This window comes from Dipteris shenzhenensis, chromosome 21, assembly GCF_047967505.1.
Source record: "Dipteris shenzhenensis isolate YYH24624 ecotype China chromosome 21, Dip_SZ_1.0, whole genome shotgun sequence".
NCBI classification, from domain to species: Eukaryota; Viridiplantae; Streptophyta; class Polypodiopsida; order Gleicheniales; family Dipteridaceae; genus Dipteris; species Dipteris shenzhenensis.
In genome coordinates this window covers 2,027,820-2,099,908 of record NC_141616.1, presented here as the reverse complement: position 1 = coordinate 2,099,908, position 72,089 = coordinate 2,027,820, and the positions used below count along the sequence as shown (strand labels likewise).

The following is a 72,089-nucleotide window of genomic DNA, read 5'->3' as shown; positions in this document are numbered from 1 at the left end:
AGGCAGTGTTGCTCTCATAATATCTCAAGTTCTAAAATGGCACCCTTCTTAATCCTTAACTAAACACTCTTGCAACCATTTCTCTCTTGATAGTCCCTTGCAACCTTCCAATACTCCTTGCATTCCTAGCCGTCACCATAGCAACTTTGCACTTTATATCCTTCAACTCTGCAACTTCACCACTTTGGAAACTTCGTCTTCTCTCATAATGCACTTGGTCCCATCAACCTAGTTTTAACTATAAGGCAATCAATAAGTAATGAGGGAAGGAAAGGAGAAAAACTTAGTTGGATGACAATGTCTAATTGCAAGAAACTAAGCCCTTGAAAATTTGAAGAATAGAAAACTAATATCAACCAAGTGCTTAGGTAGAGAGAATTCATCCAACCTAGCTTCCAAATCCACTATTTGGCTCAAAATTATCAAAATATAGCATTTGTGGCATTAGAGTCTATGAGTGGTAAATTGCTACTTGGTCCAAGATGGTTAAAATCTAGCCAAGATCTATGAGTGCTAGATTAAAGCATTCATAACCTAGGTGACAAAAGGCATACAAGTAGAGTAAGGGAGACTTTTAAGGGAAATTTAAAGATAAAAATTGTAGAATATGTAGTAGTTGGGAGTGCTCTAGCAAGACTTGTAGTAGCTGTGAGTACACACTTTTGCACTTGGCAAGAATCTTAAGGAGGAGAGTGCATGAAAACTAAATTTAGACAAAGCACTTGAACATATGCCAAACTCACCCTAAACCTAGTATTCCAACATTTATAAGTGCTAGAATCAGGATCGTGTATCCTTTAAGCACCTCTAGCAAACTCTTATAAAGGTGAGTCATCCCAAATTAAACTCCAAAGCTAGTGGCATGCATGATAAAGGAAGGTATGTGGACTTATAGTCTAGGTAGAAGAGTTATATAATTTCAACATCTAAGAATTACAGTAGGTGTTATCTAGGACCTACCATCCCTTTCAACTTTAGAGGCAATTGAACAACATAGAGCAATGAGGAAAGACAAGGACAAAGGGGCCAACAATTTTGACCAAGAACAATACAATGTTCTAGATTTCAACAATGGAGGAAATAGTCCATTGAGGCAATACAAGCTCAACATTGTTAATAACTCGATGGGATTATTCAAACTTAATTGACATCTCTCCCTAGATAGAATTCATCTAGAAAATGATCTCTCCCTATAGGAACTTAAAGAGGTAGGCTGCATCCTTTTCAATGGCTAATGGTAAAACACCTGGAGAAGATGGTCTTCCTGTAGAGTTCTTCAAGTTTTTCTGGGACACAGTGGGACCTTCTTTATTGGCTGTTTGGAGAGAGAGTGTTGATCGAGGCTTTCTATTAAACCACCTAAATGGAGGTGTGATAAAGCTCATCCCAAAAGAAGGAGACTGATCAATCCTAAAAAACTTGAGACCCCTCACTACGTTAAATTGTCCTTATAAGATTTATGCCAAAGCCATTGCTTTGAGATTGAGGTGTAAAATGGACAACTGGATTCTGCAAGAACAAAAAGGATTCATAAAAAATGGACATCTCCTGGAAGCAATTATCAACTTATGGGAAGGCCACACACATGTTGAAGAAAGCAATCAAAAGATTTGTTTAATAAAAATAGACTTTGATAAGGCATATGACAGGCTGAATTGGGATTTTATGTTGCAATTCCTCAACAGCTTGGGGCTAGGAGCCAAGTTCACCTCCTTTGTTGCCCTACTACTCTCCAATGCCTCAGCAAAGGTGTGTGTTGATGGAGAGATGTCCTAGAGCTTCATGCTGAAAAGATCCATAAGACAAGGATGCCCTTTGGCTCCTCTCTTATTTGCCATAGCTACTGATGCCTTGGGATGGCTAATAAAAGATCAAGTGTCAAAGGGTGAAATTAATGGTGTTGAGCTCCCTTTAGGAAAGCATCTAGTGAACTAGCAATTTGCAGATGACACCACTCTCACCATTAGAAACACGGATGCAGATATACAAAGAGCTTTGGATTGTATGGATATTTTTTGTATGGCATCTGGATCTAAAATAAATCGCTCGAAAATTGGGTATGCCTTGATAACTGGAGACTCCCAAAACCTTCTGGATCAGATGGGCTATAAGAGAATTCCTCATGGACAAATTTTCAGACTATTGGGTATCCCTATGGGTTTCAAAGTTAAGATGAAAGGTAGGTGGGAATGGTTTCTAGAAAGGTTTTTTTTTTTAAATAGGCAGACTCAAAGGGTTGCATACAAACTTAGCAGGGAGGAGGGTAGTGCGAAACCATTACATATACCCAATAGCTATTTTCTATCTCTCATGTTGGTGTCCTTCCAAAAGAGAATTAGAAAAGTTTACAAGAATCTGCAGATCCTTCCTGTGGGGGGGGTGTGACACAAGAAGAAGAATAGCCAAGGTCAAATGGACTTTCTGTACTAGGCCCAAAAAGGAAGGAGTGTTGGGAGTTATTGATATACAGTTGGAAGCTTACAAATTAGTAGCCACATGGATAATAAAAGCCATCACTTCTCTTGAAAGTGACTGGGCTAACCTCCTTCTCAGAAATTTCAAGTATGTCAGGCCTTATAGGGCCCCTAGATGGAAAGACTTTCCTCTTCTCTCAGCCACATAGGCAACCCAGAACCCTGCACAACCAAGGGGAGCCAGCTTTGGAAAACTCGATGGTGGGCCTTTGAGCAGATCAAGAGTCACATTACCCTCTCTGGAAAAGGGAGCTTCATGACACTAGATTCAATGTGGGTGTCTGTCTTCTTCACCAAACAACAGTTAAGTGATGAGGACTTCCTGAAAGCATGGCATCTTTCAAAGAAGGGGTTAACATGGTGGGGAGATGTGTGGGACAAAACCAACTTCAAGTGGAAGACATGGCTTGAGATAAGAAGGGAATTCAGACTCAGTGATGTAGACCAAGAGTTAATTATGAGGGAATATAGTTGTGGGAGGGAGACATCACCTAAAAAGGGGGCAGGGTCCTAAACTTCACTAGAGAGTTTGGTTGGGTAGGCGGTTCATCCCTCTTACCTATCCCCACTCCCTCGGAAGGCATTGAAGAGGTTGTGACCAAACTAAATACCAGATGGAACAGTTCTAATACTGAAAGGAAATGGGGTAATAGATTTGCAATGATCTGGGATAAAAGAATCCTAGAGAAAATGTCCACTTTGTTATGGCTAATTCTACACAAGGCTGTCTAGACTAATTGCAGAATCCTTAGGATTGGTAAGGGAGATGGTACATGCAAATACTGTTTTGATATCAAGGAGGACATTTTCCATTTGTTTATAGCTTGCCCCAGAGCAAGGAACGTTTGGAAGTTTGTTCAGTTAAGGATAGGGGAACCTATTGGGAGATGCACTCAAACTTCCTTATGCTACATGGGTATACATCAGGGCACATGCATTATGGTTTATTTGGATTTCTAGAAATGCTTATCAATTCAATGAAGAGGTCATGCATGCCGATCAGATCTTTTTTAATTGGTATGAAAGATATTTTCCTACTAACTGAACACTACTTGCTATGGTCCAGGCCAAATTCTTGTTGGACCAAGAGTTCCATAACTATAATGATCAGGTTTCACAACTGCAGGAAGAACTTGCAGACCACGTCAAGGAGGCAGGGAGGTGTACCAACTCCAACGTTGACTTGCAAGCCCTCCTAGCATCTCTGTTCCTTGTTAAAGAAGAACCCACAGATTAAAGAGCCACCTCTGGCACAATGTTGCTCTATCACACTGTTCCTCTATTACCAGGTCAACACTAGCAAATTTTATTTTTTCTACTTTGACAAGGACAAATCCTAGTCTCAAGATAAGGGATTACTAACCTACATACTAATTAATCAACTAATCCTAGATTAGATACCTCAATCAAGGTATCTAATCTAGGATTAGTTAGATTAGTTTGTGTGTTAGTATAGTTAGTACTTAGTAGTTAAGTTGGTAGTTAATAACTATAGTCTAATACTTAGTCGATTAATTAGTTTGTGTGTTAGTAGTTAGTACTTAAGTTAGTACTTAATTAGTAGTTAAGTTAGTAGTTAATAGCTATAGTCTAATACTTAGTCGATTAACTACTATAATTAAACTAACTAATCCTAGATTAGATACCTAAATTAAGGTATCTAATGTAGGATTAGTTAGTTTAATTAGTAGTTAATTTACTAATTATATTATTAATCATAACTCTACTAATGCAAGTCTAATTGATTAATGCTAACTACTACTAATGCACATAATTATTACAAAGGTGCATAACTACTAGCCTACATACTAATTAGTTTAACTAATCCTAGATTAAATACCTTAATCGAGGTATCTTGGTTAGATTAATTGGTATGTGGGTTAGCTCTTAACTACTAACTACTAACTTAACTACTATCCCGCCTACTAATTTATCTGACTACTCCTAAATTAGATACCTCGATTGAGGTATATAATCTAGGATTAGTTAGTATAATTAGTAGTTAATTGACTAATTATTAGACTAATAATTGATTAATCCTAACTACTAATGCAAGTCTAATTCATTAATCCTAACTACATCTAATGCAAGTCTAATTGATTAATCGAGGTATCTAATCTAGGATTAGCTAGATTAATTTAGTATGCAGGTTAGTAGTTAGCTAGCCCATTAATCTAACTAATACTAGATTAGATTCCTTGATCGAGGTATCTAATCGAGGATTAGTTAGTATGCAATCTAATTAAATTTTCTAATTTGTTACCTAATTATGCACGGGTAGATTAATACCTCGATCAAGGTATGCCATAAGTGCGAGCGATAGCAACCATGTAGACATGTAGGAGCATGTTGTGTATTTGCCATGTAAGATGCCCTCGATCGCGAGGTTTTCGACATGTAAGTCTATGCCACTTAGGATGCATCAACTACCATGTGGGCGATGAATACCTCGATTGAGGTAACATGCCATGTAGGATTGGCGACCACGTATAGACTAGGCTTGCTACATGTAATACCTCAATCAAGCTAGCTTGTGCCACCTACATGACCTTATGCCACATGTAATTTATGTCACATTTGTTGGCCTTACCTTGATCGAGATACACAAATATACACAGGAATGCCACATAGGATTACCAAACAAGTAGAGCTTGCACCAGGTGTCACATCCTCATTGATTGCAATACCTTGATCGAGGTACTGCTGCATGCTACCTGATTTTCCTATTCCTTTGTATTTCAAGTGTCTCGTTTTTCTCAAGACTAACGAAAATCATGCAGCGTCTAGAAGAGATACAACGATGACACTTGGTTTGAGGGATGGAACCATGTGCTCTCGATCTCAAGAGGTCTGTGAAGTATGCCATTAAGGTAAGCAAAGTCAATCTCCTTTCTCTCGCTTTGTTCGATGAGCCTCACGCCCTCTAGAATTAGTGCATTCAGATGTTTGTGATATCCTTCATTGATTATTTTTCTCATAATGTTTTCCTTCATCTTCTATAATACAAAGGAAAAGTCTTAGAAAAGTTTCAACTCTGTCAAAGTCTGAGGTCGGCGAGAATTTAATCTTAGCCGTTAGATTAAACTATCTTGTTTTCCAGAATAACCTAACACACGATTTAACTCATAGCTCGCTGGTATTTAAATCAACCACCAATGCACACGTCAACATTCCATGCAAGAAAATCTTCACCAGACAGAACCTCCAATTAACACGTACCCATTCCATGACAATATTAACCTATAGAAAAATGCCACGCAATAAATAAAAATCAAAAGTAGAATTCCAAAGTATATTTAAATAAGTTAACCTACTGCAGCAGGTGAAATTAAGACAACAGCCAAAATGGCAAATCCCACCAAAACCATAACTAACTATATCAACCAAAAATTCCATCGAAACACGATGAAAACTACATCCAAAGTTTACTTCTCTGTAGATTCCTCCACCACAGGCGGACTGCCATAGAAGTTAAACACACAGTTCTTGAATGATCCTACCACATTATACTTCGCAGAACTAGAACAACCACACAACCTATCAACAGACGAATCAAACCCATCCGCGCAATAGTGAACCATCTCACGAAGGAAGTTGTCATCTTCATGCAAAGCCACCCTGAAATCATCAACGTCCTTGAAACTCTTAACATCAACACCAAGAGGAAGAGCTCCAACAGAAACACCAATAGAACAACAAGCTGAACCACCGCCGAAAACATCCGATAGACCACCTGAGCATAGACTTGATCCACCACCAGATCCAAAAGAACCACCACTAGAAGAAAGACCCGCACCACTAGATACAAAAGAAACTCCACTAGAAGAAAGACCCACACCACTAGATCCAAAAGAACCACCACCAAAAGAAACATGACAATGGCCAGAAGATGAAAACGCTGCACCACCAACACAAGCGCCGCTGCCAACCAATTCACCCGAACCACAACCAACCTCAAGATCAACAGATTCATTCAAAACAAATTTAGCTATAGAACCTCCAGAATCCCTCAACAGACCACCGCTAGCACCACAATCAACAACTCCATCAACAATCTGAGAGTATTGAGCCATACATTCTCCCAACACAACTTCATAAGTCCTTCTCTTTCCAAATTCATCATAGGGCCTCTTAATCAAACTTTCACAAGCACGCATCTGCATCTCCTCCATAGCATTGTATTTTTTGAAAGATGAAACACAATGATGACCCAAAATTTTCATTGAAACCTCAATAGGAACCCCTGCAAAAGACAAACGAATGAAAGTAGTAGACCACAAAGACTTATTGCTAAACTTGCCCTTGACCCCAACACCCATAGTATCCAACATACAGCACACCAAACCTTTCAAGGTCTTAATCCCCACCCAATTACGATTATACCAAATCTACAAGGAAAACAAACACGAATTCATAATTACACAGACACAAAACATCAAAAAACAATGCAAATTCAAAACACACATACCACAAAATGCAGATTGTCGATAGGCTAGAGGAAAGCATACAACAAGTTATCATCACCATCCACAATAGGTGGCATGTGCCACATCATACGATCAAAAGTGAAAACAAAATCATGCTCATAGCTTTTCACAGGCTTCCGAAGATGCTCCATGTTAAATCTCTTCACACTCATTACATGATTCTTCGTAAGCCTCTCATTGAACCTAACCAAATAAAACAAATGCATTAAACACACCACACAAAATCACAAACAAAGAATTACAGAAATCAATCACTTACTCTACAAACTCTCCAAAAGCATCTCGTCCTCGAACAAACTGCGCCTGTTGTATCCCATGCAACTCGGTACCACCTCTGACAGTGAAACGAATCAACAAAAAGAAAGCGAACCGCTTCTGAAGCCCCCTCAGATGAAAAGCAGAAAAATCAGGATCACTCAAAACCAGCATCTCGTCTTTCAAACCAACTACCTCACTCTTCTTAGTTTCCTTCAACCCATCCATCCTAACTGACTGATTCCTAGCACTGGCCAAAGAAGTCCTAGCCTTCGAAAATAAAGGATTCTTAAAAATGTCGAATGGAACTTCTACAATCCCGGTGCTGTCTGGCTACACGATGCTCCTGAAACTTTGTAGAATCCTACTAAAGGACTTAAACAAAGCAAGCAAAGTTGCCGACAGGTAAAAACCACCATCACCCCTCTTCTTGCACACCTACAGAATGAACTTGCTCAACATATCTGAAAATACCTTCAAATCTAACTCCTCAATAGGCAAAGACACATCGAGACCCTCCACACGACGCCAAGAATCAAACCTACCATGGGCCCAATTATCCTTGTCACTACTCCTATTCTCACCACCCTCCTCAATCTCTCTCTCCAAATCTGGATCCAAAAGAAGAAACCCACTAACACAAGCCACAACAACTGCACCAGCATCCTTCGTACCTACAAAAGAATAGAAATAATCCTAAAAAACAAGAACACCAGCAAAAATACCACAATTAGCACATGCAACCAAACTCTCACCGCAAGAGTCGTGAAAATCCTCAGAACTAGCGCATGCAAACCCGTCCGAAACAAATCCACAACCAGTGCCAATAGGATCTTCATCCTCGCCCAAACAAACTACCAAATCCCCAACAACATTGCCCCAACAGTAGCAAAAGCAACAACATCACCTTTTGTGGAATCAGAAACCACCAGCACCTCAACATCCTCACTAATACCCAACAAAAAAGAGGGAACCTCCACGACTGAATCCATTACAAGCACTAGAACCAAACAAATAAACAAATCAGCCACACTCAAACGCAAAAAAGCCAACTAAAACACAAAGAAAACACTATGAAAACACAAACCATCACTGCCTCTGCACCTTCAACACAATATCCCTCCGCACTTTCCTCCCAAAAACCTCTACCTTCGCACCTTCAACACAATCAGCCTCCATGCCTTCAACACGATCTGCCTCTGCCCTCTCCTCCCAAACACCTCTCCCTCCGCACTCCTCCTTAACCTAACAAAACACATGCACTCCACACATATCACTAACCCCATTCCCTCTACACTCACTCCACATGCATTCAAAATCACTCACCCCACTCCCCTGTATACTCACTCGCCTAACAAAACACATGCACCACAACCCAAATGCCACGCATCAAAAATGTACAAGCACACACACTCAACCAATAAACAAGCACCACAGTAGCCAAAAATGCCACACGTCACAGTATTACAAGTCACGTGTCATAGCCAATCAACACGTGCCATGCAATTCGTGCACCAAACTAACCAAACTAATCGAAGGACGCACCAAGCTAACCAAATGATGCGCCAAATGTCATCCCGCCACCGACTGTCAACTGGCAGTACACGACTTGCGTCATCGGTCACACACACTCCCTCAAGCCCTCAACGCTCGAAAAGTGATGCGTGGTCGACATTTCCCAACGGGAAAACGGTGAGCGATCGGGAAATGCCTCCCTCGGTCACTCCCGACTGCTCGCCGTTTTCTCGACTGAGAAATGCCTCCCCCGATCACTTCCCTCTAAGCTTAAGTCCTTTACGCACTGATGGTGGGGGATAATATTGCTCCCTTTGGTTCACGGAATTCTGCCAAGCACATGGAATCGCTCGTCAGATCATGCCTCCACATACTCCTCAAGAGAGCTGCATAGCAGAGCGAATGAATTGAACCACGGGAGAAATGACTTGATGCATGCTTTTTCAAGCTCAGCTCCTCCCATCACACTTCTAGGGCGAAGCATTCACTCTTGCTGTGGACATTATAAACTCCCTTCCAAGTCGTGCATGCAACATGCACACCCCTGAAGAGCTATGGATAGGTATGAAGCCTGATGTCTCCCATTTTAAAGTTTTTGGTTGCAAGGCCCTAGTTCATGTTCCAGATGAAAATCGCTCCAAGCTTGAACCAAAGAGCTGCCTCTGCTATTTCATGGGACTTGATCACAACAGCACAGGTTATCATTTTTACTGTCCATCCAGTCGCAAGATAAGAAGATGTATGTTTTATGGAATACCAACCAGGAGGAGACAACAAAGTTGATTTAGATTTGCCCATGTAAGAGCAACCTGTCGAACCAGTTGAGCTCATTCTTTTTTCCCCTTCTTCTCTTGAAACTCCCTCTTTCTACTCCATTGCTACCCACCCCCTCAACCAATTCCTCCATCCCAACATCCATGTTTTCCCCCTCTTTTGAATCTAGTAGTTCATCTAAGCATCCAAATTCACCTCCACCCAGTTCAATTCCTAATTGACCGTGTCGCCAACGCATGGTTCCTGCATGCCTCCAGGATTACATAGTCCCCTTTGTCATGCATGATTTCAGCATGTTTGCTGATGATTTTGAACCACCCACTGTCAATGCTGCTCTCAAGTGTCCACAATCAGACAAATGAATTTGGGCCATGCATGCAGAAATCAAATGTATTCATGCAAACAATACGTGGACACTCATCTCCTTACTGCCAGGATGTCTCATTAGGGGAGAATTGGGGTCTCACCTCTCCTTGAGGGAAGTATAATGACTCTCACCTCTCCTTCTCCCTTTTCAATCACACACTCCCTCTCATCGTGTTCCCCTTCCTTCCTCTCTCCCTCTCCCTCTCCCTCTCCCTTGTGTTGTGCTCCCTTTCCCCTCTCCCTCTCTCTCGTGTTGCGGTCCCCTTCCCCTTTCCCTGCCCCTCTCCCTCTCCCTCTCCTTTCTCCTCCCTTCTCTCCCTCGTCTTTCTCCCCCCCCCTTCTCTCTCTCTCTCTCTCTCTCTCTCTCTCTCTCTCTCTCTCTCTCTCTCTCTCTCTCTTGCTCCCTTTCTTCCCCACCCTTTCAAATGTCCTCTTGACCTCAAAGTCAAGAGGTTGTATAGTGTGCCCAAGAGATCGCATTCCGTGGCAGTGACAAAAAATAAAAATAAATTTTAAAAAATAAAAATAATAAAAATAATAAAAAATTTGCGCTCTTCCCTTCCTCCTCGTCACCCACCTATCTAATTATTTTTTTTTTTAATTTTATTCCTCCCTCCTCTACTCTTCTTGTCCTCTCTCCCTCTCCCTTCCTCTCTCCCTCTTCCTTCTACTCTTGTCCTTCCTCTACTCTCACCCCCATCGTGGTCCCCTCCCTTAGTCCCTCTCCCTCACGTTGCCCTCCCTCTCCCTCTCCCTCTCCCTCCTTGTCCCTCGTGTTGCGCTCCATTCCCCCTCTCCCTCTTCCTCTCCTTTCTCCTCCCTTGTCTCCCTCTCTCTTCCCTTCTCCTCTCCTTCCTCCCTCCCTTGTTCAAGATGGAGGTGACCCAAAAAAAAAAAAGGGCGTGCTGCCATGGCAGCGTGATCTCTTCCCCTCCTCCTCATCACCCACTCTCCCCTCTTATCTAATTAAATTTATTTTTTTAAAATTATTTCTCGTCTCCCTCTTCCTCTCCCTTTCTCCCCTCCCTTTCCCTCTCCCATTCCCCTTCCTCCTTTTTTGTGTTAAAATTCATGCTATCGTAGCAGCGCAAGAGATCTCTCCTCCCTTCTCTCTTCCCCTTTCATCTCCCATTTTCCCTTCCCTCTCCTCTCTCCTCTCTCCTCTCTCCTCTCTCCTTTCTCTTCCCCTTCCCCCCCTCTCTCTCTCTCTCTCTCTCTCTCTCTCTCTCTCTCTCTCTCTCTCTCTCTCTCGTCTCCCCTCCTCTCTCTCTCTCTTCCTCTTCCCCTCTCTCTCTCTCAATCTCTCTCTTTCTCTCCGTCCTCTCCCCTCCCCCCCCTCTCCCTCTCCCTTCCTTTTTGTAAATTTCTTACTGCCGCAAGATAATGCGTCTCTTCCCTCTCCCTCTCCTCTCCCTCTCCCTCTCCTCTTTCCCTCCCCTCCCCTCTCTCTCTCTCTCTCTCTCTCTCTCTCTCTCTCTCTCTCTCTCCCCCCCCATGGCAATGCAAGGGACTACGCCCTTTTTTTTTTTTTGGGTGTGTGCTGCCACGGCAGTGCAAGAGCTTCCTTACCCCCCCTCTCTCTCTCTCCCCTCTTTCCCTCTCTTGCTCTCCTTTTTCCCTCCATTCTATCTCTCTCTCCTTTCCTCTTCCTTTTACTTCTTTCCCTCTCTTTCCCCCTCCATCAAGATATGTCATTTGAAAGTGTTTGCTTAAAAAACCTTTGTAACTATTGCAAGGTGTTTGTTGGCACCATTATAAAGTTCTTTGAGATTATACCATTTTTGCTCTTTGAAACTCTGAAAGGTGTTTATTGGCACCATTATCAACTCTTGGAGATTTTAGAGTTTCGAAACTCTGAAAGTGTTTATTAACACTATTATTAAGTCTTGGAGATTTTAGAGGACTCTCAGGGTAAATTAATCTAATGCATGGATCATATATATATATATATATATATATATATATATATATATATATATATATATATATATGTATGTATGTATGTATGTATGTATGTATGTATGTATGTATGTATGTATGATGTATGTATGTATGTATGTATGTATGTATGTACGTGCGCGTGCACACACACACACACACCCGTATATATATATATAGTTTATCCATGGATTTAAAGGACTTTTATTTATTAAAGTTATTAATAAGTTAAGAAAAAGTTAAACCTTTTAAATAAGGATTCTTAAAAATGAAAAATTATACTATAATTTCTACAATATAGAGTAATTTAAGAATTACATTTCTTAGTTTTTGCATTATTAGTACAAAATGATAGTGTAAGTAAATAAACTCTTTATTTCAAAAGGGTAGTGTCATATTTTGGTTTTGGAAGGATATTTTCATAAAGTAGATTTTTGCATAGAAATTTAAGTACAAAAATGAATCGGGACCGTGCACCAGTCTATTTAAGAAGTTATGTTAATTTTCATACTTTTAGCTTCGTTTGCTATTGTTTCTTATCTTTTGGTGTAGCTTATCTGTGTTACGTTTGTATAATTTGATTTTATTTCCTTCAAAACACTCTTAAAAATTGCTTGTTTTTATGTTTTTATCTGTGTTTTGAAGAGTGAGTTTTTCCTTAAATTTTATCCATAAACTAGTCTAAAAGTATCTATTAAAATGAATTTGTACATTGACAAGTCCAAAATTAATGAAATAAGTGTTCTTGGTAGGGATCATGCATACCACTATTAAGGGTGTTACACTAATGGCAGGTCTAGAGTAAACATCATCTTCAAAAACTCACCTAAAAATGGAAATTGAAGCACCTTCATTTGTCACCTTTGAAGTTATAAAAGGCCAATCATTCTTAAGTACATGCTGCCACTAGTATGGGTGTTACCATTGGTGGCATCTATGGAGTAATATCATGCTACCACTAGTAAGGGGGTTACCATTGGTGGCATCCCTATGAAGGAGGATTACCAGAATTTGAGCAACTGCGTTCGAGCGAGGTGATGGTTCGAGCGAGGAATTTCATAACTTTTGACATTCTAGTGTGATGTTATATGTTCAAAAAGTAGCATTCATTGCTTACTTTTATAGTTGTTGTCCTACCCATGATATTGTGAGTAATCAATTGTCTTATAGACAAACAACAATTTCTGAAAATGTTTGGCAATGTTTTTCAAGGGTCAATGAAGGAGGGGTGGAAGAAAGGGGTCAAAGTATGTGTTTTTCTTGTGCAATTTCCATTTTCAAGGCAAAAAAATAATGGGAGGAGGAGCCTCCCTAGAGGCCGCGATATCGCAGCCTCTTGGGAGGCTCCTCTTGCCAATTTTATTTGGGCCATAACTTGGTCAATTGGACTCCAAATATGGTCATGTTTGTAGTCAAAACGATCGGAATGATATGAATGAATACATTTATCATGTTAAAGTTTCAAAATCCTAGATCTTTAGAAATTTTATACTTATCTTTGTTTCATGAGAGTCGGACCTTATCAAACTCTATATTTAATTATGACCATGGATTTTTCTCATATAGAGTCTGTGTCCTTGGTTTCCTCCCTCCATCCTAGAGGTGTATACATGGTCAAGGACATATGAAGGTGATCCATATTTAGTTAGCATCATCATGGTCATAAGGTGATCAATAATTTATTAGTTCCATAGTTTAAACATTTTATTCATGTGATCATTTCGTGTACAAAATGGATTAAATCGTGTCAGTAGCATGAAAATAGATGAGCTACAAATAGTTGTTTGTGAGAGATTTTGCTAGGAGGAGCTTCTATATCATTGGTGGGACTATTGTTGCCATGTATGTAACTCCATAAAATAAAGAAACCTGTTCAACTCACATGCTACCTTACATGATTTTGAGTGATCGCCTCGAGGTGTAGACATTGCAACATTTTTCCTTTTGTATCTATTGAATGATTGCGAACTTGCATGCATTTATTATTTATCGAATAATAGGTTTTCTCTTTGTATGTTGCCAAGAATTTTCCCTTTGGTATTCATTGAATGATTGCTGACTTGCATGGATTTATGAGTTATCCAATAGTAAGTTTAATCTTTGTAAGTTGCCAAGAATCATACAAAAAATAATTTAAAACAATTTGTAATAGTGTCATGTAGATTCAACCATTTTTACTAAAAATTTATTGCTCCTACAGGTTTAGACAAAGTTCCTCATAAGTGTCGCTTGAACTTTGGGCTCGCTGGAACACAGTCGCTCGATGTTTTGACTTACCCCCTATAAGGGTGTTAACTACATGCTACCACTAGTAAGGGTGTTACCATTGATGGCATCTCTGTAGTAAACATTATTTTCAAAGAACTCACCAAAAAATGCAAATTGAAACACCATAATTTGGTGGCCCTTTAGAGTGCAAATGGATTATTAAATGCCAACCATTCCTAACTACATGCTACAAGATACGTGTCTAAGCACTAGTGGCATATTTTTCACACTTAACCTAATAGTACTCACCATGAAAGATAATGGTTATCCCTCCTTTCTTGGTAGGCCTTGGTTGAAGGTGGCTAATCTTATACACAATTGGGAAACATAGGTAATAATAACCTCGATTGACAAACAATAAATCCTTGTTAAGTACACTGTGGATGAGTTGCAATGGATATCAAGAGCAAGCTAACGAAACTTAAAGTATCCCCATTGAGAAAGATTGATTCATTCCAAGTAACAACTGACTTGAAAGGAACCCAAAAGGCTGAGAATATTGCACAACAACAAACTATGTTTCTGGCCAATTTATTGGAGGATTGAGAAGGAGAACATATTTTAAAAGAAGACTCAAGTCCTCAAGCAGAACATATTTTAAAAGAAGAAGAACATATTTCAAAAGAAGACTCAAGTCCTCTATGGATATTGAGAATTGAACTTGGGCATATAGGAGAAACCTCAAACTGTGAACGTGAATTGAAACTTGACTCCCAAGTATGTAAACTTGGATTATATAGCTATTTGAAGGATATCAAGTCATCTTTGCATGGGACTATACGGATTTGCAGTCGTGCAAAGTTCCACTTGAGAGTTGAAGACACATTGATACATTGTACTTAATACTTGACCCGGAAAACAACAAAGATATGCATGAATCCTAACTATGCTAAATAAGTGAAAGAAGAGTTAGACCACCTTTTGTGCATTGGCCTTATATACATGCACTAAGGAACTCAAAAGGAGTTTCTTTAGAACTGCTTGCTCAATCTCTAGTTGAGGTAAACACAATAGATATCAACCATACAAACATATTAGAATATCTATCCACCACTTTCTTTAAGGAAATGCCCCAAAATCAACATAGACATATAGCCCTAAAAACACTCCCTTGACAACGTTGAATTATTTTGAGGTAAATGAGGTAGCCTCCTCAAATGTATGCTCATAAAATTCATCTAAACAAATGGGCATGAACTATATGATGTAGTCGCTTAATGTTTCCGACATGAATCTTTGAAAAGGTGTAATGGACATTCCTCAGCTTGAATGCATGACGTAGCACACCCCATTTGGTTATAGAAGCTATATTTCAAGGGTCTTCTTCAACAACTAAAAGTTGGTTGTACCCACTATAGACATTCATGGAGGAGTATAATTCATGCCCAATTACTTTATCTAGTATCCCATCCATCAAAGGTATGAGGAATAGGTAGAATTTTTTTGGGGATTAAGCTTCTATATTCTTTAAGGGAAGGAGCTTGTTGATACTTCGAGATACCACCACAATGAGAAATAGCTAATCACATTTTTCAATGACAAATAGAGAGAGGATCTCTACTCCTCCACAATGGTTCTTCTTAGGTTTATGAATGATTTTAAGGTTGAATTTCCATAGACTTTCGTACCATTTATATGTGAATTTTGTTTCATTGATCAATTATAGAAATGCTTAATGGTCTACCTAGAAACTATAAGGGTTGCGAAGTACGTAGTAGAAAAATTACGGAACACTATAGACCATGCAAAGGGCCTCTCTCTTGGTGCCTTAATCATACATTCTACTCGATAAATTTTAACTTACTCTATCATCATCCTAAGTGGTCCCACACTTTACATAGAAGGTGCAATTAGCTAGATTCAACAAGGTGCCAATTTCTTATTGCAAGCCAACTCTATTGCCTTAATCGTACATTCTATTCGATAAATTTTAACTTACTCTATCATCATCCTAAGTGGTCCCACACTTTACATAGAAAGTGCAATTAGCTAGATTCAACAAGATGCCAATTTCTTATTGCAAGCCAACTCTATTGGCAAGGAGCCAATGGTCTACTTTGGTGATGCTTATTGGCACATGAGCGACCATTAGCTCTTGATGAGGCACACTAAGAAATCACAAGTGAACATTTTAGAGTTATCCCATAAGGTTGTGTTGACAAGCTATGGTGGGAGCCTTTGTTTCAAGTTGTACTCCAATTTTGCAAATAGTGTGATGAGTGCCAACAAGTAGGGAAACCCCTTCCAAGTAATCTTATGCCCACTCAACTGAGCAGACCATGGGAAACTTTCCAAAGATGGGAGCTTGATCATTGGGACCCTTCAAGCAAAGCACTCGAGCAACACAAAATAGATACAATCTTGTTCCAACTGATTACATGACTAAGTATGTTGAGGCAAAAGCACTATTGGATAACTCAAAACTCATAGAACCTAAACATTTACCTCCAAGCATATCATGTCACTTTTGTTGCCCCATCAAGTTTGTAAGTGACCAAGGGAATCACTTCATGAAGGAAGCTTCCTTTGTTCTGACCAAGGACTTTATGGTGATGTAGAAGATGCATACTACCTAGTTTACCAAGATGCAATAGTAAGGCCCATAAGATTGATTGGGATCAAATTTCAAGCAGTAATATGGGCCTATAGAAAATTCAATACATCTCATCTCGAGGTTTGGAGGCCACCAACAACTTTGAAGTCCACATGTTAGCATCGCACAAAGACACAAATTGTTTTACCAAATCATGATTACTTAAACCTACCCTAGACATCATCATGAAATCCTCACAAGAGAAGGAACCTCATTACTGACAAAAAATCCAATCATGAAGAAGGCCATGAAGACCACTTGGTATTACCTATAGTTTCTAGTTTCTCATCGAAGGAGTATATCATGACGAGGTGAAAAAATTTTAACATGAAGCACCATATGAAGGACTAAGGACCTCCTAGTCATAAAATATATTGTTTGAAATTAGTTTTCCCATCAGTTACAAACTATACAAGAGTTCATACTGACCTTCACAAGACCAAGCTCCAAAATATATTAAAACGTACTATAAAAACTCAAAGAATGAGATGAAGTTGAGAACTAGGCCTAGATGGCTAAAACCAAGTTGGATATCCTCAAAGAATGGGAGAAGTGGATCTATGTAGGTATGTAAGCACTGGTCCTTGTACTATTGTCTTAAGCCTACCCTTGGTAGTTTGAAGCAAGAGTGGGGGCAATGGAATCCTAGTGTAGAGAGGGAAAGATTTGGAGTGCAACTTTGTGTGAGCCATCATATTGAGCATGCGAAGTAGTTTCTATTGCACAAAAGTATGACAATGTGTCACAATTCTTAGTTCACTTACCAAAGACATGACGTGCGTTGACTCAATACGGCTGCAATTTAGAGGGTTGGACATAATCTAGTCATTGGGAGCTTGAAGTATTGTTATCAAAATAACATTAAACTTACAACTTGGGGGTGAGCGATCTATTCATCGATCTTGGAGTGTTATAGGAGCTAAGGACGAGCTTTGGGGGGTTGCCCACTAGGCAACAAGACACACTCTATCCTTGGTTGTGAGGGGCTTGTGAGGTGCACTAAGAATAATATGGTTGGAAGCATTGAGCATTTGGAGCTCTTCCAAAGGTATTTCTTACAAATGTTTGGGGAATGCTCCTCATGAACTCAAAGGATGCGAATCCACCCTTGGCTTGATAATGACTTTGGACTTCACATGCCATTTAGCTTTGAAGTATTGGTGTTGCACTTGAACTCAACATTGCCATCCAAATGGTCAAGGTATTTTAAAACAGTGCAATAGTTAAGTTGAGAAAGGAGAGCGATGTTGTGACATTTGTGCCTCAACTTGGGTTTGTCAAAGGTGCATCAGTTTTTCTTCGTAGTTTTGGATTAGAGGTTTGCCAAGGACAAAATAGGCCCAAGCAACATGCAAGTTGAGGACTCTCAACTTGTATAGTTGAGAGTTTCAACATATCCTCAAGACACGAGACCTCTCAACAAAGCCAAGGGATTGAGCGATAACTTAGTAATTGAGGAGGACAAGGAACCCCTAGACCTAACAAATAGAGGAATTATATAGCTCATTTAACCTAGACCATGCTAGGGCAAGTACTTGAAGTAGCATTTGGTGTATTGAGCATTGCAAGAACGGTCCAACATATGGCCATGTAGCAAAACCTTGCAACAACGATCAAGTACGACCAAGAGAATAATAGGAAGAGGGATGACCAACCCAAGGTGCTCAAGAAGGCAACTCTCCATTGTGAGGACATTGTGATACAAAATCTTGTACGTCCCTCACTATGGAGTTCGATATTCAAGTGCAGACATACATGTAACCCCGAGCTGCAAATAACAGATTCTCTTGATCACTTGCTAGCACAAGGCCCATATCTTAGTTTTCACAATTGCTGACTGGATTCTTTAGAGCACGCTACTAAAGAATGAGAAATTATGAAAGGAATTGGATGCGCTAGCTGAATCAATGATAATTGATTAATTAATGCAACAAGCCCAAATTCTCATCTGATTGTCGAATCACAATGATGGAAAGCAACGATCTACAGAATATCATTAAGCCTGAAGTAAAATTTGCGAAAATATATGGTATAAATCTTACATTATTTTATATTTTATTCAGCTTAGTGCATGATTACACGTTTATGGGAGACTCGTCCATGCTTATGGGTGAACATATTTCCCAAACGGTTAATACAAAAGTTGATGTTTGGCCTCATCACCAATTTACGTACATGTTTCTTATGCTGTGCAGTTCTGTCAAGGCTGTCATTTAAGTTAATTGTAACATTCAGGATAAATGCAAGCCATTTTGTGTTGAGGGATATACTAACAGATGAACAAAGACACCCTGCATGGTAGCAAAATGGAATAGGCAAGAATTGAGGCAATTTGTAGACAGCATTTCTCATAGTTCATCCTCGATGCTCTGCTGGGTTTCTCTCACATTTCAGAGTGAGAAACCCTGATGTTGTAATACATAGGACGGGAGAAAGAGGGGGGTTATATCATTCTTTTCCCCAAAAAGAGGTGGTCACCTCAGATAAACTTTTCCTGCTGTAAAATATATATGGATAGACTCATTCAAGAAAAATAATCAGCTTGAGTATACAGCCATATACCTTCACCACATGGGAAAATTCATTGAAACATCTCCACACAGGAATTCTTTGTGTGCCAAAAGCAGTCTCTTTAATATCACAGTATCAGAACCATCAGAATTGGAGGACAACTTACATGGCTTCCTGATTTACTGTGAGAAGCAATTAGGGATATCATAGAAGCATATATCCCAAACAATGTATAGTTTCCTAGATTTGCTGAAGTCAACTGGGAAGATATATCCCTAGGACATGCAAAAGAATATTTTTCACCCTCTCCTGACGATCTGATGAAAACTGATACTTCGGAGAGTCTTGGGCATAGGTAATATACATTTGCAGAGTCTGAATGCAGGTAATTTACATGTGCAGAGAAAAAGTAGAAAATTTTAAGGAAAAACTAGAAATTTAATCTGCTCAAAACCAAAAAATAACTGTACATGTGGCCCCATATTATGATGAAATAATATAAGCTTCCGTTCTCAAACGATTGCTTTTTTGGCCAGTAAATCTGATATTTTATTTGCATAGAAGTCTGGCTGGATATTGTTTGCCGGATCCTTAAGGGTTTCCAGGTTAGTAACACCTGCCAGAATCTCAAATAATTCAGAATCCCTTCCATCATCAACATTCAAAATCACTCCACAGAAAGCCAACTGCCAAACAAAAACCAAGATTTACAAATAAATACAATGACCATTGTTTGCCTCATATATTAAAAGCATAGTACACAAACTTTATCAATAATGCATACTGAGACACTGCAATGACAATTCGGGTCGTCTTCAACCATTGGATAACAGCATCACCACAAGGCATCAAGCAAATTCACTTGACATCTGTATTAACCAGCTGAATCGAACAACAGTAAAACAGTGTGGAACAAAACAAAGCACAGTGCTACTGTTGAGCTGGAACACAGAATTGCTTTTGAGAGTTCTCTTACCTTCTGAAAAAGGAAGTAACATATCATTCCAACTCTATCATCTTAACCAAACCAGAAAGCATAATAAGCATGTCCAATTCTATCCTTTTCGGCAAGGATTCAGGGCCAGCAAAGGCGCCAACATGCGCACCATTGCCTGGGCCAGCGAGGCACAATCAGGCAACAGGTGGACTTAACCAAGCTGGACCAGGTTTCCCAGTTGGGCTGACCATGTTGGCTGGTTGGCTGACACAGGTCAGTTGACCTGGTCGCCCAACTGGCTGACACAGTTGGCCAGGTTCAGGCCCTATTAAAGGGGCCCTAGCTCTCCACTTTTGGGCATTCATTCCAGGAAGCCTGACCTTCATTTCCACCATCCAGGCCTCGCATTTACTCCAGCATACAGCAAGCAATCCAGCATACTGCCGCATCAGCATGGAGATCAGGGCATCTCCTCAGCAACCACAAGTGGAAGTAACCTTCAAACACATCCTGAGAACCTGTATGCAGCTGTCTATCACACTCGGTCATGATCTGATCTGAGTTTTTTTGAAAAAAACTCATCTCTATTCACAAAAATCCTTCTTGTCTGAGGATTGGCTTCACAGACAAAAATAGAAATGAAAAATGCAGAATCATGGCATGCAAGGTGCAGCCATGTGAGCTATCACAGTTTGGAGTTGTTGCAGTGACATGGATGGTACAGGTTATGCTTTCTTCTCCTATACATTTTTGTGCAGGGGCATATTGGGAAAAATGCACGGGAATGCCTTCCAAGAGACTGATCTGTGAGACCTGACAGGAAATTACAGCTCATAGACAGTCATGCATGTGAGGACACCATCTTTGGGACAGTATCTTTATTTTGCTCCGTTCATAGATTAATTTATGGGTATATCCCCTAAAAGAAAAGTCAGATGTCTTTCATTTCTTCAAGCAATTTGTTGCTATGGCTAAGAATGAGTTTGGGTGCAAAGTGCAAACTTTGAGAGCAGACAGAGGGGGGGAATATGTGTCTGATGCCTTCAAAGAATTATTGAAGGAAAGGAGGAGTATGTTTGCATTGAAAGAGAGTATGTTGCAGGGAAGGAAAGAGGGATTATGGATCAGTGTACAGCCCCATGTACAGCACGCAGACTCAGGGATCTAGGAGTGTCTTGGAGGTATCAAGACACCATCTTTTGGTGAAGACAAAGGACCACAGTTTGGTGGGACTTTGGCTGTATTGTGTTGATTGGAGGGAAATATTTGTTGGTCCTATATCTCTCTTGAGCATTGTCTATTTACTGGTCTACAAATATATGTGAAGCACATTAAGGAAATTTGTGATTCCACCAACACCGGGCTATTCTATCAGTCTTCTGCTGTGCGTTCCCTCTGATGGTATGCAAGTACAAGTGTCCACATTACCTGAAAGGACAAGAAGAGTTTTGCAACCACCATTCTGGCCAAATAGAATATCAGTGTCTAAGCGATCCCCCACCATACAAATTTGAGACTTGGTGATGCCAAACCTGTAGCAGATGCAAAATATAATAAACATGACCGGAAGCTAGGGAATTCAGAGCAAGTATACAAGTGCACATGTTTAAGATGCATTATGCACAACTAGATCCTAAGCTAAAATACTCGTACCCAAAACAAATCACTGTTTCATATTAGATAGTGTTCTTCATTCCACATAAAACCCTAATGAGGAGAATTAGTAGCTAAACCCATTAGCACAAAATATAGAAAGACAGTGATGAGTCATTCATTAGCAGAAAACATAAAAGACAGTGAAGACCGTTTGTACTTTTTAGATACATAGTCCATCATGAAGGTGGATGGTTTTCCCACAACAAGAGGCTCTTTCTTTGTGGAGCCCTTGATTGCACCAACCATTGAACCTCCCCCTGTCACAAGCCCACGTGTGAATCAGAAAGAATATCCAAAGAAAATTGAAGCATCTATACCATCCAGTAAGGCTTTAAAACATCATTCAGTAGTATCCTGGAAAGAAAATTGAATGGGTGCCTGAAAGGACGCTGTACCTGCCCATTCTTGTGCATCTGTTAGGTGGGTAACAGCATCACAATTGGTGGCTATGAAAAAACAACCTGGATTTTCTCGGATACAGAGGGTACCATACCTGTTACACAAATATTGCTTCAATGTCAAACAATAGAGACCATTTTTAAATATGCTATTATCATCCTTGTAGAAATTAAAGAAACAGGCAAACAGTGGAAAGGCCACTTACTGTAGCTTGTAATAGTTCACATATCTATCAAAACCAACAACTACTGCTCCCACCTGCCATTCAGATTGAGTATAAACATCTCCAAGTTGTGACATATGATACTTTTACAAACTCTTACACAATGTTGAGAATGCAATAGTATGGGAAAAATAGATAAACGTAATCTTCATCTACAAACAGGTCTGGATATGGCAGCCATTTTCACTAATTGAACTGTCAATGTTTCACCTCCTTCATTTCTATTTATTGCAAAACACATAGAGCTTCTGAAAACTTGAAGTTAAAGGTGGCATTTTACATCATGATCATGCTCCATAAGTGCACCAGGCGTCAAATCAATCTTCTTGTCTCCATCTTCCTGCCCATAATCAGAACCAATATGTGTCAATGGTGAGGAAAGTGTTGCTACTAAACAAAAATTGTTGCAGTTTCAACCCAGCATGGAAAAATAAAGCTTTTCCCCTAAATTACTTCCCTGCAGATCATCCTGCACACTATCGCAACCCCTCTATTGCTCTCCTCTCTGTTACTTGAGGCTGAAAGAAAATCTCCTTTGTTACCTAACAACAAGCTTTCAGCTTTACAATATGATGTTCTTATTTTATGGATCATCCACAAAATACTGAGTCTAATCTCACTACTAGGGCCCTATAGTGAACAAATCAAATATACAAGTACATATATGTGATACACCTAATAAAAGGGCATACACACCATGACTAGCTGAATAGTAAGAAAACCGATTCTCCTGGGTAGCTAAAGGTGTCTTGGCAAGATGGCAGGTTATGGAAGCCTTACAAAGGTCTGTAACAAAAACATAGACGGTACTAAGGAAAAGTTAAGTAAGGTCCACTGAAATGGTCAGTATAGTGAGCCATATAGATTTATTCATTTCAGGGTTTTAGGAGCCTCACTAAGCATGCTGTATTTATAACCATTTGGTTGGTACCATACTGTGCAGAATGTGTAGTGTCGAATCCCAGACCTGCGACCACCCTCACGCCCCATCTTGGGACCTACAACCTTCCATGAGGTCTCCAGGACCCCCACACTTGACCTGCCCTGCCGAAATCACCTCAATCACCCCTCGTACCTGCTTTGTATTCTCCTGGCAACTGGCTGCTCTTGCCGCCCGTTTTTGGAGCTCACAGGGCTCTCATAGGCCTAGGCCTGGTTCGGGCAGAGTCACCTTTCAACAAGGCCACCGCATGTGCCCAATGCTTCTCCACACACCTTCACTTGATCCTGAGGCTTCATAGGCCCCTTCTGCCTCAACCTGCACCTGAAGGAGCCCAAGTCACACAGCTGCCCGGGCCTTCCATCCCCACCAGAATCCTCGCCCTGACCAAGCCCTCCACCTAGCCAGTACCACAAACAACCCTCCCCACTTTATCCCTCTCAATCGCTCCTTCTAGCTGTCAACGACAGAAAGAGAAAACCCAAAGTAAGAGAAATGCAACGTAAATAAGGGGGCTTTTTGACAGCTCCCCTCCATCATCAAAAGAAGATAACGCACATCAGAAACCAAATCCAAAGAGGGTTAAAAAAGGTGTTGACAGAATTCCGTTTTTGCAAGACGATAGAACTGTCATTTCCATCACTACGTCAACACCGATCTTTTTCCATAAAAAAGACAGCAGGGTGAACAGACTTTTTTGGCACTGATTTCGAGCATTTGTGGGCGTTCTTTACCACCTATATGATGCTATAGAGCACCCAGTGGGAAGGCACAAAGACAACTATGGAAAAAGGCCTACCACCGGCACACCCATCAATGAGCAATACTGGAGACTTCATCTCTTAAATGATGGAATGCATCTCCCTGTTGAACAGGCTGGACTCTCAATCCGATATGCAAGAAGCCTTGAAGACAAGAGAATGATGCATTGAGGAAGTCAATGGATGAACAAGCCTCATGCATTGAGGCTTTGGAGCTACTATCGGGACGGATTCTAATGCTTTGGGAGCCTCCAAACGGAAAATGTGGCCTTCAAAATGAGCCTGGAAGAGCTCAAAACAAGTCATGGACAGATCTTGGAAGATTCCAACAAGGTAGAAGCCAAAACCAAGGCAATATGGAAGCTCGTGCCAATGATGCAACTATGGACACAAGGAGTGACAGGATAGATCTTTAAGAGTCATCCAAGAGAATTTGACGAGGAGAAAGAACGAAAGAAAGAAAGGTTATTAAAGTCTTTGAAAGACCAAAGGGTCTATGAGACTGAAAAAACTCCATAAAATGAGAAAAACCCTGAATGGGTGGAGCCACGAAGCAAGCATCCGCACCCAATACAAAAACAAATACTGAATATCTATACCCATGGGAAAAAATATACATTTGCAATGTGGTATCAATGTGGCGGTCCTCTGTACGCTGTCTAAGAAACCAGGTCCACTAAATGACTGAGAATGGATAGGTGTAACCAAACCTTAAGATACTTGAAAATACTTTAGCAATAAAATCACTGCTATTATGACACTTTTGAGCAGTTTGCAACACACAAAACAGCTTCTGGAACAAATCGCAATGTGGCTCTACTCCTTGGAATAGCTTGTAGAGGATCCTGGGCACCCTTAGACCAAATCGCAGCAATTCCCTGCAATGACAAAGCTCTTGACATCTCTGTTTCTAAGAAGCAACATAATGTCTGTAGATACACTTAGAGAAGTTTCCCATCCGGTACTTATATGTCCTTTCTTAGCAAATCCATGCCTCTTTCACTTGGAGTTGACTACTTCTTTGATTTTCACAAGCCGGACTAGGGATAGTTATGAAATGATTGCTTCTTCCAAGGGCTTTGTATTCCCCTCAACTTCTTTGGCTGCAACACAATCTTTAAATAGGAATGAAAAAGAAGCCATAAATCGGCATTGCCAATATTTGGGCATATCATACTCATTGACTTCTCATTCATGAGAGGGGTCTTCCTGAAACAAATTTCAAGAAAACAGTCCACTTTTCTTCTTGTATTGCCATACTAGGTCTTCAAATAGACATAAGGCAAACTTTATCAACATGGAAGAGATACTTAGCCTTGTATATTTCTTGGAACCTTTCTTTGACTTCTTTTCTTGAAAGACCCCTCGAGTCATGGATTGATTTGCAGATATACTGATACTGTTTCCAAGTAGCGTGAATCTCTTCTTAGAATGGCTTTAGAATGAACTATTCTAAAATAGATTCCATTCACTACACAAGTGCTCCCAATTCTCAATGGTCTTCTTGCTACCAAACACTTACTGTGCTGGTCAAACATAAACTTGGAGGGTTCTCAAACTTTCCAAAAGGACATATAACTGACAGATGACTGTAAAACTCTGTCACTTTGGATATAATCCATGAGAAACCATAAGAGTTCTTGTATAAAACAAATCCCAATGGAAACTATTGAATGATAGAATCCTGAAGAAAATACTGAGTCAATAATGACCATAAAATGCTGCCATATTGAGGGCTGGTACTTGAGCATGTCATGCTTCATAACAAGAAAACAACAAAACTGAATATCATAACGGGAATCCTGAAGAAAATACTGAGTCAATAATGATCATAAAATGCTGCCATATTGAGGGCTGGTACTTAAGCATGCCATGCTCCATAACAAGAAAACAACAAAACTGAATATCATAACGGATGAAAGGGAGTGAAGGGGGAAGAAGAGCAAGAGAGTGAGAGTGAGAGAGACACTCAAGTGCGGGTGTGAAAAATGATGAGCCACACCACAAACTCACTTGTGTTTTATTAGGATTAGGTTTACCCTATGACTGTCTTAAGACAGTCATAGGTGTCCTATCTTTTAATGAAGGGTTGGCAATGTGCCTTTACCCCAACAACCTCCCACCTAAAGGCCAATGTGCCTAAAGGGGAGAAAAGAATAAAAATTACAGCAATATACAGTTACTGTATACAAGACCATAAAGTAAGAATGGTCTCATCCTAATCCCATGATGTGGCGGCAATGTGCAAACCGCTCTGTAGGCAAGCTCTTAGTGAGCAAATCTGCAGGATTATCATCAGTATGCACTTTCACAAGCTCAAGTCGCTTGTCTTCCAGTACCTCCCTGATGAAATGATATTTCACTTCTATGTGCTTGGTCTTCTGATGAAAGACCGGATTCTTTGCCAACATGATAGCACTCTGACTATCACAATGCAAAACTGGCATATCTCCTGTAATGCCCAAATCTCCCACCAGCCGAGTAAGCCATATTGCTTCCTTGCAGGCCTCAGTGGCTGCAACATATTCAGCTTCTGTGGTTGACAGTGCAACGCATTTCTGCAACCGAGACACCCATGATATAGCACCTCCTGCAAATGTGAAAATATAACCGGTAGTAGACTTCCGGTTATCTGCATTCCCTGCATAGTCTGAATCTGTAAAACCATGCACCAATGCATCCTGCCTACCATAGCATATGCACAAGTCTTTGGTACCTTGAGATACCTCAAGACACCTTTCACTGCTTCCCAGTGCCGCTTGCCTGGATTTGCCATATACCTGCTGATGACTCCCACCGCAAAAGCAATATCCGGACGAGTGGCAACCATGGCATACATCAAAGATCCAACTGCAGATGCATACGGAACCTTGGCCATTTCAGCCTTATCATCATCTGATCTGGGGCTGTCCTTACTGCTGAGTTTTAAATGTGGAGGCAACGGGGTACTAATAGACTTCCCCCCCTCCATTTTAAACCTCTGCAGTACTTTGTCAATATACTCCTTTTGTGACAGAAACAAAAGTCCCTTGGACCTGTCACGAGTAATCCTCATGCCAAGAATATGATTTGCATCACCCAAGTCTTTCATATCAAAAGACTTATGCAGTTGTTTCTTCAAAGCACTAATCTCATGCTGAGATTTACTGGCAATAAGCATGTCATCCACATATAGAATGAGTAGCATCAAACTGCCATCCTTTGCCCATTTGGTGTACAAGCAATGATCGGTCTCACACCGATGATACCCTTGGGACTGCATGAAGGCATCAAACTTCTTGTACCATTCCCTTGGCGCCTGCTTGAGTCCATACAAGCTCCTCTTGAGCTTACACACAAGCTGCTCTTTCCCTTTAACAGCATATCCCTCTGGCTGACTCATATAGATCTCATCATGGAGATCTCCGTGAAGAAAGGCTGTCTTGACATCCATCTGACATAAATCCATGTCATCATGAGCAACAAGAGCCAACACTGCTCTCAAAGTAGTCATCTTGACTACAGGGGAAAAGATCTCATCAAAGTCAATGCCCTTCTCCTGCTTAAATTCCTTGGCAACCAATCTGGCCTTATACCTAGGTAAAGCATTTGAATCCACTTTGACTTTGTAGACCCACTTGCATGGCAAAACCTTTCTGCCTGCAGGTAACTGGACCAAGTCCCATGTATCATTCTGAAGTAGGGAGTCCATTTCTGACTGCATGGCTTTCTCCCACTTCTTTTTCTCTGTTCTTCCCATAGCTTCCTTGAAGCTGGAAGGCTCACCACAATCTGTCAGCATGATGTAATCAGCCACATTATTGGCTCCTGGAACAAACCTGGCAAGAGGCCGTTGTACACGGGTGCTCCTCCTAACAAAATGTTCCGGATTAGGCTGCTGTCCAGCCTGTTCTTCATGCATGACGGGTGGCTGTACCACCATATCTGGCTGTGCTACAGCTCCATCTGCTGGCATATCCAGTGGTGCATCATTGGCAAAATTATCTGGCTGATTTTCAGCCTGTATACCCTCTTGAACAGGGTGATCTGCAGCAGGCTGCTGCTGCATATAAATGGGCATTCTTTGCTGTCCAACATCATCATAAATAACCCTCTTGTATTCCACAGGTTGCACGGGTTCCTTGTGTACACTATCCTCTTTAAAGATGACATCATTGCTGCGTATAATCTTCCGTTTAACGGGATCCCATAACCTGTACCCCATTTCACCTTCGTCACCATAACCCATAAAGATGCATCTGATAGACTTTGGATCCAGTTTGTTGCGCAGTTCTTTGCGTACATGAGCAAAGCACTCACAGCCAAATACACGTAAGTGCTTATATGAAGGTGGCTTGCCAGACCACACCTCCTCTGGCACTTTCAACTCCAAAGCCTTGTTTGGCGACCTGTTAATAATGTGAACTGCTGTTTGCACGGCTTCTGCCCAAAAGCCATGGGGTAATGCAGCATAAGACAACATACATCGAACCTTCTCCTGAATAGTTCGATTCATACGCTCACTTGCACCATTTTGAGATGCATTATGAGGGGCTGTGAGTTCCTGTTTGATGCCCTTAGCTTGGCAAAACTGCACAAAAGCATGTGACAAGTACTCACCCCCATTATCGGACCTGAGGCATTTCAGCCTGCGTCCTGTCTGATTCTCAACCTGAGCAACAAACTTCTTGAAAGCATCTAAGGCATCTCCCTTATGCTTTAAGAAATAGACCCACACCTTACGTGTGGCATCATCAATGAAAGTAATAAAATATTTTGCACCCCCTAGTGATAACTGTGGCATCTTACACAAATCAATGTGCACTAGATCAAGTGGTGCTCTATTCTGGGGAGTTCTCCTCTTATGAGGAGTGACAGAGTGCTTGCCAAATATACAATGATCACAAGTAGGCAAATCTGAAAAAGAAAGAGGCGGCAGATAACCCAAACGTGACAGTTCTTGCATTCCTTTAACAGACATGTGTCCCAACCGGCTATGCCACAATGAAACCTTTGGCAGCTCGGTTATGGCAACAACATGATTACCCACACTGGAAACATAAAGGGGGTACAAGGTATCACTCTTAAAACCCTCAGCCACTACAGTCTGGCCATCAGTAATCACCCATTTGGAATCCCCAAATGTGGTGTGGTAACCACTGTCATCCAATAAGCCAGTGCTAATCAGATTTTTCTTGATTTGCGGCACATGGCGAACACCATCAAGCATAAATGACCGTCCATCAGGAAATACTATCTGTATACTGCCAATCCCTGCAATCTGACATGCATAGTTGTTCCCAAGATGAACAACTCCATGAGTACCTGTGTAGGAAGTAAACCACTCCCTATGAGGAGTAACATGAAAAGAGGCACCTAAATCCAAGAGCGAGGTGTGCATGTCATGGCCATCAATAACCAAAGCATGTGCTATTACAGCAGAAGAGCATAAAACATCATGTATGTCACTGTCACTGTCCTCTGCTGCAACATTCACTGCATCCAAGTCATCTGCCTTGGCCTTGCCTTTGCCTTTGCTTGCATTTCTTGCATCCTTTGTTTCAGCCTTCTTGGCTTTCTGATCCCGTATGAACTTGAAGCACTTAGACTTCACATGTCCCTTCTTGCCACAATAAAAGCATTCAATGTCCTTTTTGCCACGGGACTGACTGCGGGATTTGGACTTACTAGCAGATCTCCCCTTCTGCTGAGTCCTGCCTCTATCCTGTACCTGCAAAGCATTTGAAGACTTGCTGCCCGCATTATTCTTCCTGCTCATCTCCTCCATAAGGAGAGAGCTCTCTACATCAGCATAAATAAGAGTGAAATTCGAGTTTGACAGGGTGGTCTTGAAAGTGTCCCAACTCTCGGGGAGGGTACACAGCAAGAAAGTAGCCTTGAACTCCTCATCAAGGTTCAACCCCTGTGCAATCAGCTGTGTAAAGATGGCATTGAACTCACTCAAGTGCGAGGTCATAGCTGTACCTTCCTTCATGCGAAGATCGACCAGCTTCTTCAGCCAATAAACCTTACTGGCTGAGCTCTTTTGGGCATACAATTCTTCTAGTCTTTGCCATAGACCATAAGAGGTCTTTTCAGCCTGTACATTGAACACAAGAGTGTCTGAAATAGTGAGCATGATAGCTGCCCTCGCAGACAAATCAAGCTCTTCCCAGTCATCAGCTACCATGTCAGATGGCTTGACACCCTTCACCCTTATGGGCTTAGCAATCTTCTTTAACAGAAGTACATTCAAGCACTGTTCTGCCCATAATGCATAGTTGTGTGCTCCTTCCAGTTTCTTTATGTTCAGAATTGAAGAATCACCTCCCCCTGATGCCATATCAGATGAGGAAAGTACCTGACTCCCTGGAAGTAAAAAGACTGAATAAAAATTCTGATTTCTCAGAAAAACCTGCTCTATTCAAGAGCCAGAAGCACTCTCAATGGTGCTGTTTTTACTGTCAGGAAAATCTGCAGCAAAACAGTAAATGACCCTGCAAATACTGTACCTTCTGACACACTGTACTGTGCTCAAAGAGGCATAAAAAACAGTAATTTCAGACTGCTGCAGCTGCTCAACAAGTGCTTAACAGTGCATAATCATCTGACAAACCACAAACACTGCTGTAAACACTGCTGTACTGACTGTACTGATCACTTCTCCCACCTCAGATGAGGTATTGCACTGAGTTAAATTGCAGAAACCACTTGGCAAACACCCAAAAAAAAAATGACACTTCAGCCTGTCACAAAACCTGCAACAGTAAATGGAATAAATCCCAAGCAATCACCCTTATACCAAGGGAAGAAAATGCATCTGAAGATCTCTGTCGGTAACCCAAGTGCTATCAAACAAAGTCTGGGCAAAAGCCCCTTGATCTGACACCTGAATCAAGTGGAGAACACCTCAACACTGAGGTAGCATGCAATATGAAAATCTCTCTGACAAAATCATCCACCAATGTAATGCATATACTGCCCTGTGTAGAAATGACATACACAGATCCCAACGTACAAACACTCAATGAGGAACCTTTTGAGCACTGTCAACGATGGACAGTTAGGGACCGAGTAAACTCGATGCGCCCTGGCCAAGCGTGGCTCAACTGAGGTTCTCTGAGTGTGGCACAAGAAATGTGACCTGCAAGAAAATGTCACCTCGACACTGCGGAAATCAAGACAAATGTGTGCTCTCTGGCACCACACTGCCTCAAGGCATACAATGCATCACCTTCCGGGCAAAAGCCCTATGATCTGCTCACCTGTAAACTGAGATTCAAACCCAGTAAAAGCATATGTCCTCTTGCAAAATCAAGGCATTACATTCCCAGAACAGAATAACTGTGCAATCAACCACACACTGTGGTTCCTTCACCTCAAGCACGAGATGAATGAAAGTACGTGCTGTACTTTCAAGATAAGACAGTTTTATGAACTCAAAAAATGACCCTGAATCAAGAGGAATGAAGAGCAGAATGCTGTTTAAACTCTCTTTCTTCCCCAAACAAAAAATGCCTTTTGTACTTTCGTACTTGCTGTACTTGTACAACAGCCAGATCCAAAAAAAAAAATTTTCTTCGGACACAGATCCCGAAAAACCGAAATAATGTACCTCCCTGCTGCACAAAAATCGAAAAACAGCTCCCTGTACCTGCGCTGTGGAGATCCGTACGGCAGTACGACTTCTGTACGGAATCCGTACAACAGGTGCGGAAAACCGTACCTGAGCGCGCGCTGCGCGCTCTGGTTTCGCGTAGCCTGATGCTGTGCACAGGCTGCTCTTGCACAGAAGAGCAGCTTGTAGCTGCTGGACAAGGCAAGGGCCCACGCCAAAACGATGCTCGCGCCCTAGCTTGGAAATGCTCCGCCGCCTTGCATGCGAAATGCGCCGCCGCCTTGCGCCAAGATCTGCTGCGCCGCCGTACCCGCGCTCGCGTCCGCGCTGCTCCCGTGCCCACGCCACAGCCCACGCCCGCTCGAAGTCCGTCCGTACGACTGTACGGATGACGTACGATCGTACGGCGCTGTCTGTACGTCCGTACGGAAGGGGGTGGGTAGGCTAGGGAGTGAAGGGAATGGCTCTGATAGGGAGTGGAGGGGAATGGCTCTAATACCAGTTGAAAGGGAGTGAAGGGGGAAGAAGAGCAAGAGAGTGAGAGTGAGAGAGACACTCAAGTGCGGGTGTGAAAAATGATGAGCCACACCACAAACTCACTTGTGTTTTATTAGGATTAGGTTTACCCTATGACTGTCTTAAGACAGTCATAGGTGTCCTATCTTTTAATGAAGGGTTGGCAATGTGCCTTTACCCCAACAACGGAAACTCCTCTGGATCTGAGATAATATAACTTAAAGTGGTACACTAAAATTTTATGAGGTGAACCTCCCGAGGCGCTCTCATGTCAGCAAGCTCTGTTTTGACCTCGCAGATACGATTTTCAGCAACGGCATGCTCCGATGTATGGCGCTCCTCGAGCATAGAATACTCTTCTTGCAAAGCTGTAAACTGAGATGTGAGTGTACGTTTCTCATTTCCCCATCCCTCCTGCTCCATGCGGTGTTGCTTGTGAAGTTCTTCTTGGTCTTTGTGCTAGAGTACCTCCTTTGCTGCAAGCTAGGACTCCCATCCCTGCTGCTGTGTCCGCGTGAGACGCTCGTACTGAAATACTTGGTCAATAATAATCACATGGAATTCCGCCATAAAGGATAGGATACTTGATCATCTCATCATCCATAAGAACATAACTGATGATCATGACTAGTTATCATAACTCAATTCCCTAATTGAAGATCATAAAATCAAACGCATGACTATCAACTTGCCAACTTTGAACATACTACCCTCAAATAGGGTATGATCTTGAATCTGTCATGAGTCTAACTCTTTAATTCATAAAAGATATACAAGTAGTCTTTGACACTTCTCCTCTTTGGCATAAGTTGCTCACCATAAACTGGATGTAATAACTTTGAGATTCTTTTATCCTAGTACTATGTATACAAAAGTTTGATGAGACCAAGCAAATAGTCCATAGCCTTAACCACATGAGTCACAGGAAACTGATTCCATAATAGAGACTATATCACTCCTGTACAATAACTTGGAATCCTCCAAATATAACTCAGAATAACTAGCTTGTCCCATCAAGGAATACTTTAGGACAACATAAGCAATCTTGTGTGCTTGGCTTTTGATTCCTGAAACAATCAGGGAAACAACACACTTCTTTCCTCATAATAAGATACAAGGGTTAGATCTTTAAATCAGATTAAGGCAAGCTTAATAAACATGAAAGAAATACTTATCTTTAGATGTCCCATAGCATCTCTGAAGCCACTTTGTCCAAGGACAAGCTTCAACTAAGAAGTGGTTATATCTGGGCTGGACCCCCCCGAAGGTCTTTATTGCAATAGAATAATCTTTGTACAACTGGCTCATGAAAGAGCATAAGTCTGAGTACAATCTTGAATGAATCTGGGAGGCCAGGTGCCTTTCTTTTATAGACTAGGCCTAGCAAAAAGCTAGGTCTTGCTTTCAAAAAGCCAAGCTTTTAGTCTTTTTCCTTCTAAATTTGGTGCTCTGAAGCTTTTAGGTGCCTTTTCATCTTGTGGGCCCTTCTTTTAATGAGGCGCCTCCTTGTCTTCACTTTTTGAGCCTTGTGGAACCTGCTTTTTAAACTTTTCTCCCACTCTTGGGTCCTTTTTGCACTCTCTTAGATCCTACAAATGGCACAAACAAATTCCAACCCTTTAACCCATTAAAGGTTAGTGAAACACATGCATTCCTAGTTCTTGAACTAATCCTAGTCCCATGTGGGCATCCCCACAGTTCTTTTTTACCAATGCAAAGCAAAAGTAAAAGTAGTAAAACTTATTCTAGTGAACCAAAGTCAATTTTCTTTGATTATAGTCAATCTGATAAAGACGCTTCTTTATTTCTTGGGAGAAATACCAATTAGAGACAATAGGAAACTCAAAAAGCGTCGTGCATGTACATTGTAGGTTGCAATGTCTTTTATGGGCAATTGCCTCTTAGGTTATGCTAGGATCAAGGTTCCATGGCTATATTGTGATTTGGAAGACGATGGCATATGCTTGAGAAGCTGGTACGATGATGAGTGTAAGGTTCTACACCATCAACTCGAATTCAAGATAACCTTTTGAGTAAACCAAAGATGATGCATGGAATCCGTTACTTGGTAAGTAGGAAGAAACAGGCATTTGTCCGTCGAAACCAGGAGTTACTGAACATTCTGTTTAGCAACAACTCCAAGGACTTCAAGCGGAGATTCCGTGAGCGACGCTCCCCCTCACCTCTCACAAACACCTAGGGTTGGCACCTTACGCACGCACGCTATACGACATTCGGCACCAGCCCACTCCTGATCTCTCACAACCTCGCCCTACTGTGAGAATAGAGTGAGTGAGAGAGAGCAAGGGAGAGTGTGAGAGCTGGAAGCTTGGAAGCTGAAAGCTTAGTTGCAATAGAAGAGAGTGAGAGTACAACACACTGAAGGAAAAGATAAGGTTTTGTCCTAGTGACAAAACCTTAGTAGTCACTAACCATAGTTAGTGAACTAGCTGCGGTTAGGGGGAAAAACCTCTTAAAGAGGGAAAAGTGCCCCTAACTAGCTTATTATATTACATTGGTCACTGCTGAATTATATGTATAATTCCAACACCCCCCTGCAGTGCCAATGTCATGTACAAGGCTGATTAATCACCAAATGGATATAAGTTCAGGGCATTGCGAAATGCCTCAAACTTTTCACGTGGTAGTGCTTTGGTGAAAATATTTGCAACGTTATCATGTGTGGACACAAAGATCATACTGATCTCTCCTGCATGCAACTTCTCTCTGACGTAGTGATAGTGAACCTCGATGTGTTTCGTGCGAGCATGAAACACTGGATTCTTTGCCACTGCAATGGCACTCTGACTATCAGTGAGAATTGGAGAGGGACCCTCCAAAGACAGATGAAGATCAGCAAATAGGCGTCGCAGCCAGACACATTCAACTGTTGCTGTGAAAGCTGCCCTGTACTCAGCTTCACATGATGAGGTAGCCACTGTAGATTGTTTCTTGCTCAGCCATGAAATGCAAGATTTACCCAAAAAGAAACAATTGCCACTAGTGGACTGCCTACTGTCATAATCACCAGCCCAATCTGAATCACTGTAGGCATGCATCTGCAAGTCACCCCCCCGGGGAAATAGTAAGCCAAAAGACTTTGTGCCCTGCAAATAACGGAAGATGCGCTTAACTGCCTGCCAATGCATAGTTTTTGGGCTGTGCATGTACCTGCTCACCTGAGATACTGCAAACTGAATATCAGATCTAGTGTTGCAGAGATATATGAGGCATCCAACAGCCTGACTGTAAAAGTGTGGCATCAACTGATTCTCCAGCATCATGCATTGTGAGTTTCAGCCCCGGCTCCATAGGAGTAGCTACGGGCTTACACTCTTGCATGTTAAATCTGTCCAAGAGTTTCTGAACATACTTGGACTGAGACATAGCAGTGCCACGTCTCTCATGAGAGAACTGGATCCCCAAATAAAAGTGAAGCAGCCCCAAATCTGACATGTCAAAGTTGGTCTGCAAATCAGCTTTGAAATCTGCAATTTTTTTTTCAATAGACCCTGTGAGCAGTAAGTCATCGACATAAAGAAGGATGACTAATATTTCCCCCCCATCCATCTTGATGTAGAGGATGCTCTCAGTAGGACTATTGTACAGCCCCTTGCTGGTCAAAAAGGCATGTATCTTGGCATACCATGCACGAGGGGCCTGTTTCAGCCCATATAAAGCTTTATTGAGCTTGCATACTTGAAGTGCATTTGCTGTAATTTCAAAGCCCGGAGGTGGTTTGACATACACCTCTTCCAGCAAGTCCCCATTTAAGAAGGCTGTTTTTATGTCCAACTGATGAGAATTCCACTCAAAATGTGCAGCCATTGCAATTACTGATCAGATGGTGGTCATCCGGGATGTAGGAGCGAATGTCTCCTCATAATCTATGCCCTTTTTCTGAGCACAGCCCTTAGCAACCAGCCTGGCCTTATATTTGTCAATGGAGCCATCTGGCTTCCGTTTGACTTTGAATACCCATCGTGTGCCAATGGCATGTTTACCCTGTGGCAAGTCCACAACATCCCAAGTCTGATTTTTTGCAATGGACTGCAACTCATCGTGCATGGCATTCATCCAATGCACATTATCCTTTGCCTCTTCAAATGTGGCAGGCTCCTCCTCATCAAGGAGAGTACCTGCATATGCTGATTCCACTGAATTAGCACCTTCCATGTGCCTTGCTGCACTGCGAGTCCTGCCAGGTAACGGAGCATCAAGTTTACTCTCCCTGAGAGCCTGTAACAGCCAGTTTGGGACTGTTTTTGCTGCATGTATGTTGGAATGATAGATCTTTTCACTGAAAGAGAGATGCATGACAAAGCTAAGGCATCCCGTGAATCCCATCTCTTCTGCTCTAGAGTATTGACTGTAGCTGCACCAACAACTTGTCCTGCAGCTGCACCCTGTGCACGACCTCTTCCACCTCCTTGCTGAGGAGGGGTAGCAGGTGCAATATCTGCTGGTCGGATCTCATCCCCATTGACATAATCCCATAGATTTCGAGAAATCAGAATATTACGTACCATGAAACTCCAGAGGGAGTAGTTGGTACCATCCAACTTGTCTTCTTGTGAAAGACCACCAAACGGAAACTCATTCTGATTTTGATGGGCCATTTCTGAGAAAAAGATTGAAGCAGATACAAAGCTGAATTCCCTTACTGGGAATGGAATGCACAACTCCCAAAAAACACAGCCAAGCACAGGCTGTAAATGCAGCTTAGATTTCTGTACTTGCACTGTCAGAAATCTGTCCAAGCATCAAAAACTCTCCAAAATCTGCCAAAAGTGCTTCAAACACTCCAAGAAAGGCAGTATGAACTGAATACTCCAAAAAATGCTCTCCCAACACAAAAGCCCCAATTTGTGGTTTAAAATTGCAACCAAAAAGGGGCAAAATTACTAAAAGCCCCAAATCTGCAATTTTTAAACAAAAGCCCCAAATTTCAGACTAGATCTGCAGATCTGTCTGTAGAAGCCCCAAATTTTAAACAAAATCTGCAATTTTGCTCCAGATGTAGCTCCAAAACTGCACAATGATTGCAATGTCTGCAATATACAAAATGCCCCAAATGTACTCCCAAACAACTGAACCAAACTATGGTTTTCTGCAAGATGTGCCTGCCAAAGAACACCTGTGGCTGAAGACAACCTGTGTAAATCTGCAAATACAGATCTGAAAGTACAGAAATGCACGCAAATCTATGAAAGGTACAGATGGTACGGTACAGTACGTACGGACTGTACGGCAGGTACGGAACTGTCAACGCAGGTACGGAATCCAACTGTACGGCGAATTTGTACTGACGTTGCAACGCATGTACGGCGACCTGTACAGCGTTGTACGGTTGCTGTACGACAGTTGCATGGCGGGTCTGTACGGAGAGGAGCGATACAGGTACAGCAGTCTATACGGAGACTGTACGTACTTTGTACGGTGCTGCACGAAAAATGTACGGACGATGTACGGCGCTGCACGGGACCTGTACGGAAGTCTTTACGGAAGCTGTACGGAGACAGTACGTCCGAATTCCGTACATTCGTACGAACTGTACGGACGAGTTGGAGCAGGCTGAAACGTGAAGCAAAGGGGTGGTGCTTGAAGGGAGCAGGGAGCCCGAAGCTCTTGAACCCGCTCTGATACCAAATGTGAGAATAGAGTGAGTGAGAGAAAGCAAGGGAGAGTGTGAGAGCTGGAAGCTTGGAAGCTGAAAGCTTAGTTGCAATAGAAGAGAGTGAGAGTACAACACACTGAAGGAAAAGATAAGGTTTTGTCCTAGTGACAAAACCTTAGTAGTCACTAACCATAGTTAGTGAACTAACTGCGGTTAGGGGGAAAAACCTCTTAAAGAGGGAAAAGTGCCCCTAACTAGCTTATTATATTACATTGGTCACTGCTGAATTATATCTATAATTCTAACACCTACGTCCTGCACTTTTTCACCAAGGAGGATGTCAAAGATGCAGTACTGAAGCTTCATAATGGTTGAGCGAAGGATCATGAGGGTTTATGCACTGAATTCATTGCACACGAAATTGATATCGTAGCCCGGATCTTAGCAAGGCTCTTCAATGAGGCAATTCGTCTCTCACCCACTATAAGGTAGGGGATCCCATGAACATGAAAAACTACAGGACCATCATGATTGGAAATGTCATGTCCAAGATATATGCATCAATACTTGTTACGGAGGCCAATCAATTCGCAGAGATGCACGGACTCGAAGCAGAGGGGCAGGCCGGCTTTCAAAGGTGACCATGGGACATACTTTACATTGAGGAGGCTAGGGCATGAAAACAGAGTGTATATTGTTGCTTTGTGAATTTCCGCAAAGCCTTTGATACAGTAGCTCTGCAGACAGCTACAGGAGTTGGGGTACGACCAGGAGATCATGTGGGCTATTATGGCACTCTATGAGAGGATTTCAGACAGAGTCCGGACAGGAGCTAGCAGAGGAGACTATGAGTACGATCGGGATCAAACAAGGGTGTTCTCTCTCATCAACCTTGTTTGGCCTCTATATAGACAAGCTTGAGACATTTATGGAGACACTAGGGGATGCTGGGTGCTCGCTCGCTAGTTCCTTGATTCATATCTTGTTGTACGCAGATGATGTGGTATTGTTGTCCTCCTCTGCGAAGAGCCTCTGGAGACACTTAGATGCCTTATAGTCTTTCTGTGAGTCACATGATTTGAAGGTCAACCTTGGTAAAAGGTCATGATCTACAACACATCCAGAGCCACTATGCATATAGAGCAATTCACTTTCGGCTGCTCACTAGTTGAGAGATTCTCTCTCTTTTCTAGTCCTATACTCACGATTCGACCGACGATGCAGACCCATTTGAGCAAAGGATATTCCTCTTTGGCCAGGTTGGAGAGACAATGCTCCCACTCACACTTTCAAGACACCAAGGCTCTCCTACAGTAGGAAACCGTGGAAAGGGTGCTTCTGCAGATTTCTTATCATTCCAATCATCCAACTTAGGCTTCTTCTCAGCCTCATATGCAGTACCATGCATGTTGCCCGTTACATTCTTATACTTGCTGGCATATTTTGGCTCAGAATACTTCTGCAAGCTGAGCTGCCCTCTCAATAGTCTGAGGGTTATGTGCCCTCACATCTGCAAACAAAGAGGGATGCAGTCCCATAACAAAACGCAGCAACTTGCCTTTCAGAGAAATGTCCTGCACAAACAACGAGAGCTGCCAGAAGCACTGCAAGTACTTTTGGACCAAGAGTCCGGCCTGAGATAAGGCATAGAATTCAGCAAGAGCCAACCACTTATCCTAGGACTTCTGTGTATCATGACAAAAGTGCCTTGAACCAACCTTCTGGAAGCCCCCCATTCCTGATCTTCAATGCATTCTCTCGTTTGACTTCGTGTTCCTTGATTTCTGCTTGAATATCAGTCTTGCTTGCCTTTGTGTCTACCTCTACAATCACTTCTTTTTTAATGTTTTGTACCTCAGCTTGTACAAGATCCTTCACTGTAGAAAGTAGTTGAGGTCAGGAGGGGAAGCGTTGTATATCTGTATATCTGCATTGCCTCATCAGTCACATTGTCACGATCTGTGACATATTCCTTTCTTTATTTCTAGACTTATGGATGGTTTGATGAATGGACACTTGTGGAAGGGTATGCCCTTTCGACGGGACACTTCCTATGGGCACAACCCTTGCCCTTTCGACAGGACACTTCCTAATGAGGCACAACCCTTCACAAGAGACATTTCTATTGTAAAGTACCCTCTCATTAAGGGTCACACCCTTCACAAGGGGTACACACCTCTTCATGCACATACCCTTTGGAGTACACACCTTTTCATGTGTGACTCTTCACTCTCTATATAAGAGAGGCCCAATTGTATGGATGACACAACATCCACCCTACAGATATTCAAGCAATACAATTATTCCTTGTTCTCTGCCATCTCAGTCTCTTTTCTGTTCCTTAGCACATTTCTAAATATAGTAAATCTAGGATTTCTTACAGTGGTATCAGAGCAAAATTCGCTCCTGCCTGTAGGAAATGCCCCCCACCTTCTAGCGCCGATCTGATACATCTTTTCCGCTAGAAGGACATCCGTGCACATTGTGCATGGAAGAGATGGAGAGGATGATTGTAAAATTTTTAAACGCCTACCCGGTCTAAAGTCATCCTGGCCTCTCCATCTCCCTCACATCACAAGTTGATGTGAATGGACACGACAAAAATCGTGTCTTTTCAGGTGCTTGGGCTGTCCCAAAACCAAGGGACGCACCTTTTCCACCATGGGACACACCTTTTGGTGACGAGTCTCGACTCCTCACTCATGGGACATACCCCATCGTGGACAAAAGGACATACCTATTCATGCAGGGTCACACCCCTTTTGACAATAGGGACATACCCCTTCATGATAAGGTGCACCTATTCCAAGGGTCACACCCCTTCGAATAGGCACACCTTTTAGGCCCCAAGTACCTACAAAAGGGTACCTAGAGGGGTAAAAAGGGAAAAAAAATAAACCCATCCCCTACCCCTAGGATTACCCTAGCTACCTACCGTTAACTAAACCCCCCATTTAATTTTTGGGGCAACTAACCCATTAGGCAGCCCAACGAAAAGTCGCATTTTTCCCCAACGAAAAACTGCTACGTACGGAATTTCTGGCAGCCTGCGCAGCACCAGCCCTGCACGTACGGATTTCCGTACCATCTGCGTCAGCCCGTACGGCCAGCCATCACCTCGCCGTACAGCCTGCGCAAGCCCTCGCCATCAGCCTTCCAGCCTGCGCCGTACAGCCTGCGCAAGCCTCGCCGTACAGCCTGCGCAAGCCTGCCGTACCATCTGCGCAAGCCTGCCGTACAGCCTGCCTTCCCTGCAGCCAGCCGTTGCCTCTGCTGTACAGCCTGCGCACGCCCTGCAGCCTTGCCCTTGCCGTACAAACCTGCGCAAGTCCTGCAGCCTGCCACAGCCCTGCGCCATTCTGTACGACCAGTCCTGCACACAACTCCTTGGCCTCGCCAGCCCCCCCCCCTCCTGCGCAGTCCTTGACCCGCCAGGTTCTTTCGCTCCTGCCTTTCCTGCGCAGTCCAGCCCTGGGCAATGCTCTAAGCCTCGCCATTGACAGCCCGCAGCCCCTTGTTTCGCCATTTATTGGGTCCTGCCCAATCAGCACCAGTTGCAGCTCCTCGCGCGATGAAGACAGCCTGTTGACAGCCCGGACCAGACAAGTATCAAGCGCTCCTCGCAAACCATTGCACCATGGATCTCCGGACACCAACTTGCAGCCTTCTTCTACGCAATGACTTGGCAGATTAAATTATTGCCAGGTGGAGTCTTTCCAATCTGCTTTTAAGGATTCTCTTTAACAAATTACAGCAAATGAAAGAATCCACATTAAAGCATGGAAACCCCTGGTAATTCACCCGGCATTTCAAGGACACCTCAAGCATCAGCTACCACACAATATCGTGTTCAAATTGCACAGCCACCCCATTTTGGAGCCTTTGCATCTTGGGTCTTCTGTGTCACGTGCCCTCCTAGTGACTTGGACCACATCCTCTATCTTCTGCGTGAGGCACCTCAGTTACATTATTTCCTCAGCACAATACAGGTTGTGTTCCACGAGACACGAAGATATCCGGAACACGATATTCCGAAGGAGTTTGCTGTTCATTTTTGGAGAGAATTTTACCCCTCACCTTCGGCATCTCCAGGGTACTCTCCACCTCCTTCAGCTCCCAGATATCCTCCTCTACAGGTTGTACCTTCTCCAAGTCAGTATTTACACTCTGAAGGCACTCCCTCTCCTGGATATCCTCCACTTCCGACAGCAGCTCCTTATCCCTTTTCAGATCCGTGGACTCTACTACCTACCCCTGTCCTCTCACGAGCAGTAACACCACTTTCGACATCTCCAATGTTACCTCAGACAGGACCTCCCTTACCAGATTTCCACGGGTGGTTCCATCTTGCCTCGCCTGGCCCCTCCAACATGAGCAACCTCAGGGAGCAGCCCGAACCCTCTTCCAGGAATGGTACAAACTAGAGCGCAAGTTCGCGCTTTTCTCACAGGGATCTCCGACATGTCGCACCGCTCGCGTGAAGCCTCTCCAAAGATCAAAGAATCAAGTCCCAAAAAGACCCCTGAAGTCAACATACAAGGCGAATCACTATTGCAACTTCAAATATCTCAGCTTCAGGACAGCATCTCCAACTTGGTTCAAAAAGTTCAACAACTTCAAGATTCTCGAAGTACCGCACATACAGAGGATGACATGACGCAACCAGACGACGATGCGGACTCTTTCCCACCAGAGGTAGAAAACATTGAACTACGTGCCCTCTACCAATTACTTCAAGCTTCCAAAACTAAAAGACTTGACGTCAAACTTCCGGAAGCCTACACTGGTCAACGCAATCGCCGAATAGTTGACCAATGGCTCGCTAAAATGCGCATGTCTTTTGACACTGTTGACCTCACTGAAGGCAAAAAGATCGCCTTGGCAGCCTCCCTCCTGAAGGATACAGCATTTCTATGGTGGCAAAGACGCTTAAAGGACGGAAAAAGTGTGTTAACATGGGAACGTTTTGAACACGTGCTCCGTAAGCAGTTTGTACCTGCCAATGCGGACTTCCAAGCACGTTCAAAACTCCGACAGTTGGAGCAAACGGGTTCCCTGTCTTCCTATATCTCTCAGTTCACCACATTGGTGCTGGAGATTGATGGTTCAACTGAGGATGATCGCCTTCATGCTTTCATCTCAGGCCTAAATCCCTCGTTACGCATTGATGTTCTTAAAGCAAACATCACCACCACAGATGGCGCTATTGCTTACGCAGAGCGCATTACAGATTTCCTAAACACAGGGAAGCAGAGTGCTAATCGCACTCAGAACTCTCCTATGGCCAAAGGTGCTCGCCCTCAAGATAACACCAGGTTTCGCAAAAACTTCGGTAATCAAGGTCAGGGACAGTCTCAAGATCCCCAGAAGCCTCAGAAATCATTTGCTGGATTCCAACAAAAGCACTCCCCCAAGGATCGCGCTTCTTCTTCTTCACAAAGTCATTACCGACATCCCCAACATAAAGATGCGGCCACTGACAAGAAGAACAGCTCCAGCACAAAAGGACTTTGTACCATCTATACAGGCGACCATAGATGGTTCGATTGTCCCAAGCGACCAAAGCAAAATTCTAATATGGAACCTAGCACTTCCCAAAAAGAAGATGCTACCTCAGCACAAGACAAGAAAGGCAAAGCTGTTTGACTGGCGAATACCATCCACCTGAGCCTTGCCAGCAACCCGGAACCTTCCCTGGCTACTCAAGTACTTTGTGTTCAAGCATCGATTCGTGGAACAACGGTCACTATCCTCATCGACAGTGGCTGCTCTCACAATTTCCTAGCCAGTTCTGTGGTCGATAAACTTCGGTTGACCACCAGTCCTAGTCTCGTGGACTATCAGATTGAACTCGCAAATAGAACTACTTTCTTGTGCAACACCAGGATCAAAAACTTGTCTTTTCGCATCCAACATTATACGGACAAGTTAAACTTCGACATCATGCCTCTTTCTCGGTACGATGTCATACTCGGACAACAGTGGCTCTACGACTATGATCCATCAATCAGTTTTTGCAGCCATACTATCCAATTTGTCCACCAGGGAAAACTTATTGAGCTAACTGGTTCTAGGGACTCTCCTTCAACCCCAGTTGCCTCTGCCCTACAAGTAAAGAAGTGGGTTCGTAAACGCCAAGCAAAGACTTCACTTCTCTTGGTTGCATACGAGAAGGAGATGAGTACAAGACAGCTTTTCGAACAAAGTATGGACACTATGAATGTTTGGTCATGCCTTTTGGGTTAAACAATGCCCCGGCCACATTCATGACATTAATGAACGACATCTTCAGGCCTTTCCTCGATAAGTTCGTCATCGTTTACCTCGATGACATTCTCGTTTTCAGCAGATCCCTCCATGAGCACAAACAACATCTTCAACAAGTTTTTGAAGTTCTCTGCGCAAATTCTCTCTACATCAACATTGAGAAGAGTGAGTTCTTCAAGACCCAACTCGAATATTTGGGACATGTTATTTCCGCTCAAGGCATCTCTGTGGATCCCAAGAAGGTCGAGGTAATCCGAAACTGGCCTACTCCTAAGAATGTTCATGATGTCCGCTCTTTTCTCGGATTGGCAAACTTCTACCATACAAAGGTCTATCGGTTTTCCGAAATCGCAGCTCCTATGTCCGAATTATTGAAAAGCACAACAGTTTTTCAGTGGCTTCCCGAAACAGAGTATAGTTTCCAACAACTCAAGCAAGCACTCACTACCACACCAGTTATGGCTATTGCTGACCCCAACCTTCCATTTGAGGTCATGACCGATGCTTCCGACATCGCTACACGAGCAGTCTTGATGCAAGAAGGCAGAGTTATTGCTTTTGACAGCCATAAACATTCTGATATCCAAACCCGATATCCGGTTTATGATAAGGAGTTTCTTGCCGTTATACATGCTTATCGCTCTTGGAAACATTATCTCATGGGAGCCAACTCTGTGGTCAAAACAGACCATCACTCTTTAGAGTATATCTTTACTCAGCCAGTCATGAACGCTCGTCAAGCACGCTGCATTGAGTACATTCCAGGACTACGCAATGTCGTTGCAAATGCTCTCAGCAGGTTACCTCTAGCATCAGCCATGGTAATCTCTACATTATCTGTGGATGTTCCGAATTCATTCAAAGGAAAGTATTTCAATGATAAAGACTTCGGCACAGCAGTACAGGTTCTTTCAAAAAAACAACCTTCGACTTCCGAACAAAAGATTCTCTCTTCCTATTCTTATACGGACGACCTTCTGTATTATCAAGATCGCGTCTGTGTACCACATGACAAGGATGTTCGACGTCTTTTGTTAAAAGAGCATCATGTAGTTCCTTATGCTGCCCATCCAGGCATCAACAAGACTTATCGGTTACTCAGTGCAACATACTACTGGCCTCAGATGAAAAGCGATGTCATCAAAATGGTCACATCTTGCTTATCTTGTCAACAAATGAAAGCAAGCCGACGACTTCCAACAGGACTTCTTCAGCCTCTTCCAGTTCCAACTGAAAGGTGGGAAAGTATTTCCATGGATTTCATTACAACACTACCACGATCTTCCAGGGGTAACACTCAGATTATGGTAATTGTTGATCGCTTGTCCAAAATGGCACACTTTGTTGCTTGCAAAAGCAGTGCACAGGCTCCGGACATAGCCAAACTTTTCATACAACACATCTTCCGACACCATGGATTGCCCAAGAATATCATATCCGACAGAGATCCTAAGTTTACCAGTCACTTTTGGATTTCACTGTTCGAATCTTTGGGTACAACTCTACTGTTCAGTTCAGCCTACCACCATGAATCAGATGGCCAGACTGAAAGAGTCAACCAAGTTTTGGAAGAAATGCTTCGACATTATGTTCAGTCACGCCTAGCAGCTTGGGAAGAGTATCTACCACTCTTGAGTTTGCTTATAATAACTCTTTCCATAGTGCCATCAGCATGACTCCATTCCAAGCAGCTTATGGACACACTCCGATTGTACCAACAAATTTTGTTCTTCAACATCGAGTGGCCCTAGCTGATCAACTGGTTCAAGAAATGCAAGACATTCTACTGCAAGTCAGGGATCATATGCGAAAAGCGCAAGAGCGGTATCAACGGTCTGCCAACAAACATAGACGTCACCTGGAATTTAACACTGGTGACATGGTGCTCTTATTTGTAGCCCCACATCGCTATAAGACGGTTAAGTCTGTGTTTCCTAAGTTGCGACCAAGATACTATGGACCTTTTCGGATCGTCAAGAAAAATTCACCTTTAAGTTACAAATTGGAATTACCACCATCATGGGGTAAAATCCATCCAACATTTCATATTTCTTGGCTAAAGACGTACATTCCAAGCGATGAAGCACTTCCTCCTGCAGGTGATTATGTTCCAGAAATCGAAGACGATTATGTTCTCCTTATTCCTGAGCGTATTCTGGACCATCGACAACGTGAGACTCGACATCGACTTATCACGGAATTCCTTGTTCTTTGGCGAGATCTGGATGACTCCAACGCTACTTGGCAGTCTGATGAAGACTTACAGCAGTACCCTGACATTTTACAGCAGTATTTTCAGAATTTACAGTGATATTTTCTACATCAGTTCATTATCTCCACCAGGGTCTTCTTTTGAGTGGGAGGGGATGTCACGATCTGTGACGTATTCCTTTCTTTATTTCTAGACTTATGGATGGTTTGATGAATGGACACTTGTGGAAGGGTATGCCCTTTCGACGGGACACTTCCTATGGGCACAACCCTTGCCCTTTCAACGGGACACTTCCTAATGAGGCACAACCCTTCACAAGAGACATTCTAATGAAGAGACATTTCTATTGTAATGTACCCTCTCATTAAGGGTCACACCCTTCACAAGGGGTACACACCTCTTCATGCACATACCCTTTGGAGTACACACCTTTTCATGTGTGACTCTTCACTCTCTATATAAGAGAGGCCCAATTGTATGGATGACACAACATCCACCCTACAGATATTCAAGCAATACAATTATTCCTTGTTCTCTGCTATCTCAGTCTCTTTTCTGTTCCTTAGCACATTTCTAAATATAGTAAATCTAGGATTTCTTACACACATCCTGTTTATCAGATCCTTGGAGAGCCTGTACTCGAGTTGTGAGAGAGTCTACTTGTTGCTGTAAATCTCTGACGTGTTGTAGGAAATAAATCTGATCATACTGTCCAAGAATAGGACGGTCAAAACCACCTCGATAACATGTCTGCATGGGGAGAGGGTGTCCTGGCAACTGAGGGATAAAGAGGTTTCCTGGTAGAAGGTGGTGGTATTAGGGTTCCAGTAGAGGGAGATTTCAAAGATAGGTCAGGCCATTCCATTTGAGTCATATCTAACAGTCACCCCCTGGCTGAAGCTAACCCCCGAGCTCGGCTGGGGGTTCAAACCCAGCTCGGGGTTAGGTGACGAAGAAGAGGCGCTGCTGACAAGCTAGGGTTTGGACCTCTGCTGCTGCTGCTGGACTAGAACGGCCTGCAATTGCTGCTGAGCGAGCTGAGCGACAACCTGAGTGATAAGCTTAGCAACAACCTGAGAAACGACCTGAGATGAATGAAGGACAGAAGCAACGACGAGCGACGGGAGCGTAGCGACAGGAAGATAAGTAGCGACGGAAGAGAGAGAGAGAGAGAGAGAGAGAGAGAGAGAGAGAGAGATGATATGATATAATATGATATGATTGTATTAAAGTCCGTGTGAGACCCTTCAAGATCTATGCTTGTATTAAATTCTGCGGCAGATCCGTTGGTATATATGGGACTGGAAAAAATCAAGGACTAAATACAAGGTCCAAAGAATTCTAGACATAACTCCGCTGGACAAGAAAAACCACAACAATCTGCACGAGGGTCTGTAAACTACCCCAACTCAGTCTAGAGTTATGAGGACTCATATATTGAGACTTTAGCAAACATCAAAGCAGCCACTCCTAGCATTGAATGGGCAGGAGATGATGACAAGGATTCCGTGACTAATATTCATAATTCCAAAGGACATGCTGTACTCACAGTTAACTCAAGGGATCTACAACTAAAGCTCCTACGCCAATCATACAAGCTGAAAGGTACTAAGATTTGGATAGCCGAAGAACTCACACGAGCCCAACTAGCCCAACTAGCCCAAAAAGGAACGGAACTAGCCAAGGTCAGGGATGCTAGGAAGAAAGGAAAATGGGCAGTATATCATGAGGGTGTAGCCCTCGTCAAGGAGTTCAAATCAAAATCAAAATACTCTCAGTCTTAAACTGATGTATGGCCGATTATATCTCTTTTATTTCAGTCTACAATGTAGGTAATCTAAATAACTTGGCGTTGCTTTTTGCACTCCTTGGGAGCTGCTTGTGCCCTCCCTAATCAGATGTATTAGTTATGAGGTTTCTTTGTTGTCCCATAGACCTATGGTCTCCCGTGGACGTTAATAAACTCTCTCTCTCTCTCTCTCTCTCTCTCTCTCTCTCTCTCTACACATCTATCTCACTGACTATCCAACATCCATGTCTGGCAGACAGATATCCATTATTGCAAATCCTACAAAATGCAACTTCTAAAGACGTACCGGGCCTCCAAGGTACTTGATTCCTGCTAGCTCAAGCTCCTTTAAAATTCCAATTTCACCAATCACATAAACCTGTTTCAGAGGCACACAATTGAAACCCCCAATCAACAATGGCAGTCGTTGGGCCTTGGGCCATATACATGATCATATGAAAGGGGCAGCACACTGTATACACATACATAAACCTGCTTTAGAACCCACTTTAAAGGGAAAAGTGGGCCATCTTTTAATGGTTCTCAAGAAGCCACTCATGGTGATAACTGTCATAAGCTGTTCACACAAAAACTTTCAGAGACCGAAAGACTAGCAAGATGCTTGCCCTGTGATGAAACGTCAAGGAACTGATCTCTTTCGGCCAAAAAAATCCATCAAACTAGTACACATTATGTGTGCGCATGTGCTCTCTCTCTCTCTCTCTCTCTCTCTCTCCACACCTCACAGTACACCCTTGCATGGGTACTTCCACTTGTACTGTTTCTCATTAGACAAAAACTTTTAGCCATTAACCAATGTTTTGGATGGACACTCAGTCCCTAAATGGCATACGACATGTACGGTGGTCCCATGGGCCATATTTGGCCTTGCAAGGGTGCTAACATGTCATCATCTCTCAGACACATGCACAACCATGCACATATAGATATGTATGTCTGTATGCATGTATAAGAGAGAGTATGCGCGTGGCATGCGCGCGCATGTGTGTGTGTGTGTGTGTGTGTGTGTGTGTGGTAAATGTCCACCAAACAGCATTATTAGCTCTGTGGAAAAAGCAGCACAGAGACACACCTTCTTCTCTGCAGGGAAATCAATTGACTTGAGATATGCAGCTGCAGCAAAGGACGAAGCAAAAATCTCCTCCTACATCACAAGTATGTGCTCCACACAATTCAATAACACCACCAGAACCTTAAAGATCACAACTTTTGCTGGTAAGCACCAATAAGAGGTCCTTTCATAAAGGTTAGCCTTACCTCAGTCACGCTTAGCCCAAGCACCTCAAACTTCTTTCCATATTGCTTTCTTGATTTTGTTGAGTTATTTGTGACAAACACGAGCCTTTTCCCCTGGAGACAAGATAAGTTTCTTAGCAGACAGTCTTTCCTTCATGGGGGGTATGTTGAAGAAGATAAGATGCATGTCTATTTGAGTGAGCAACATGGCCATTTAATAAAGAAAACAAACCAGATCCCGTAGCATGTCCAAAGTTTCTGGCACACCATCAATCAACGTATCACCCTTCCAGATAACACCTGGAATTTAGCAAACACCTTATGACTTGCTCTATATAGATAGATAGACAGATAGTTATAGTTATAGTGCAACAAAAATAATAACAAGACGTGCCCCCAGACAAATTGCACCTAACCCTTTTTCTGTGGTTGTCCCTGCAGTGATTAATCACTTACAAACAGACCTAACCTTATCTTCTATAGTGTGTTCCTGCAGTACATTGCAAACAAGGCTGGATTAAAAGCCTTAGGGCACATGACGCTATAGGCCACTGCACTCTTTGCTGTGGAGTTTCAAATAAATTTAAGAATAATTATCGAAATAACAAATGAATTTCAATGCTTGCCTAAGCAAGTATGAGTTCCTATATAGCTATACTTCACTGGAGTGACCATGTTGTGAGTCCTTTTCACGCATGTAGGGCATGTTTCCAACATGATGGTGCTAAGTTCAGCAGTTCACTACAAAGTTCAACGGTAGCTATACAATGGAACTTATGTTGAGAAGTCATCACCCTCTTCTTGGGCAGGTCAGGATTGCTTTGCAGCGATAGCATGGGGAAAACTTGTAAGCCTTTGTGGAGGGAAGCGACAGAAAGTTGGAAGTAGCAGGGGGGAATCCCTATGTGAATGCAATTGGGTCTCCTGGAACATGCTCGGTAGCTTCAAGCTTCTTCGATGCTACTGATTGATAATGGACGTTTATGCACAGTGGAACCGTTTAATATACTTACTCTTTCCGCTCGTAGCATTTAAGTTAAAATAGCATTTGCATATTACACATCATGTAAGTTTGTTCAATGCTTCTTTGATAAAATGCCATCAGCAATTACCGTGACATCAAGCCCAACGTTGAGCTCTACTTACAACATGACGGAATAATCTAAATTCATTTTTCCAAGCAGAAGGTTGTGTATTCAGTACACCATGCAACCGATCATCATTTCCTTAGATTAGCACTACCTCTATACAGGTCAGGGCTGTAGACGGCATTGATAATTTGGTTGGTGAGATGTCATTCTTTGCTTTTCGGAAAATATTATTTTGATTTCATTGAAACCACCAAGGCGATTGAGCATTGTTTACAATGTTCATTTCTCGTCACAATTTCAAGTTAATAGGGGGAGTGAACCCATCATCGGCTGTCCACGTGTCGTATGACAGCCACCACGAAATATTCGCGAAGTGGATGATCCGTTTCAATCGAAACAAAATGTTCATGTGCGGGAAGTTAGTTGTCCGATCACTGTTAGCACATGCAAACTAGTGGAAACATCTGGATGGGTACTGAAAAGGGTATAAATTATCGTTTCATCCCGATAAGGATGGTGGCAAATTACCGCGAGAAAGGCACAAGACCGCACTTAGTTACTTCCAAACAGAGTAGAGCTGTTCCCAAGTTTCATATTCCAGGAAAACCAACAACTGCAATGCCTTACCATCGCAATCAAATATAAATGTTTCGACAGAGCCGATGAGGTCGTCCACGTCAGTAAGGTAAGGAGCAACCTTGCCGGCTGCACGCGGAAAAAAAAAACAAGAGCTGCGTTGGGGAGAGGAGGGAAAAGGAAACAGAACAAAAGCGAGAAATGCAATGTGGGAGCAAGCGAAGAGACCTTGGGGGCGGTTTTGGAGCATGGAGAGGGGGGGGGGGGAGGATTTGAAGGTGGCGAGAGATCGGAGAGAGGGGAGGGGGAAGGAGAATGGCGATGGCGATGGCGATGGCGATGGCGATGGCAGTGAAGAAGATGAAGGCAACAGAGATGTTGTTAGTGGCCTGCAGAGTGAGAAACCTCTGCTGGCCAACATGATGAAGATGAAGTTGTAGAAGTAGTAGACAAGAGGCTCAGAGCAAAGCTTAGTTTTCGGCCTTTATATCCCACGGACTTCAAGGCCCTTGTTTCTCCTCGGTCCTATCTTCAAGCTCATTAATTCAAAGAGACCCCTCCTTAGAGCGCATTCCCATGTGATCACTCAGCTCTAAGAGAAGCCCAAGGCTTGACGTTAACATAGGAGCCCACCTACGGAACAATGCAACATTGAAGTTCCAGTCTTTTTGGCCTGCCCTAGGGGGTAGGCTATAGTGACGACGATTTCTTCATAAGAGAAAAATACGTTTTTGGCTTTTAAAAAATCAAATTTTGTGATTGGTTGATCTCCACCATTTTCTCCATTTTTTTTCTCTTCTTTCTATTGGGGGCATGTGATCTCCACCATTTCCTCCCTGGTTTTCTCTTCTTTCTATTTTGGACCTTGGCAGGCCTCATGAAGGATCTTGATCATTCACCTTGATTTTCGATTTTGAAGCTGTTGGTAGGCAACGCTTTTGTGCAAAAACCGTTCAGTATTAGCTGAAAGAGAATGAAAGAGGCGGGCATCCGATTTGCACGCTTAGGGTGTTTAACTACTTGCCTGCCCATGGGCACACCCAAGGCTCATGGACGGGCAAGATTGCCCACCCACGGTTCAGATGCATTTATTGCATCTTGGGCGTCCATAGTGTGTAAACACCCTTATTGTGACAGAAAATTTTGATGTTAACGGCAGGTGCTGAAACCATGGCGCAAAGATTGAAAACTCTAATTCAAGGCAATCGAGATTTTAGGAACGATGGAATAGCGAGTGTGGGAATGCTCTCTTAGAGGGCTTGCCCCCAATCCGCCAACACTGGCTCTGGTTCAGCGCCACTAAAGCCTCATGAAGAGAAACTGTTGGCTCAACCGTGCACTCTGGCAGTCCACTGCAAGACCAGCTTGAGCTGATAACAGGATTCCAAGCCAGCAATCCATTTCTGGACTGAAAACTCTGGTCAGATTTCATCTACACTTCTACCATCAGTGCATTGTTCTCGTTGTGCTTGTTGTAGCATCTCTATCCACCAGCAGACAGAGTTGAGCTTCATGCCTTAACTGGTCAATCAGTGGCCTCCCTAGCCTCAGCCTCAACGCGGGGAGGCCCTGTTAGGGCAATTACACACAGCCCAAGCAAGCCCAACTAAGGAAAAGTGATGGATTGCGTGTGTTTACACACCATGTGGACATGATCGTAAGAAAAAAGCTCACATTCAACCACGTGAAAACGGCTACGTGGTCAAGGCTAAGTAGGTCTTGATTGGATGTCTTACTCGCTTGCGTGGGCATTGGGAAGGGGGTGGTGGTTCATGATGGGCGCCCCCCTTTTCATGCGACTAATCTTTTTGCACCACTTGTGTGACACACCGACAACAGATGCCCCTTTCCTACTTTGGGCGGGCATCAATGTGTAACTGCCCTTAGGATGTTTACACACTACCAAAGTATAGCCGAACCTATGGGCGCCCAAAAAGAGTTCTAGGCAGTCTTGAGTGGGCACACCCCATTACACATTAGTTGCCCATCATGGGATTTCAAAAAATATAGTTCCCACCCATGGGCACTCGCTTTACACACTAGCCAACGGTCGCCCAACGACGGTGTTGTAATTTGTGAGACACAGAACACACAGCTGATTGGCAAATTTAAAGGATGCCCATCATTGGGCAGCCAACATTGGCTGCCCATGGAAGGGCTTGGAGACAACAAGACATCAAGTCCATGTAGGAATGAAAGGTATGGTCATGAGCGGTATGTGTATAACAAGAGGCCTACCAATCATTTAAAAACTCACCTCATTTTGGTTCAATTAGTTGCCCAACAATCGGCGCCTCTCAGTGTGTAAACAGCCTTAGGCAAGGTTCACACCACCCAACACCCATTCTCAAAAAAGGTAGGTGAAGAAGTGATGTCCTAAGTAGCCCAATAGGAGGGAGGACCTGAGACATTGACACATAAAAATTGTGTTCAGCACCTAGAGGCCACCCAACTCCATGATTGACTGACAAAGTTTCACACTAGTCGCGCTTATTAGGTTTCGAACTCACACCATCTCATTTGAGAGTTATGCCACCTCAACTATTACAGCAATCAAGAATTGGTGACCTTTATGGGCTGCCACAATATAAAATATGGACATTGGGAGTTGTGAACCACAACACCCAACAAGCATCTATGAGCTTTGTTTTTCTCTCCATAGCAGTTGGGTGGTTTGAACCTACCAATATCTAAAGCGCTCATGCTCCCCCAAGGAGGGAATCCAACGGAATGCACTTGGCGGTCGAAATCCCTCCTTGAAGAGATATCTCTCTATTTATCTAACAACGTTGGAGGGAGGTGGGAAGCCAACGGAATGCGGCAAGAAACTAGAAGGCAGCCGACCACTTTTTGATGGCTTCCCAACTAGAAAAGTGCGACTGAGGCACTTCTCCAACCCCGTCATCGAGGGCCAGAAGGAAGAGGTGATTTCACTTGACGTTTAGTTTTACTAGGTCAATTGACACATGTCAGAGGGAGTGTGGAGTTAAGTGCCATTTGTCAAATGGAAATTGTGTCAACTGTCATTTTCTTATTTGTTGCATGCTTATGTATCCTTTTTTTATGGATTTAGTTTCCAGTTCTTTACATTTTACTTTTTTGGTCCTATTTTTCACCTTATGTTAACTAAGAGCAAGTTTTGATCGTACGGTGGAGATTTGTTTTATATCAACCTCTGACCTTGACCAATGCACAAGTGCACATGGACACCCTCCTGCTGTAGTACGCAGATTGGGATGGAAAGGTAAAAACAAACAATTTTTCAAGGACGTTGGGCTATTAAAGGCAATTGTAAAGTGAAGGTTAAAGCTTTGTAGGATGATCTCCATAAGAGATGTTTGAAAGATCTAGCTCACTTAACTTTGTTCAAAAAGTTACATGTGCAAATTCATAAAGGAGAATCTAGTTCTCCCCTATAGCACTACCTCTTAAGAAGCAATGCTAATAAACATCTTAGGAGGAATGGGGATAGTTCATTATATTTTGGACAATTTGGAACCTTTGTATATCACATTGAGATAGCTTCCCGCTTAGTGAAAGGGTCGTTGTGGCTAGCTAGTTCATCCTCAAGCTACGAAAGGGAATTAAGATGCACCTAGTAGCAATGGAAATGGATGACATTGACCTTTTTGTTAAGTGGTGACTCACATGGAATGAATGAGGCCTATTGAAGGATTTCACAAGAATGATAAAAAGAAGAAAAAATATATATATATCCGTCGAACTCAAAATTGAAGTAAGTTAAATTGAAGTAAAAAGCAGAATCATCCAAAGACAAGAAGAAGTCCAAAAAGAAAGACAAAATTGGCAGCCTAAAAGATGGAAGCCTTCACATCGCACAGCAAAGGAACCTGGAGAAAGCTCCAAAGTTTATTGTAGTGTCTAGTGTGGTGCCCATCAAAACAAGGGACATTAAAAAAAGGGACAACAAAGCAACAAGCAATTTGTGTGACCACTTAGAATCACATAGTAGAGGAATGCTATCATAATGGCAAGAATGTAGTGAGTTGGTAGATCACATTGAGACCACTCCCTCTCAATGAGAATTTGCTGGAGTGGTCCTCTACTACTATTTGCCAACATCTAAAAAATATCAAGAAACTAGAAGGAATGGGCAAGGAATGAGCTAGCAAAAAGGAGCCAGAGACTAATATGCTAGAATTATCCTATCAAAAGGACCCCTTGGTGGTATGACCCCTTGGTGGAAGCTTCAATTCATATGTTCCATGGCCAGAGACATTGGTATTACACGTTCTCAATTCATCTTGCCTAGAGAGGGTCTTTTGAAAAGGGAAAGGGCACAATTGGGTGGAGTAGAACATGATGATGAAGAAGTAGTTGATCTCATCTAGGAGGCTCAAAACAAAGATACGGTAGTGAAACTCCATGATCATGGGTGCCGTACTACAAAAAGAGCCCCAAGGAGGTCAAGGCCTAGCTTAGGAGGTCTGTCAATGCTAGATGTTATATTCAAGTGTGAGCTTGCAATAGATTCTTTCGTGCAACCTCCCACAAAAAGAACTATTATCGTTGAAGAACTTAAAGGCATTACCTAAAAATGCGAAAGAGAGATGAATGAGTGTCCACCTCTTCAACCAAAAAAAGAACAGATGACAAAGCGTTGAGAAATGGCCTTAGTAGACAAATTTGGCGGACAAGAGAAAGGGGCCATTAGGGTCTAAATGACCAAGCCACCCATGGAAGCAAGCCCCCCAAAAAGATGACCCATATCCATAGCCCCTTGAAAATATGACCCACAACTGTTGAAGCATGACCATGACATTGTTTCTAGTGGAGGAAGATTGGTTAGCATACAAAGTCTTCATGACCTCTTTGCACACAAATTGATGGCACTATGTGAACACAAGGGGATGTCACCTTAGATCTGATATTGTGATGCCTATGCTCTAAGAGTTTGGCAAATGATGAGCTCGATGTACCATGTAGTAGAAAATTTTACACCACCAAGAGTTGCCAAGTATAGGGCTCTAAGGCTAGAAGAAGAAATTGAGAGCATGTGGACTGTGTGCACGTCCTTCAAGGAGGACAAAAAATAATGGTAAGGTGAGGTATTCAAGGCCATCAAGCAATGAGTATCAACCTTTCACAAAGATGATCAAGCAAATGAATCAATGCCATTGTACAAAGAAATAAAAAAGCTCAAACATCAAAATAAGCAGAGAAAGGACATGGGCCCTGGACACGCATCACCATCCTTGAAGTTTAGTGCAAGATGGCTATGCCAAAGTCATAGTATCAAAAACTAATTTTACCAAATTCCAACACAAACTCACAAACAAGAAGTAGAGAAGAGAGTAGCCCAGGAAGCTGAGCACCAAACAATCTATCAATATGAGTGACAACACATCAAAGATCTATGTGAGAGTGCTCTCAACGGAAGCAAGAATGGAAGAGGGAGAGAGAGAAACAGAGAGCCACACAAGTTTTGGTGGGTGCAGAACCACCCTAAACGTCTTTTTCATTCATTTATATATGTGTTTGAGTATTATACATAACCGGGGTAAAGGCACAGTGACCTTTAACCCCCACAACCTCCCACTTAAAGGACAATGTGCCTTTAAGTGAGAACAACGAGTGAGCATACTATCCAATACCCATCAATACACGACAATACTCAAACCGCTGACTAGGTAGACTCTTCGTCAGCATATCTGCAAGGTTATCAGCAGCTGTATAAACCTTGACAACCTCTATGCGCTTGTCCTCAAGTACCTCCTTGATGAAATGGTACTTGACCTCAATGTGTTTGGTCTTTGCATGAAAGACTGGATTCCATGCTAGCTGAATAGCACTCATGGAATCACTATGCAATGTCGGTACACCTGTATGAATCCCCAAATCTCCCACTAGCCGATCAAGCCATATAGCCTCCTTGCAACCCTCTGTGGCTGCAACATACTCAGCCTCTATGGTAGACAAAGCAATGCACTTCTGTGCGCGAGACATCCACGACACTGCACCACCTGCAAAGGTGAACACATAACTAGAAGTGGATCTCCTACTATCCACATGCCCTGCATAGTCTGAATCTGTGTACCCAAGTACATTCCTTGGTACCCTTCATGTACCTCATGATGCACTTAACTGCCTCCCAATGCCTCTTTCCTGGATTAGCCATATACCGGCTAACAACTCCCACTGCAAATGCAATGTCTGGTCTAGTAGTATCATAGCATACATAAGACTCCCAACCGTTAATGCATAAGGAACCTTGGCGATCATGGCCCTCTCCTCATCTGATTTGGGACTATCTGTATGACTCAGTTTCACATATGGAGGCAATGGAGTACTCACTGCCTTCCCCCCCTCCATATTAAAACGCTGCAGTACTTTTGTAACATACTCCTTCTGTGAAAGCCAAAGGAGTTTCCTACTCCGATCACGCATGATGCGCATACCAAGAATATGACCTACAAGTCCCAAATCCTTCATATCAAAGGCCTCATGCAACTTGGCCTTTAATGCATCTAGCTCATAAGTATTCTTGCTAGCCAATAGCATATCATCCACATATAGTGCCAGGATTATCAGGCTATTATCCTTAGCCCTTTTAGTGTAGAGGCAGTGATCAATTTCACTCCTTCTAAAACCCTGGGACTGAATGAAAGAATCTGATACCATTCTCTAGGCGCTTGCTTAAGACCATAGAGACTCTTCTTCAGCTTACAAACTAAATGCTCTTTGCCCTTTTCTTCAAAGCCTTCCGGTTGCACCATGTAAATTTCCTCATGCAAATCCCCATGCAAGAAAGCTGTCTTGACATCCATCTGCATAAGCTCCATATCCTCTAATGCCACTAGTCCAAGCATGCATTTAAGTGTGGTCATCTTCACAACTGGAGAGAATATCTAATCAAAGTCCACACCCTTCTCTTGCTTGAACCCTTTAGCAACCAAATGGGCCTTGTACCTAGGCACATCATCACCTGTGACCTTCATCTTGTAGACCCATTTACATGGCAATGCTTTCTTTCCATGTGGCAAAGAAACCAAGTTCCAAGTCTTATTCTTCATAAGTGAACTCATCTCTGATTGCATAGCATACTCCCACTTGCGTTGATCCTCACGCATCATAGCCTCTCTGTAGCAAGAAGGCTCCCTGCAATCAGTAAGCATCACATAGTCTACCCTTGGAACAAACCTATCAGGCAGTCTAGACACTCTAGATGATCTTCTCAAGGGCATTTCAGCTTGCTGTCCCACCTGCATATCAGCCACATTTGGCTCATCATTTCCACCAATAGATGATCCATCATCTACCCTTGATTGTATACCTGTGGGAGTACTTGGTGGTACCATTTCTTGCACATTTGGTGCATGGACAGCTTGCTGTCTATCAACATATGCAGGTGGATTCACATCTTGGAAAGTGATTCTCCTCATTTCCACATCCCTCATGGGTGCCTTATGCATCTTCTTCTCATTGAAGACTACATCATGTCTGTGTATGATCTTCTTTGCTTCTGGATCCCAGAGACGATAGCCCATCTCTCCACTTTCACCATAACCCAGAAAGTTGCATTTCCTAGACTTAGGATCTAGCTTCTTTCGAAGCTCTTTCGGCACATTTGCATATGCCTCACACCCAAATATATGCAAATGAGAGTAAGAGGGCTTCTTGCCACTCCATGCCTCTTCAAGAATACCACCATCCAAACTCTTACTAGGTGATCTATTGATCACATGCACTGTAGTCTTCATTGCCTTAGCCCAAAACCCACCAAAAAGACTTGCATTGGAAAGCATGCATTGCAACCTTTCTTGAATGGTACGGTTCATCTTTTCTGCAACTGGATTTTGCTCTGGAGTACGAGGGGATGTGAGCTCCCTCTTAATCCCACGTGTATCACAGAAATGCTGAAAGTCATGAGAGAGATGCTCTCCACCATTGTCAGCAGTCCGTAGGCATTTAAGCATTCTACCTGATTGATTCTCAACCAAGACCAGTCATTTCTGAAATACTTGGAACACATCACTCTTCTGAGCTATAGCATAAGCCCACACTTTCCTAGTTGCATCATCAATGAATGTCACATAATATTCAGCCCCGCCTAATGACCGTGTAGGCATGGGACCACATACGTCTAAATGCACCAAATCAAGCTTTTCAAACTCTTTCTTTTCCCTTCTTTTATGGGCTGATTTAGTCTGCTTCTCATAGAGACAGTGCTCACAAAATTCAAAATCAGAGAAACTCAAATGCGGTACATAACCCAAATGGCATAAGAGTTTCATTCCATTCTGGCTCATGTGCCCCAACCTGCAATGCCACAAAGAAGTGCTTGGCTGCTCGGTTATTGCAACAACATGATCAAATACCCCTGATACATGTAAGGGATACAAAGTCCCACACTTGGCACCCCTGGCCAAAAGCATAGAGCCCTTCTGAATTTTCCAACTTCCAAAACCAAAGTTGGTCTGAAAACCAGCATCATCTAGCTGACCCGTTGAAATGAGACTCTTGGTCAGCTTAGGCACATGTCTCACATTTTTCAAAACAAATGCAGACCCATTTGCAAAAGAAAACTTTATGTCACCTACTCCCAATATGTCACATGCATAGTCATTTCCAAGATGCACACAACCTGTCTTTTTATTGTCATAAGTGGAGAACCATTCCCTATGGGGAGTAACATGGAATGAAGCACTAGAATCCAAAATCCAATCCTGGGAATATGCATCATCTGAAGTGGTAAGCAACTCTGCAGATAAACTAGACATGAAGAGAATGTCATTGTCACTATTATGTGTGACTGCATTGATCTCCTCGATCTTCATTTTTCCTTTGTCCTCCCTTGGGCTCTCTTCCTTCTGATTTGCACCCCAATTTGCATTCTTTTTCTTATCCTTTTGCTCTCTTTTCAGCTTGTAGCAATCCTTTTTCATATGGCCCTTCTTGCCACAGTGGTAACACTCAATGTTCCATGCCCTGGATTTGCTACGAGACTTCCCTCTTTCTTGGGACTTCCCCCTGAACTGTGATCTGCCCCTTTGCACATTTAAGGCTGTATCCTGCTTGTTGCCATCCATAGACTTCCATCTAATCTCCTCGACCAACAAGCTACCCACAACATCATCAAATTTCAGTACTCCACCAGGTGCAGAGTTACTGACAGCTGTACGGAAGGTATCCCATGAGGATGGCAATGAACATAAGAGAAATATTGCTTGAGTCTCCGCATCAAAATTCATCTTCTAAGCCTGAAGCTGGCTGAAAATAATAATGAATTCATTCAAGTGAGAAGCAATGGAGACCCCTTCATCTGCAGCTCAAACAACCTCTTCATGAGGTAAACTTTATTAGAGGCAGTTTCCTTCTCATAAGTGGCACACAATTTCTTCCACAAATCTTCCGTAGTCTGCTCATTTACTACTGTGAAATAAATTGACTCTGCAAGATGAAGTCTAATAGTAGACTTTGCTAATGCATCCAACTCATTCCAATCATCCTCAGACATATTTGCAGGCTTAGATTCAATCCTTGCCAAGGGTTTAATCTACTTCTTTTAAATAAGCACATCCCTTATATGTTCTGTCCACAAAGAAAAGTTTGTCCCATCAAACTAGTTAGAAGTGATGGGGACATCGCGGACAAGGAGCTAGCAATGTTGCGAAAGGAGCTTGAAGATCAAAGAGCTGAAAAGAAGTCTCTTTACAAACGGCTCTGCAACATGCAGAACACATTGAACATTGAAAAATACCAAATGATGGAGGAACTAAAAAGGTAGAATGTAGAAACTAGAGCGGTTATGCATGATCTGCGAGAGAGCTTCAAGGCTAGGAAGGATGGGCAGCTGGGGTGGAGAAGACAATGAGGCAGCTCTCTAGGCTAGGAAGGATGCAGAGAGCAGCCATGGTGGAGCAATTTGTAGCAGCCACAGTGGGGGTTGTTTTTTCAAAACACTGTTGGAAGTTCAAAGAGTGAGCTACAAGACTCTGGAACAAGATTACGATAGGGTTGTGCACGGATTTGCAGTGGCTTTCAAAAGTTTTAAAAAGTAATACGTCATCATGAGAGATTTGCAAACTAGAGTGAAAGTCTTGGAAATAGCCCATGTTGATGTTTTTGAGCAATTTAATCAGCTTCAACAGATGTTGAGGGATTTAGATAAAGCTATTACACAAATTGAGCAAAGAGTGGAGGAGATGAAGGAGAACATCCATAGCCTAAGGATGAGGGAGAAAAGAATCAAGAAGCAACTTCATCATGTACAGGAGAGCAAGACTGTGGTATTGACAGCTACAATAGTTAAATTGGATGCCTACCCTGCTATGCAACAAGGTCTAAAATGTATGGTCTACCATATCCCCATCATAGATGACTGCATGATCTGATGGCTTGCGTGCTACCAACCTGTGCACGTTTTTTGCTTTGGGGTGTGTGCATGCAAGCTCGATATGTAGATAATGTCATTTGCCATTGCCCAGGTCATGGACAGATCAAATAACCCTGCCTACTACATCTATCTACAAAGAGAAATTAGATCCTGTACCTCAATTTGCCATTTGGGCAAAAGTTGGAAAAGACAAGGAGCTTGAATTGATGAAGGCCAAGCCCAACAAGCCTGATTGTGAGGATAAGGAGCTTGAAGGGAGGAGCCAGTTCCTTTAGGAAAGGAGCAAGAAGGGCCGAGCCTGCAACCAAGAAGCTCAAATCAAGGAAAGAGGAAGCGACATGAATGGAGGGGACGGGCCCTTGAAGAAAGGAGCAAGCCTCCTTCGGGAAAGGAGCAAAAAAAGAATCAAGGAAGATCAAACCTACAATCAGGGAGCTTAAAAAGGTGACCTGCTCAAAGCAATGTGGAACTAGCCCCTGAAGGAAAGGAGTCTTTGAGATGTAATCTATCTAATCTTTGTGTAATCTATTGAATTATTAATTTTCTCTAGAGTTTACTTGGGCAATGTATTTGTTTTAGGATAACACCAGTGTGGTGGCTTGCTTCTGTTATTACATGGGTCAACGTTTTCTTGGGTACAGCCAATCACTACACCCAAAAATGGCTACACCCAAAAATTAGCTGCCATCAGCATGGTGGTTTGCTTCTATTATTACAAGGTTATTAACTTAACTACCACCAGTGTGGTAGTTGGTTGCCAGCATGGTGGTTGGTTGCACACTAGGAATATAACTAGTTCCCACTAGCACGATGGTTTGCTTCTATTATTATTATTACAAGACAAGATGAATGGCATACAATTCATTTGTTTAGGAATTGTGAATTAGTTATGGGATTTCATATTTCTCAATGTAAGTGCAGTTGTTAAGATATATATATATATATATACATATAATAATATATGTATATGTATATATATGCAATATTATAATATTTCCAAAGTGACTAAAGTGATGTTTTCACAGCTATGTGACTAGATAGTGTCCTTTGCCAGGCTAAGGACCATAATGTGAGATGAAATATTTTGATTAGACAACTAATGTGAGATGAAAGATTTCGATTAAATAGTCAAATGATGAGAGGTGGACATGTCAAGTTGTATGAAAAAAGAATGAGAAGGATGGGCTCAATGAACTCTCTCCCTATTTAAGTGCAGTGTAGACACAACTAAGAGCCCATTATGAAATCTAGCCCCAAAACTCTATACAGCGATCCACCTACTACAAAATCTATGGCATACCCAAAAGACTTTGGAATGCTCATGTTCTATCTAAGAGCAGTGTTGGATGACCTCCTCGAAGAAACAGACCCGGAGAAGAGAAAGGAAAATAGCTACAAGGAGGACATGCTTCGCAATTGGTTGTATGACTTAGAGTTGGCAAAGATAGTGAATATTAATGTCCCTAGCTATCTTTTTTCTCACTCCTTTAAGAAAACCTAGAAGATAGCAGAAAGTCAAGTCCACCTAGATCAAAGACTGCTCGATCAAAGGATGACTGCATGGAAAACTTTGTGTATGGCTACATGCTGAACGTGTCATAAGTCACCATGGATTGTGCAATTGCTCTACAGAAGAGGCATCCGGATGTGAGGCTAGTCGATGTAGCAATGGAGAAAGGGTCTAGTAGGTTGTGACATTCGAGGGTATCACCAACCCAAAAGAATTGACAACAATGTGTGAGGTATGCTGCAGTAGAGAAATCTCTGTCATATGATGCAGGGTCGAAGAAGACCGCATAGTCAGTGTGGATAGAGTGATCCAGGGGCTAAAACTCTGGGGCTGAAGGTGCAAGTGTGATACGCTACTCTATTGAAGAAGAGGCTCATAAAACTAACAAGGTATGAGAATGTGTCCAACCTGTATTCTCAACTATCATGAGCTGAAGGTCATCTGATGTGTGCATAGCTAAACATCCATCGGTATGGGATGTAGCATCCATCATAGGCTCGTCGAGAAAGAGCTAATAGTTTAAAGGCCTAGAAGCCTGAAATACAACTCAGAGTGCATAAGATGTCCCTGAAGCATATGCGGTACTGAATGTTGATCAAGGGATCGATCTGTAGTCGTGGATCCAACCACTGATGTGCATCAAGTATGGACTGGACAAAACCACGCTAATGCATAGGTATCCTCGTGCTGAGGAATGATCTATTGATCGAAAGAGGTGGTGATCATTGAATCCAAGGGTGCAACATGGCATGACTGAGCTGATGCTAGAATGCTGATCTATACTGCTGAAGGGAACTGGGCCCAAGGTATGCTCTGTGTCAGAGGTGAAAGAATTAGTGATGGATGCTGGAATGGTATCACTTGAAGAGCTGGATGCATTGTGGCATGTATCTCCGCATGCAGCTGGAGATGTGAGTACTTCGTATTGAGGACTTACTTGTTGAATAACAGTATGATCACTAGTGAACTCATGCTGAGTATCTGCATCTTTGGCAAGAGACGGAGTCAAATCCATGCATGAGAGTGATGGTTGTGCATCACAAGAATCAGTTTGAGCTGATGTCGATGGGGCTGCCTCGTACTGAGGACTTATAGTCAAATATGCCTCATGCTAAGGGCTTTTTGCTGAATGTGCCTCGTGCTAAGGGCTTACCAAGGAGTGTGCCTTGTGCTGAGGGCTTACCAACAAATGTGCATGATAAAAAACAATGGGCTGATCCATGCTAACATTTGAAACATCTGCATCTGATCTGTCAAGGCCAATGAGGCTCGAGTTTGCATCATAGACTGGTACATACCCTGTGGTAATAAATGGTCGAACAAGGTTCTCTTTCCACTCATGGATCTCGTCCAGAGTCATGACTGGTGTATCATCAACTGGGTGATGTGGATAACTCCATGCTGGAGGTGGTCTGGTGCTCTGTGCAAGAGGCTTATCAGTATAGGTTGGTGAGAGTGTCTACCCATGAGAACACTATGTGTAAGCTGCCACTAGGGGGCTTGGGCTAAACGGTCAAAACCAATTCATGTGAGAACGTCTGTGTGCCAAGGATCAAGCCTGTAATCAAAGATGACAACTGAGTGTCGAGCATAGCTAAGAGGCTGTACAAGGTTGATGTGTATGCATGCAGGAACCAATGCTAAAAATAGTCAATAATCGTGACTTTACATGGGTGGCATGTGTGCATGTAAGAAGAATGCAACACTCCTCAATCCTAGAGGAAGATCATTGCCAAGTAATACATTGAGGTGCTGAAGTGCCAAATGCCAAGGGTACTGAACTGGTGTCAAATGTGTGAATGTGTACACCGATGATAGATCCGATGGGACTGATGCCAGTGGGAACTAATTAGGTAATATGGCAATGACCGACTTGGCTTGGTGGAATTGGATCTCCTCTATGGCGGTTAGACTCTGCACGTTGATGCACAAAATGTAGCAAATGAATTTTATCTGGATTCATTTTAAGTACTAGGTACACTGTAGTGGATTAAGAGGTGGTTTCAATGAAGAGGATTGCATGATGCTAACTTGTAGAAATCTCAAATGTGAAATCTAATGTAACAGATGCGTAGAGCACGAGTTGGCAATCAATTTTACTTTTTAAAGCATTGTGAAATTTCCTTTGAATTAAAAGATACCACACTTGGAAAGATAGGCCAATTGCCCAAAAAAATGATGATGTGGCCTGTGGTAAGGTGGCAATGGGTGTCACATGAAGAAATGCACTGTGTGCCTATGGAGGGGACTATGCTTAGAAAGCACTTCGCCACGTAGAAGTGATGACTAAGCAGGTTGATGGGCAACTTACATGGCAAGATGACTAGACTATTAGTGACAAGGTGGCACAATGGTGGCCCACTGATGATGTGGCACTATTGAGTAGTTTGGTGACATGGTGATGCCTACATGGTAGTCCATGTGGCATGTTAACATGGCAAAGCATGCCACTAATGATATGGCAAGATCAAATGATGTGGCACTCGAGCCAATGGTGACATGGCACCATGTTGAGGTGGACTTCTTGCATGGCAAATAGCATGGCACGTGGCATTGAGCTACTGATGATGTGGCAAAATTGTAACCAAGTATCTGACCTAGCTGAGGGTGAGGTGACCCTAGGGTTGCCAAGTGTCGTTGGAGATAAGGAGTTTCAAAATCTTAGAGATTTCGTATGCTTTCAGAATTCCATTGTGGAAGAGAAATTGTGAGGTGTTGTAGCATAGCTACTGGGAGGCTATAGCTAGGCCGAGTCATTGAATGCAACCACTTGCCTAGTAGCTAAGTCCATTGCTTGGACGTGTTGGATGAGCGAGAGGTTGCAAGGCTATGCTGTCTTGCAGCTCATTCGAGTTGGATGCCGTGCATGGGCTGTTGGAGTGTGCATGGGTAGAGGCACTGTGAGCTTGTTGGGTTGTGGAAGGAGTCGACTATGGGGGATGGCTGGAGGTGCTAGAAGCATGGAGCACTAAAGGATTGTCAGTTGTGGAGGCCATCAAAAGAGCTGCAGGAGTGGGTTGGCTACTGTGGAGCCTTTGAAAGGATCCTTGGAGCTTTGAGCCATCTACAAGTACCTTTGGAGAGGCTACTGGGCCTCATAGTGCTCGTTGGCACTGTTGTGTTCCAAAAAAGAGCGATGCGGATTGATGTTGAGGCTTTCACCTAGCTACTAAGTGTTGGGCAATGGGAGATAATGGAAGAAGCATATGCAAGCAAAAGCATACCTTGAACTCCCAAGCAATGGTGCAAAAAATATGTAGTCCAGTGGTGCCTCACATGTCTTGGGGATCTTGAAGGAATGTTGATGAAGCCTCCTACTCCATCTACTCCTTGTGGGAGTAAGGCAAGCACATGTAGGCCATAAGTGTCATGCAAATTGCTTCTAGAGTTCTGGTGATGAGAATTCTCAAGAGAAGAAGGGGGAGGGGAGATGGAAGAGGAAGAGGGCTAGGAGAAAGAGGCAAGAGAGGTGAGGGCATTCAAAAAGGAAAGAGCAAGAAGAACATAAACAACACTCTTGAAAGAAGAGAGAGTTTGTATTCTTCAAACTTGCAAGTTTACAATTGAAGACCAAAGTTTGACTTTTGGCCTTTTACACAAGTCACCTTTTGAAGGAGAGCCTACCCTATGCTCTCACTCCTCTTCCTACCATTCTACTATCTTATTCTTAGTATTACAATCATCTTGGTCAGTTATGGCTCAAAGGCATCTTCTAACAAAATTCATGAGAACATTGCACATACGCTACAAGAGTGTGCGAGAAGGCACGAAATGTGTTAATGTTAACCCAGGCAGTTAACATGTGTCCACAGGTATCACGTTCTCCAAGTTTTTATGATGGCCATCAAGTTCAATGGACTATATATGGAGCATCATGAGATGATGGATGCTACAGCCTTGGCTAACAATATACATAGCTCGAGCTTGCAGTGTGGACATTAGAACATTGCAAGATAAAGCTGAACCACTGGATTATGTCTAGTATTGAATGCGAGCACATCTTCTATAGGTTCATGTAGCTCTTCCTGATTGATGCAACATGGCCCACTCAGATCCCAACATTTCAATGGGTTATCTAGAAGTGATCTTTTATTTAAGCTATGATAATGGTGTTATTTTGACTAGGCACTTGCATGGCAAGGACAACACGTCAAGCGAATTCAAATCAACATGGCATAACACATCATTGATTGGAATCCTTTGTCTATCATATCCTCTCTTGCATACACAAAAATGCACATACACATGTATATCTAGGTCAACGTTTGGGTGTACCAATCACATAACTATTTTCGGGGCCATTTTAGAGCCATGATGCAACAAACTCTTGGGTGAGATTTTGAATTTTGCACCGTTGTAAATTTTCCCAACATCATGATGCCGCACTGGTGTAATAATGAGATGCACTACATCATGCATCTCTGCACTACTTTACACAACATAGTCTCTAGTCTGATCACCTCTTATCTTTGCCACAGCTTTGCCACCTGTCACTGGGCAGTGCACCCATGCAGATCATGAAAATTTAAGGTTGGCTTGGAGAGACCACCATGCCAGTTCTTTTTGTAATAATGAGACGCAATATATCATTCTGAACACTGCCGCCGCAGTGGAGTCTTTGGCATGACGGCCTGTCATCGTGCAAACTTTTGTCGTAGCTTTGCCACATGTCACACTAGGTAGCATGCCCATGCATATCATCAAAATTCAAGGTTACGTTGGTTCTTGGTATAATAATGAGACGCAATCTATCATTTTGAACTTCACCATAGTGCAGTCTCTAGACTAACCACTTGTCATCGCCTAGATTTCAAGGTTCTATCACTGCACTAGTTCTTGGAGTTATGGCACCGTTACTTATTTTTACGTATTATCGAAGGAGATCTATGACAACCACCACATTAGTAAACAAACGGAGATCTATGACAACCATCGTGCTAGTTCTTGGAATTATATATTTGTGTACCAAGGAAACGTATTTCCTTGTGCAACTAAGGAAAATGCAATTGACGATATGGTCCTTGAGGGATCCCATTTAGGGGCAAGGGCCATATCGACATGCCATATCTATCCAATGGAATCTTGGTTATTGTATAATGCATGTCGATATGGCCCTTGACCCTAGAGGGGACCCCTCAAGAGCCATATCATCAATTGCATTTTCTAAAAGTTTAATTGTATTTTTTAAGACGTATCTCATGCAACCAAAACGGTGGGTTTTTGGAGTTATTTTAGTGCTATTTTGGTCCTCAACCAATGACATTGTTGTCCTACTTTATTGGTATTTTAGTCCTTGTTGTAGTAAATCCTAAATGAGGGCAAAAGTATTTTGAGCCACCGCAGTGGCAGCAGGCCCGGTGGTGCCATCTCGATTATCAACTACAATTCATAAAGTGAAAATTGAGCAAAAGAGATTACATCTACTTCTAGTAAAACAAGTTATATAGAAATTAACAACTGAGTAGAAATTGAATAGAGGATCTTACATTAATAAAAACCCAACAATTGTTGAGAGCCTTAGAGGCCAAAAGATTACATCTAGTGACCACAACCACTCAAATATAAAAGTCAACAATAGTGCATACTAAAAGCCTTAAATTGAACATAAGAGATTACATAAATGTAAAACTCAGCAATTTTTGAGAGCCTTAGAGACCAAAAGATTACATTCAGTGAGCCAAAAGATCGATGAGAGCCCTAGAGGCCAAAAGATTACATCTAGCCATTGCTAAGTGGTTATGAGCCTTGTTGATGAAGAGGAATTTGTACAACTCATTATTGCCGCCAGCCTAGCTTGTTGCATTAAATTTTTTTAGGGAGCTAGAGGAGGAGACGATGGAGAGGTCGAAGACCATGCACATTTCCAGGACTCAGATTTTTGGCCCCCCCAACAAGATGAGAGTACTCTGCTATGAAAATCCTAAGGCCTTCGTCAACTTTTAGGGGGAACCCATACATCATAGCGATATAGAGGCCCTCTGGGACCATGTCATCCAAGGTGGTGACATGAAGATATGGGGGGAATCGACCATGGGAACGAAGGTTGTCCACTAGAGCCAGCATTTCCAATCCAAGTGAGTGCAACGCAATCACCTTATACAAGAAGGAAGATAATATTGGGATCACATTGCATTGAGGGGTGGTGGTAGTTACAGTAATAGGCATGGTGAAAATGAGTGGGTGAGCAGTGTAGCAGATGAGCAAGGCAGGAGATGAGTGGTGAGAGTTGGAGGAGGGAGCATGCAACAAAGAAGAGCAAGGGTGGAAGAGAGCCGAAGGAGGGTGTGTGGAGCAAGGGTGAATGAGAGCAATGTAGTAAAATGCCAAATGCCACAGATCTTATATATTATAAAGTTCGAGCCACTATGGTGGCTAGAGGCCTAGAGGCCCAGTGTTCCATCCATATTAATTGCATGCCACTGTAATGGAATCTTAGGCACCAAACCAAAGGGGCAATGGCAATTAATTTACAAAGTGGTTGGTAATCATAAAGCAGATGCTTGGTGGTGGTAACTAGAAGGTGAGTGATTGCAAGCCACTGCTGGTTGGTAATTAAATGCTAGCTTGATGGAATCTTAGCCACGATAGATGTGGCTGATGAGAGCCACCACCACTAGGTAGTAATTACCATAAAAGTAAATCATGAAGCCTAATCACATCTAATCACTCATAATTATCCACTCTAGTACTCTATTGAGCATGCAAGTCCAATGACTGGTAATTTGCTACACTCGTAGTACAATCATGCACGCAAGCCTAATGGTGGTAACTGGTAGGTGAGATAATTGTGGGTCACTGTAGTGGCTGGTAATTAACTACCAGCCCAAACCACCACCACAGACGTGGCTAGTAATCTTAGATGCCAGCACTGATGGAAGATGGCAATAATTACCACATACATAAATCATGAAGCTTAATCACCTCTAATCACTAGTTACAATGCAAGGTAGTACTGCCACATTAAATTAATCAAAATTTGAGCCAACCACCGTGGTGGCTCTCACCTTGATAGTTCCTTGTAGTTAGGCTACAAACTTAAGCCTCCACTATTCCATTCCCTTTATTGTTTCCTCTTCTATCCCTCTCGATTGTTTCTTTCTCCCTTGTACTCAGAGTGCAAGCTTAAGCCTCCAATATTCCATTTCCTTCACTGTTTCATCTTCTATCCCTCTTGACTGTTTCTTTCTCCCTTGCACTCTTCTTGCAACTTCTATCCCCTCTCGTAATGGTTCCCCCTGGACACACTGAGCTCCAAAACATGTTTGCACAATTTGAAAGCTTCTTACATGATCTTTCCTAGCCCCCTGCATTGTCTGGGAGCTCCTCACACAATCTTTCCCCTCCCTCTACAGCTTAGTGTGAGAGCCTCTCCTCCCCTAATCTTCAAATTGTGACATCTGGAAGCTCCTCACTCGCTCTTCAAAAGCCCAATTTAGATGATTTTAGCAACTTCACCAGGTTGGTACAGAAGGTGAACATGAAGAAGGGATAGATAGTCTATCAAGGTCAGAAGATTGTCATAACTGAAAACATGATTGAAAATGTGCTAAGCATTCAACCAAGTAAGCACAACTTGTGAAAATTCTTAGGGAGGGTGTAGAAGCCAAGGTAGAGGAGGTAGAAGTAAGGGCCTTTCGGGCATGAGAGCAAGCTGAGGCCACTATAAAAATGATCGACATGGAAAGGCATATAAGTGAAGAAGCAGAGAAGCGCATCAAGGAGCTCTGAGATAGGCTTGAAGAAGTTAAAAGTGATGGGGACATCGTGGACAAGGAGCTAGCAATCCTATTATTATGCAGTAGGGTCCAAAATTCATGGTCTTCCATACCCCCATCATAGATTATTGCATGATCCAATGGCTTGTGTGCTACCAGCTTGTGCATGTTTTTGCTCTGGGGTGTTTGTGCATGCAAGATCGCTATGTAGAGAATGTCATTTGCCATTTCCCAGGTCATGGAAAGATCAAATGTGCCTACCTACTATAGCCATCTACAATGAGAAAGTAGATGCTACAACTCAATTTGCCATTTGGGAAAAAAATGCAAAAGACAAGGAGCTTGAGTTGAAGAAGGCCAAGCCCAAGCCTGAATGGGAGGAAAAGGAGCTTGAAGGGAGGAACTAGCCTTCTTCAAGAAAGGAGCAAGAAGGGCTACAAGAAGCTCAAAGCAAGGAAAGAGGAAGTCACATGAAGGGAGGGTCCAACGGGCCCCTAAAGGAACAAACTAGCCCCCTTCAAGAAAGGAGCAAGGAGGGCTGAGCTTGCAATCAGGGAGCTCAAAAAGGCAACCTGCTCAAAGCAATGTGAAACCAGCCCCCTAAAGGAAAGGAGTCCTTGAGATGTAATATGAAGGAAAGGAGCCTTTGAGATGTAATCTATGTAATCTGTATTAATATGAAGGAAAGGAGCCTTTGAGATGTAATATGTATGTAATCTATTGAATTATTAATTTTCTCTAGAGTTTACTTGGGCAATGTATCTATTTTAGGATAACACTTTACAGCAATGTGATTCATTCTAGTATAATAGCATTGGTTGGTTGCAGCTCGGAGGTTGGTTGTGCACTAGGATATTAACTGCCACCAGCATGATGGTTTGCTTCTATTATTATGAGGATATTAACTTAACTGCCACCAACATGGTGGTTGGTCGCTAGCACGGTGGTTGGTTGCACACTAGTAATATAACTACCACCAGTGAGGTGGTTTGCTTCTATTATTATTATTACAACTCAAGATGAATGGCATTCAATTCATTCATTTAGGAATTGTGGATTAGTTATGGGATTTCATATTTCTCAATGTAAGTGCAGTTGTTAATATATATATATATATATATATATATGTATGTATATGTATATGTATATGTATATATATGAAATATTATAATATTTCCAAAGTGGCTGATATATTTTATATATATATATAATATAATGTATATATGTATATATTATAATATTTCCAAGTGATGTTTTCTCCACTATGTGCATAGTTAGTGTCCTTTGATAGACCAAGGACCATAATGTGAGACGAAAGATTTCGATTAAATAGAGTTGAAGATTTGGAATAAAGTGGTTGGGTAATGCTAATGCGAGAGAAAGAGATGTCTCTATGATGACGGTAGCACCTAGTACAGCAGAAGAACGCTCTGAGTCTAGAAAGTGTTAAGACATGCCAAGGACTATAATGTTAGACTGAGTATCTAC

General features: G+C 42.6%; 1 protein-coding gene across 1 annotated transcript; it reads right to left on the bottom strand.

Annotated features, from left to right (window-relative positions):
- Positions 1-19,081: 19,081 nt before the first annotated feature.
- On the bottom strand, positions 19,082-51,554 carry LOC147888357 (phosphoglycolate phosphatase 1A, chloroplastic-like). Its single transcript, XM_087392263.1, has 12 exons — positions 51,248-51,554; positions 51,071-51,148; positions 49,585-49,652; positions 49,374-49,466; positions 49,189-49,260; positions 48,403-48,474; positions 22,677-22,736; positions 22,379-22,431; positions 22,170-22,267; positions 21,932-22,031; positions 21,547-21,650; positions 19,082-19,797 (listed from the first exon to the last, which is right to left on the bottom strand). The coding sequence occupies exons 1-12, from the start codon at positions 51,438-51,440 to the stop codon at positions 19,694-19,696; spliced, it is 1,095 nt and encodes a 364-aa protein (XP_087248389.1). The 5' UTR covers positions 51,441-51,554; the 3' UTR covers positions 19,082-19,693.
- Positions 51,555-72,089: the final 20,535 nt, after the last annotated feature.

Bases quoted from the DNA above. Each gene is read 5' to 3' on its own strand.
- LOC147888357 (XM_087392263.1), bottom strand. From the start codon at position 51,440: ATGTTGGCCAGCAGAGGTTTCTCACTCTGCAGGCCACTAACAACATCT. The intron at 49,653-51,070 runs GTAAGGCATTGC...GCTAAATTCCAG, and splicing joins ATTTATATTTGATTGCGATG to GTGTTATCTGGAAGGGTGAT. The intron at 49,467-49,584 runs GTTTGTTTTCTT...TCTTGTCTCCAG, and splicing joins TGGACATGCTACGGGATCTG to GGGAAAAGGCTCGTGTTTGT.